The following is a 72,089-nucleotide window of genomic DNA, read 5'->3' on the forward strand; positions in this document are numbered from 1 at the left end:
AAAAAAGAAAAACTCATATTCAATAGATAGGCCAGAGTCAAAATAACCGAAATAAACCAGACAAATTGTGTTCTAAAACTAAATCACAAAATTAAGAAACTGCAAAGTAATTACTGCAAAGAAAGTACAATATCTTTCATTCCTTTCCCCACACTAAAGTTGCTGTTTACCTTAGATCCAATACTTGGTGGAATAAAGGACCAAAGTAAAATGCATCCAACATACCCATCTCACTTGTCCTGAATCTGAGGGTCAAATATCAGATGAACTCTCTAGCATGATCCCTTGGTAATAAAAAATACACATTTTGTCTCCCATTTAAAAATGAGAATCAACACTACAATCTGCCAGTCCCAAGGCACTGTGCTTTCAGTTTCCTGTCAGGTGTGACCATCCCTACGGATTTCCCACTATAGAGGTTTTTAATCAATTATGGATATCTCAGCCGCAGACATCGGCTGAACCCCAAATAATGCTTCTACCACTGCTTCCTCTGAGTAGGGAATATATATTTCAAAGTTCAAAGTAATCCTCCCACGTCTTGACAATATTCCTCGCTAACAACAGCCTTGGCAACATCTCTTTCCTCCCAGATTCATTGAATGGCTTACCAGAATCACTTCAAGGCCATCTGAGTCTCATTCTCCAGGACTTCTTCTACACATAAGCCTTTTGCTTTGAAGACTGTTGCAGTTTTCATCTTTTAAGCTTGTCGCTACCTTTCATTTTCAAATCTGCAGATAAGAAGGCCTCTGTGTTCAACTTGACAACTTCCTTTTCAGTTGATATCTGGCAGCTGGTCCTAATATTTCCACTATGACAGGAACCAAAACAGTCTTGGCCACAGCTCATTGCAGCTGTACCTACTACTAAGATCCCTGACCTCTCCTGAGTTAGAGGAGAAGATCTTTTACAGGTGGGAGTTATGAACAAAGAAATAAAACAATTGTTCCCAGCACATGATCAGTGAAGTCCCCCACAAGGAATACAGAGTCAATCGATGATACTCTTTCAAAAACCAAATCAATGTCTGATAAAGGGTTGAATATTCTGATGGGTTGGTTATTCAATGGACACAAAAAAAACAAAGTGTTCCTCTCTGCAACTAAATGTTGTACTAAAGCAACTTTCTTGTGAGTATCCCCACCCAGGCCTCGCTCTCAAGTGGTAACCCATTAAGTTAAGACACACCACCCCGTTCAAGACGTCTGGTTCCTGAGCCAAAGATGTGAGTATAAGTAAGTCTTACTATGCCTTCTGCTTGCATTTTGAAACCTTTCACACTATAGAAACAATGTTCCATGTGTCAAGAGCCAGTTTCCATTGCCAAAATCTAGTATACCTAGGTATTTTTCACTCTTGCCGGTTTCCTGACTGACACTGCACCCCACCCTTGCCATTCCACTTGTGTGTGGTAAGCCCACTTGCCCAAAAAGCCCTAGTCAGTGAACACCACTACAGGACTTGGCTACAGTAGTGTGTCTCAGTATCCATGTTCTTGGTGAGGTCCTTCTTACATTTAAATAAAACATTCATGGAGGGTCAAATTATGGGTTGTTCTTTGTGTACCCACCTCACCTTAGACCAGCTGCCATGGGTAACTCTGCCAGTACCATATACATTCAAATAACATAACTCTAAGGATCACTGAGGGAAACAAAGTCCCACCACAACACTAAAATAATAGTCCTAGGAGTGACACTCAATAGGTATATTATAAAAACAGCTTTGATTTTTATGAGCTTTCTTTAAAGAAAAAAAAGATTGCTAAATTTTTGGCTTTGGAAATTTGAATGATCATTTGATCTTCTCACTGTTCCATCTCTGTAATTTTTTTTATATTGTGCCTAAATGACAACCAAATTACCATGCTTCAGTATGTCCCAGTTATATGTAAATAAGGACTCTATCTTTGACAATGACTATAAAGTCATTTTATCATTACATCAGATTGAATTGACAGTGACATTTTTCTAATATATAAGACACACCAGAACTAATTTTGACAATTATTATTCTTTCCCCTTAATGTGCTATAACAGAGGAATTCTTATTCACCAAAGTATTGTTCTCTTTCCTCAACAGGCAGTGTGGACTAATAGGTAATGAGCCAGAAGGCAACTAGTTTAGTGTTGTAATCCACTAAAAGCTAACAATATGATCCTGAGTAAATCAAATGTGTGATCCAATTGCAAAAAATATACATATAAACAATGTCCTTGGGATGATAATTAATATAAAAAAGATACTATCAGTCATCCAGATTTCAATTAACTTTCTTTTAACATCACACAATATGCTTCTTCTAAATCCAAATGATGCAGCAAAAACTGCTTTGCACTCAGGTCTTACAATATTATAGTACTTTATTAGGTCTAACGCAACTCTGAGTCTGAGTAATAAAATGTGTTTACTCTAAATAATACTTTAGCCATTTATTTTTTATCTCAGTTTATATTGTCAATAATATCACCATAATGATAGTGGAGATAGCTTACCTTTTTTGATTTCTCTGAGATAAATAAAGTCATCTTCCAAGACTGGGTAAAACACCTTTAGCCCATGTCATATTAATTAGATTTATTGTTACACTTGAAGTATTATCCCCCCCAGATAATATCTGATTTAAATTAATCTAAGCAGTATTCATCATTAGTGTTGATAGATTCAATCATTTAATTTCTGAACCTGATTATCTAGAACAGCGGTTCACAAATTCGGTCCTGGGGATCTCCTGTAGCTCGAGGTTTTTATTCCAACCAGATAACAACTGATAGTAACTAATCTAATTTAATTAGCTTTCTTCTATTTTCTTATTTTATATTCAGAAAAGCACAGCAGTACAAATTTTACATTTAGAAATCTTTCCATTTTTGCTATAGCTTTAAATGCTTAACTGTCTTTTGTTGATTTCATTATATTTTGCCATTTTTCTGTGCAGTTTGCTCTCTTCATTGTATCTTAATAATGACAATTAAAAGCAAGCAGGGCAGGCATCGAGGCAAACAACACTGAACAATGAAAGGCTGCAACTGCTTTAGTGTCAGACCCTCTAATTAGTAAATAATGGATGTAATAAGCAGAACACCTGGACAATGAGAAAGAAAATCAAGATGAAAATATTGTTAAAAAGCAAAAAAAAAATACATTCTAATAAACAAAATTTTACTAAACTTAGTTTTGTAATTTCTACATTGTCCCCAAAACACAGAATCTGAGCAATAACATCCTACTTAATTAGGCCAGGAGTCCAATTAAAAACAGAAGATGGCTGGAACAAAAACTTGCAGCCACAGGGAGTCCCCAGAACCAACTTTGGGAACCACTGATCTTGAAAAATCTCTCATTTTGTTATATGCAGTTATCATAATTTGGAACAAACTCCAAGTATGTATATTAACAGGTTTGCTTTACCAATATACAATTCTTTTTGTGTGTCTTTAACTGCAAGTAAATTTCTTAATCTTATTTCATATTTACTGTATAGGAATACAGTATCTTTACTATTTAGCAGCTTTAGTTAAATCTTTTAACTCTTGACCCCAAAATATATAATATTACCCTTCAATGTCAATTTTTTATCTTCATTCTTTTATGAGTATATTATTATTTTATAAATAAGAACAGGTGGATGTTGCAGTTATAATAATTTAACCAAACATCAGTATGGACAGATATCTTTAGTTGGAAATATCACTCACTTTCAAACATAATATTATTTGCCAAATGTGTGTCACTAAATACTTTTATGAATATTTTTGTGTTCTATCCAGCATTGGTTGCTGCTTTGTTGTACAGATAGCCTGTCACTCCCTCTGACAAATTAATGAAAAAGCAGGCTCAGAAAGTCAATGAATGATTTGTAAGATCTAAGTTTTAGATTTGAATTGTAGTTCAAGCACTGACTTTGTGAAGTTTTCACATCTCCATGTGTCTGCATGATTTTTTTTTGTTTTGTTTTTCTTTTTTGGGTATCTTGATTTATTAGTACATCTATAGGTTACAGTATAGAGTGTGTTTTAGGTTGATTGTAAATCCTAAATTGGGTAGTAATGAGTGAGTGTGCCCTAGAGTGGATTGGTTCCCACCTCATCTTACCTGAAATCCTGAAATTGATAAACAGGTTAGAAAATAGATGCATGGGTAATTAATTATTATTTTTTGTCCTGTTCTGGGAAATGGTTACTTCATATTATAGAACAGTCTCACAAATCCTATTCACACCATCCTACACAGCAAAATCTCAACAAAATTGCCAAGTGTCAAATGAATTCTTACAATGTCAGACTAACTCATTCTTCATGTATATATGAAAACACTAGACCTATACTGTATACACTTACTTTAACACTGTTGATTTTGCTATTTGCCCAAGCACATAAAATATATTTCACATCAGGACATTACAAATAATCATTATATACAGTATAGCTGAGTGTAAAGACAAACCTCTCAGTTTACCAGTCAGTCTACATCCTTGTCCACACCGATGGTCATGAGTTGTCGATAATCACAGAAAGAATGAGATTGCGAGTATAAGCGACAGAAATGAAGTTTCTTTGTAGAGAGGCTGGGCTGACACTCCATGACAGGGTGAGAAGTTCACCAATTCAGGAGAACATCAGAGTAAAGTTGTTGTTCCTCAGATTGAGAAGAGCCAGTTGAAGTGGTTTGCACATGTTTTAAGAATGCCCACTGGGCGACTCTCCCTAGTACTGCTCCAGGCATTTCCCACTGGGCAGAAATCCTTTGGCAAACCAAGAGAATGCTGGAGAAATTATATCTTTTGGCTGGCTTGGGACACCTGAGAATTCTCCAGGAAGAAGACTGGGCTGACCTGCTTGGCTTTCCTCCAACACAACCCTAATCAGTAAGAGTGGATTGGAAGATGAGATTGATTAAACTATTTCCCTCTTTTATAATATATACATGACCACGTTTAGTTAATTTAACAAGTCTTCCAAGCATTCCCCACTTTACTCATTCCTTAAACTAACACAAAATATATAATTTGCACTGAAACAGTCACACATCAAAACAGAATATGTTATACTAACACATCCTTCTTGTACACCACCAGGATTATAATCCTTTGCAAAGATTAGATCTCCCCCTCTACTCTTAACTGTAAAACTCCTTCTCTCAACTAAATAATCAAAGGACTCTGCTGTGCAGGGGCTTGAAAATAGTTACTGACAACTTTTCTTTACTCTTTCTTTAATTTCTTTTTTCAGTAGTATTCAGGCTACTAAGTCCTTCAACATAGGAGACCTGCTGCTATACTCTGAGCACGTTCATTTTCTTAGCATCCTGATAAATACTTCATCTACCTTAGGCAGTATTATGATATTGCCCAAAAATACAACCTTAAATCAACTACTTTTTACATTAGTTATAATCCTGCTCTATCTTCTTTTTCTTTTGGCTTCTACTGTTAGGGGTTGTCACAGCAGATCATCTTTTTCTATATCCTCCTGTCCTCTGCATCTTGCTCCATTACACCCATCACCTGCATGTCCTCTCTCACCACATCCATAATCTGGCTCTATGTTTACTACAATTTTAATTTTCCTCTGCATACACCTGAAATACATTTAAATATCTGACAGTGCATATACTTTAACTGGTGTCACAAGAATAGACGAAAGACATCAAAAAGATTTGAAGCAGCCACCCTTATATTGTGCCCTGGCGGCAAAATGGGTAAATAGATCGTGAGATGTTCACAGGTCTGAGTCCAAAAGAGAAGTGACTTAAGGTTGCAAAGATGGCGGCTTTAATGGCCATGATAGGAAGTGACATCATCAGTGGGCCTGGGAGCAGAAGTGACGTCATCAGTGGGGTCGGAACTGGAAGTGACATCATCATTGGGGGCGGAACTGTGCGGAATTTCACGTGGATGGTTGGCAGAGGATTGAGAGAGACAGTTAGTGCAAATTGCCACCCCTTGGTCTGACGTGGAACTACTATTATTCAGGCCCATTAGGTGCCTCCCAATCACACGTGTGTGACACTGGAAAACACCTTATATCCTAAAGATAAATGACTGAGGGCAAATTTATTTTAAATAGTACTGAAGTTGCCAGATTCCTAAATATTTTCTTTTAGGAAATAAAATACTTCCTGTGCACCACACATTTTTGATTCCATAATAATTTCCTGATTTTTACATTCAAGAAAAAATTAGAAATAAAGCCCTTTGACAAACCATCTAATGATGCATATGATTAGTCAATAGTTTATCCTAACTAGAAAAAGTAAGAGCCTATCCCATTGTTATTTAGTTTTACAGATAATAATAAACCCATTAAACTGCTTCTTTACTTCTTTAATTTCCCTACAGCATTTTTATTTGTTCATTTTATTGCTTGTGTAGTGGGTGCGGCATCGCACTGTACCAGTGCATGCTCCCCAACTTGACTTGACTTGATTTTATTGCATTCATATACCTTAATTTCATCCTTTTCTCAAAGGCTATAAATGTAACTATAAATACCACTGTCACTCATTATCTGACTCCTCTGTATTAGAATCACAGCAAAGGACGTTTTCAAACTACTCTACTTTGTCTTCGCCACTCTATTCCATTACTTTTCTTTATCCTCAAATTTCATTACTGTGATGAAATCTGAAGCAAACCCCCCTAAAAAAACATCCACATGCTGTAATCTTTCTCTGATTTTCTTGCTTATCCCCTCATGGTTCTCTAGTTCATTAATCATATTCACAGATTATAGCTAAGCCGATGATCAGTTATATTGATCATCGCAGATTGACTGGGCACATCGTCGATGTAAAAAACATTGTAGATTGGCTTCAAACATTTGCAGAAATTTCCTCAAAGTGCCAAAGTGCAGTCGTCAGTTTATTATTATTTTTTTTTTTAATTCTTGCATGGTTCACAAAAAAGCTGTCAGGCACTCGTTTTCACAGCAGGAAGCACGTGAGATTACAATGCTTAGCTTGTTTAGCAGGAGTGTGCTGTAGTTGAGTTAAGGTAGCCTGATCAGTGCCTCATCCACAAAATTTGAATGGGAAGGGTGCACGTATATTTGTAGCACCACGCTGCTGTGATGCTTTCAGACTCGGAGTGCTTGAAGTGGGTCAGTGCCAGCAATGCTTGAAGCTTTAAGGGAAGTCACATCACTTCGATATCATATACTAAAATAAACATGCTCCAACCTCCACGAGGTAGCCCATGGCCTCATCGTGTAAAAATAATAACTATTTGGGAGGATGAATGAGATGCTGACTGAACTTTTGTTCTACTTCATGCACTGCTTGCGGGCAGATAGCGTATTGTCTTGGCTGTGAAGTGGCATGTCTAATAACATAAGTGGCAGACTTAACGTTTGTTTGTTGGCACCAGCAAGTGCAATTGTCAGCAGGCAGCAGACTTCAGCCTATGCAAATTGAACCCACTGAAAGAAACCGAGGGCTGACCTCACTTGGCTCCCTGCAAAGAGACAAAAGGATTAAAAATGTGAACTGGAGCAGGCCTCGGGTGTTTTAAGAGTCAATGAGTAACAAACTGGACGGAAAAAGCAAAAGTAAGCAAGTCACAATAGTGGGATGGCATGCTTTGGAGCTGAATTGAAACACCAGAGCAGTAGTTAGGGCTTTCTCCATTCCCATAATAAAGGATAAATGGGTCAGGGATGTAGTTATAGCTTATTTCTTTTCTTATTGTAACATTGCTTAAAGACACTAGTCCTTTTTTAATTTTTATCGTAATCATAAAAAAAAAAAAAAAACCTTTTAAAAAAATGTTTTTACTGTTTCCACAATCACATTGTCATCGTTTCTTCACTGTCCACACAGAGGGTTGCTATTATCCATCCATCATCCAAACCACTATATCCTAACTACAGGGTAACGGGGGTCTGCTGGAGCCAATCCCAGCCAACACAGGGCGCAAGGCAGGAGACAAACCCCGGGCAGGGCGCCAGCCCACCGCAGTTGCTACAGTATTATAGAAATGTAATTGTATTGTGTACATGAGGCAATCAAACTGAAATAAAATGAATATACTGTATTATATACACTCACTGGCCACTTTATTCAGTGCACCTGTTCAACTGCTTGTTAAGGCAAATATTTAATCAACCAATAACAAGACAGCAACTTAATGCATTTAGGCCTGTAGACATTGTCAAGATGGCCTGCTGAAGTTCAAACTGAGTATCAGAATGGGGAACAAAGGTGATTTAAGTGACTTTGAATGTGGCATGATTGTTGATGCCAGATGGGCTTGTCTGAGAATTTCTGAGATTTTAATGCACAACTACCTCTAGGGTTTACGGAGAATGGTCCAAAAAAGGGAAAATATCCAGTGAGTGGCAGTTCTCTGGGCAAACAGTCCTTGTTGATGTCAGAGGTCAGAGGAGAATGGCCAGGCTGATTTGACCTGATAGAAATAACAACTTATTACAACCGAGGTAGGCAGACGAGAGGGTAGCCTCCCTCCAGCTTCGGGTGGGGGGACGGGTCCTAACTGTTGTTTGCACATATGCACCAAACAGCAGTCTTTAGTACCCATCCTTTTTGGAGTCCCTGGAGGGGGTGCTAGAGGGCACACCTTCTGGGGACTCCCTTGTTCTGCTGGGAGACTTCAATGCTCACGTGGGCAATGACAGTGAGACCTGGAAGGGCATGATTGGGAGGAATGGCCCCCCTGATTTGAACCCGAGTGGTGTTTTGTTATTGGACTTCTGTGCTTGTCATGGATTGTCCATAATGAACACCATGTTCAAGCATAGGGGTGTCCATATGTGCACCTGGCACCAGGACACCCTAGGCTTCAGTTCAATGATCGACTTTGTGGTCGTGTTGTCGGAATTGCGGCCACATGCCTTGGACACTCGGGTGAAGAGAGGTGGCGGAGCTGTCAAATGATCACCACCTGGTGGTGAGTTGGCTTCGATGGTGGGGGAGGATGCCGGTCAGGCCTGGTAGGCCCAAACATATTATGAGGGTCTGCTGGGAATGTCTGGTAGAGTCCCCTGTCAGAAGTAGCTACAACTCCCACCTCCGGCAGAACTTTGACCACATCCCAAGGGAGGTGGGGGACATTAAGTCAGAATGGGCCATGTTCTGTGCCTCTATTGTTGAGGCGGCTGACCGGAGCTGTGGCCGTAAGGTGGTCGGTGCCTGTCGTGGCAGCAATCCCCAGACCTGTTGGTGGACACTGGTGGTGAGGGATGCCGTCAAGCTGAAGAAGGAGTCCTACAGGACCATTTTTCGAGGAGATTCTGGTCCACCATTCGGCGTCTCAGGCGGAGTATGCAGTGCAGTGTCAACACTGTATATAGTGGGGATGGCAACCCCACTGTGCTGCTAACCTCAACTCGGGACGTTGTGGGTCGGTGGGGGGAGTACTTTGAAGACCTCTTCAATCCCACTAACATTCCTTCCAATGAGGAAGCAGAGCCTGGGGAATTGGAGATGGGCTCTCCCATCTCTGGGACTGAGGTCACCGAGGTGGTCAAAACAATCCTTGGTGGCTGGGCCCCGGGAGTGGATAAGATACGCCTGGAGTTCCTCAAGGCTCTGGATGTTGTAGGACTGTCTTGACATGCCTCTGCAACATCGCATGGACATCAGGGACAGTGCCTTTGGATTGGCAGACCGGGGTGGTGGTCCCCCTCTTTAAGAAAGGAGACTGGAGGGTGTGTTCCAATTACAGAGAGATCACACTCCTCAGCCTCCCTGGAAAAGTCTATTAGGGGGTCCTGGAGAGGAGGATCCATTGGATAGTCGAACCTTAGATTCAGGAGGAACAGTGTAGTTTTCGTCCTAGTTGCGGAACAGTGGACCAGCTCTACACCTTTAGCAGGGTCCCAGAGGGCGCATGGGAGTTTGCCCAACCAGTCTACATGTGTTTTGTGGACTTGGAAAAGGCATTTGACCGTGTCCCTCGGGGAATCCTGTGGGGGGTGCTCGGGGAGTATGGGGTACCGGACCCCCTGATAAGGGCTGTTCGGTCCCTGTACAACCGGTGTCAGAGCTTGGTCCGCATTGTTGGCAGTAAGTCGAACCCATTTCCAGTGAGAGTTGGACTCCGCCAGGGCTGCCCTTTGTCACCAATTCTGTTCATAACTTTTATGGATAGAATTTCTAGGCGCAGCCAGGGCGTTGAGGGGGTCCGGTTTGGTGAGCTTAGGATTGGGTCACTGCTTTTTGCAGATGATGCTGTCCTGTTTGCTTCATCAGGGCGTGATATTCAGCTCTCTCTGGATCAGTTCGCAGCCAAGTGTGAAGCGGCTGAGATGGAAATCAGCACCTCCAAATCTGAGACCATGGTCCTCAGCCGGAAAAGGGTGGAGTGCCCTCTTAGAGTTGAGAGCGAGATCCTGCCCCAAGTGGAGGAGTTCAAATATCTCAGGGTCTTGTTCACGAGTGAGGGAAGAGTGGAGCGGGAGATCGACAGGCGGATCGGTGCGGCGTCCGCAGTGATGCGGGCTCTGCATGGGTCTGTTGTGGTGAAAAAGGAGCTGAGCCATAAGGCAAAGCTCTCAATTTACCGGTCGATTTACGTTCCCACCCTCACCTATGGTCATGAGCTGTGGGTAGTGACCGAAAGAAAAACGAGATTGTGAATACAAGCGGCTGAAATGAGTTTCCTCTGCAGGGTGTCTGGGCTTTCCCTTAAAGATAGGATGAGAAGCTCAGTCATCCGGGAGGAGCTCAGAGTAGAGCCACTGCTCCTCTGCATTGAGAGGAGTCAGATAAGGTGGCTCGGGCATGTGATCAGGATGCCTTCTGGACGCCTCCCTGGTGAGGTGTTCCAGGCACGTCTAACCGGGAGGAGGCCCTGGGGAAGACCCAGGACCAGAGGTGTGACCAGAACATCATGTGTGGGTGGGCATTTGGCATTTGTCTAGGGGGGCAAAAAATATCCATCCATCCATCCATCCCCATTTTTGTAGGGGGGTCAAATAATAATAACAACATAGTTTTTTATAACATATAAAAGCAAAAATTGTGGCATAAATCATAACCTATTGTTCAATAAAATTAACAGAGGCAATGGAGCTTGTATTATTATTTTTTGTGAACAAATATAGAACTACATCTACAAGGTAAATATCAATAAAGTCAAATGTATACAACATATGAGAGCAAGAACAGAAACGTGGCTTATTGTAGTCATGGGAGGCTATAGGATATCAGTTTCCAGTGTTTAACCTGGATATTATCTACACAGGACCAGTCTGCGGTTACTCTTGGCAAATTCTGAAATAAATTCATTCATGTCTAGATTTTCTGTGATGTTTTTCTCATGTGCCAGAATGACTAAATTTCTCTTCCTTGAATGCAGCATTATTCGGCGGAGTGGAGTGAGAATGCGGTTCAAAGTAGAGAAAGAGCTTTCGCATGCAGCTGAAGACACACCAATGATGAGTGCTGTGATGCAGACATGGCTCTGATGTGCGGGATACTAGAAGCGTGTTTGTGGAAGCCACCACCGTCTTTTTCTAGAGCTTTTTTCCAATTAGTGTAGCCGTGTTTGGTCAATATGTCCTCGCGGTCCGAATTGGAAACACTAAATATGTTCAGGCAAAGCAAAAGCTGGCATCACGGACAACAGGATATTCAAGCCATGGTCGAGACTGATACCAGCTTGCACTAAAACATCTGAGTGTCTTTCCGAATGTGCGCTTGGGATAATTGATTAAAATGGGCTGGGATGGGCTATCCATATTTAAGTCAGGCAGACCGGACTGTATATTTTGTTGAAGGCAGAGGTTTGGTGTACCTGACACGGGCGCAGAGCTGGAGGATTGTGTAGGCTTATCTACATCTTTTGGAGTTTCAGTTCCCGACATGTGTGCGCTGTGCTCCGTGTTGGTAGCAGTGGTGCTGGGCTCAACCACGTAGCCAGCAGCTTGCGAAGGAACAGAGGCTGAAGATGTCTGCTTTTTAATAAGCCACCTATGTATAGCCTTTGGTGTTACCAACCAGAAAGTAAAAGAAGAATGGAACATATACGCTGTTTTAATGAAAGAATGTGGTCAACAGGTTCAAAACGTGCTGCAAAATGTCCGGCGAAGTGAACTGTGAGCAGCACAGTGCCTGTCTACTGGAGGAGACACTGAGGGATACGCCCCAAATTCAAACGGGCCGATTGGAAAGCAACTCAGTTTTGAAAATCAAATGTTATTCTTCTCCGGGGGGGGGGCACGGCTTGTCTCTGGGGGGGCAGTGCCCACCCCAGCCCCCTCGTGGTGACACCTCTGCCCAGGACACGCTGGAGGGACTATGTCTTTCAGCTGGCCTGGGAATGCCTCGGGATTCCCCCGGAAGAGCTAGTAGAAGTGGCCAGGGAGAGGGAAGTCTGGGCATCTCTGCTTAAGATGCTGCCCCCGCGACCTGATCTCGGATAAGTGGAAGAGGATGGATGGATGGACAGTTCTGGTCACACACGATAGTGGAAGGAATGTTGGTAGACAGATTCGTGATAGAGTTACGGCAGAAGAGCAAAAAGTTTACTTTCTTTTTTTTAATTCATTTTAAAGATAAGCAAAAACTGTGAGTCTGGTCTCAGTAAAAATTACACAATTATAGATATTTTTTGCCTAACATTTGTCTTAGAGTGAGACTGCTGAGAGAAACAAACTTAACCTTGAATAGAGTGCTAGATATTTGTAGAGCTGCAGAGATTGCTAAAAAAATTCAGATACCTATAATGCAGATGGTCTGTGCTGTGAATGACGCTCCAATCCAGGCTTTGACTAAAGCTGCAGTAAAGACAGTAAAAAAGAACACTCACAAAGATAGAGCGCCTAGTGTGAGAGGCAAAAATGAAACAATGGGCAGCTCCTGAAAAATGTGGAAATATGGATGACAGGCAACAATGGCCAGTTTATGGAGCTGTATGCCATAAATGTGGCAAGTGCAAACATTTCAAAAAACGTGTGGCACAAAAAGTAGCAAAATAGAAGCTACACAAAATGCTAATAATTTCATGTATTCTATTTCATGCATAGTAGTTAATGAAGTGATACACCGGAAGGACAATCCTTGGTACCCAAAAGTCAACATAAGGGACACAGCTATTTCAAGTGTGATACAGGAGCAGAGGCAAATCTGCTTCTATTGTCCATCTTCAAGAAAATCCTAGGGCCTGTGCACTTACAGCCCATGAATGCAATACTAGAAGCATATGGAGGTGTGCGTCTGAAAACAGCTGGCAAAATCTCATTGATTTGTGAAATTTCAAATGCAAAAACACAGCTGCAGTTTTACATATCAGCTCAATATCTCACTACAATCATGTGCAGACAAGCATGTGAACACCTTTTGCAAGTAAAATGAATTGAAGCACTCGCACTAAATGTCCCAGCCACAAAAGAGCAATTAATAGAGATGTACCCATTGATCAGTGGATTGGATTCCAGGTGTTCATCACATACATGTGGACCCACATACATATGGACCCAACAGCAGGCTCAGGCACCTATTCTAAACTGTTCAAAATGAGTAACTGCAATGAAAAGAGAGATAATTGAATAGAAAAGAACATTGTTTCCCTTCTCAACTTTCCAAATGTTTTTTCTAAAAAATAAAACTAAATTTGATTTTGTTTCATATTTGCTGTTAAAGAGATTTACTGACAGATACTCTCCACTTCTAAGAAAAGTATATGTTAAATTTATATTGCAGCAAGGAATTTTTTTTTTTAATTATTATTCCATTATTTTTAGCTAAAATACCCAGTGATGCCCAGGTATATCTGCAATAATGGGTTAAGGGAAGAAAGCAAATATTTATGTTTTTTTTTTAAATAATGACCCTTTTGTCATTGTTAGCTTAAATGATATTGTTCCCTCTGGCATATACACTATATCTGTGATAACTATTCATTTCTGTGCTCTCATGAGTTGAAAATTCATTCTTTTGTGTGTAATTGGATTCTATAATAGCAATAACTCCTTGCTGGGTTGGAACCAGGAACTATTTCTTGGTTCACAGTGCTTCACAAACAGTTGTTTAATCCCACATTAATAAACTGGATTGCATGTTGACTGATTGATATGGCATGTAAGCTGTGAAAGCTGTCAGTTTTGTTTTGTGTTCGCTCAATTAAATCCCTATTCATGATGACATTTTTGAAACACCATAACCTTTACATGTTAAGTTTGTAACATTAATATTTACAGAAAGTTCATGAACAGCCATTCCGTTTTTTGAAGTAACCAGTGGTTTATGTGGTGTTGTCCCTTCCACTATGATTCTCCAATATTTCCGAAACCCCAATATAAATATAGTAATGTAAATATTAAAATTTTGTGAAAGTACACATAACCACTTTTGAGTAATGCAAGATTTTTGTGTTGATCCCCCACAATGCCAACTTTGATCAAATTTATGCTAACAAATTGTTTTCAAGCCTCATTAAACAAAAAATGATTTAAGACTATAATCACACATTCATATATCTGACATTCTGATATACTGTATAACAATTTTATATATCACTGTGATGTGCAAAGATGCAATAAATTCTTAAAAATATAAATTCTTCTCTAGTTTTTAACAACACTTGTCACTATGCAGTATGGGCAGGGTTGCCAGGTTTTGCAAACATTTCCATGTACCTCTCACTGCTCCCTGTGGAACAGAAAGGAGCTGGATGTTTGGGGAGGAGCTAGATGTTTAAGGTGGGGCTGGATATTGATGCTGGATGGATGCTCAATTACCGTATATACATAAAATTTAAACACATTTTTTTCACACAGTTACCATATAATGTATAACCTGCAAAACTATCATACCATTGCCTAGCCACTATAGGAAACTATGGCTAAAACATGAACCAAAAAGCTGTGGTATTGAGAAAGATTATCATGGAGTTAGGAAATTCTCAAATCACTACTATAACTATGTCGACTTACAAAGCTGCTTTAATTTTGCTGTATTAGGCTTCTGTTGTTTAACATGGGAAATCTCATTTGTGCAATGTCCGTGTAATGTGTGTCTACATAATGTGAGTTTTCTTTACCGAAGCAAGTAACAGTGTTAAAGCCTGGAAAGCAGACACAAATAATTAAATGTACGGCATAGTATAACGTGTACCACTGACCATTATGCTAACGAACAGTATAAAAACCTAATGATCTGTTCACTTTAAAAAATCACTTCATCTTTGCAAGTAATCAAGTGTGTCTCAAATGCTTCATCCTAAATGACTGTAAACTTGTAATATGCCTGACATTGTCTATGTACAGTATATCAAAGTATTTCTAATTATCTTTAAGTATACAAGTATGTATGGTGCAGTTAACCAAGAATGCTTACTTTATAATGTGGTAATTGTCTAACGAATTTCAAATATTATGTATTGTCTACCCTACATGCATTTAATGTGTGTTACCTTTTACTTGAACATGTAAGACTTAGGTATACTGGAAATACGTTAAGTGTTCTTGACAGTAACAAATACACTAAACAATCCTTGCTGTACCACAATTTATATGACCAACTTAATAATGCAGCCAAAATAACAACATCAAAGCATTCTCAATGTTTGTAAAGGAGTTACTATCGAAAAAAATGTATAGGTCTTATAAAAAACAACCCAAGGCTCCCTAGCAGTTTTATTATATTTATAAACTTGGAAAGGCATCAGCTAACTCTTAAGAATTATCTCAGGGCAGAGGACATTGACCCACCTCTCTCTATGATTACAGTGGCTTTGTTTGGTTTTAATTTTTTATATTTTCTGATGTTTTAAGTTTTGTTTATAATGTGTTTTTTTTATTTATTGTTTGTTTGGTGTCCTTGAGTGCTTAGAAAGGCACCTTGCATAAATAAAATGTATTATTATTATTATTATTACCTGTGCTTGCTGCAAGAGTTGCTTCATAAGAAGACACTGGTGATACCATATGTTAGCCATATCACTGGCTTATGAATACTATTAATCTTTGTCTTGAGAAAATACCTCTAGATAAGCAATGTTTTTAGTCAAAACTTCAAGCCTTGCCCTTTGTTACTGAGACGTTTCATTTGCATGTTGCTGAGCCGTGGTGTTTGCTTCATTTTGACATTGTGTCTCTTCATCTATATCATTAGCACAACATAATTGCTGTGCAGCGGCATTTGCTACACACAGATCTTTCGTAGTGAGAAGTGAGATACATGCAAGTCGCCAAAAAAATTTAAAAGTACATGCATGCTCCATCTAGTGGCTGTGGATGAGCGTGAACAAAGTGGACTGCTCCATACACACACACAGTTCTTTCTTTTATATACAGTATCTCTAATAACTTGAATTGTTGAGATGCAGTACATTTTCATTACTGCTATTGTTCAACAACCGTGATTAAAAAGCTACAATTTATGCATCCATCCATCCATTTTCTTAACTCGCTACTCCACATCAAGGTTGCAAGGCATCTGGAGCCTATCCCCATTGAGAAAACCTGGATGGAGTACCAATCCATAGCAGGGTTAACATGCACACACATAATAGGCCCTAATAGAAGAAAACTGGAGAACACAGGGGAAACACAGACATGAGGAGAACATGTAAACTCCATATGAAGTACATGGGACTTCAACCACATTTTCCTTGTTGCAATATAGCAGCACTACTGCAATTTAAATATCACATATCGAAATACAAACAACCCCAGTCCCCAACCAAGACTTGTGATGCCCAGATTGCCAGCAGCTGACATACTGCTCTTTGAATCCAGGATATTGATAATCATAAACAGAGGATAGACTGGGCCATAATGACACAAAACATCAAAGGTACATGCAAAATGCGCATTGAGCATCTATTTTCAATCGACAATAAAGTGCCCAAAATAAAGTGCAGTGCAGTCATCTTAAAAAAATAATAAAGCCACAATAAAAAGAGTGTTCTTGTGGAGGTTAAAATCAATCAATAAAAAATCCAAAAGGAGGTAAAAATCAGAAGCTTAAAAAACAGTCAAATTCCTCACATTAAAAAGAATCACACCCTGCAGTTCATCCCTCTAAAACCAACGTCTCTCCTGCTCATCCTCTACAATCTGCTCAGCGAGGGGAGATATCCTGTGCAAGCTCAGTCAAGCTTTTATCTAGCTTGTGTCCCCACTGCCATCCCTCAGTGCCCGCAAGGACCTTGTGAGCCCACCGGGGAATCATTCCCGACTGCTTGCCTCATTCACTACAGCCCCAGCTCTGCCTGATCTTGAGTGTTCAGCTTCTCTTTTACTTCTTTCTATTTAACCTCTAGACTCTGTCTTTTTACTCCTTCCCTTACTTTTTTCCATCTTTAATCAATTCAAGCTAGTTTATACTCACGTGGGTGTTCGTATTTTAATCACGATCCCTAGAGGGTTAATGAGGAAACTGGCTAAACCACACACATCTGCATGTAAATGCATGACGAGTTAATTTCCACTTTAACTCCACGGTGCTGCTCTGCTATAATACAACACACACCTACAATACACCACCAACCACCTGAGCCCACGTGCACTCTTTTTATCTAAAAACTGGTCAGCTGTCACAGACCCCTAACACGCATCACCACAGGACTGCACTACACTCTCCAACAACACCCATGCTGACAACTCTTTTAGCATCTCTTCCAAACCCCAAAAAAAGTTTTACAAATGTTAAAAGCATAGAGAGTGATACTGTGATAAAAGCTTTCCCACAAGGCCCAACCGAGTCCCTTGATGCTGCATGAGGATAACGAAGAGTTTGGGGGTGACCGTCTGTACACTTGATGATGTTGGACTGGAAAGAATGATTTAGTATCTGTTAGAAATTACTCCTGCATAGTTGTCACTCTAAAGATCCTGGCTCCTCACGAGGCCTTGTGCTGGAAAACAATCCTAGCGATCGGGTTTAAGGATGTTAACATCACTGACATGTCACATTTTAGTACTATTTGGCATATTCTTTCATATTGTAACTAATTTTGTTTTGCCTTTGACTGACAAATACATTTTAAATGTAAGCCAAATAGCCTGATAGAAAAAGTACAGCTGTGATATCACTGAGGTTTCTTCATTTATTTTGCTTTTTACTGGTCAGTCTATTCAATGATTACACTGTGAATGCCATCAGAAACTCATGTGACAGTTTTAGTCTTTTAAACAGAGCAATCTTACACAGGTAGGTGCCATGAACTGTGATGTTTTTGTGCTGATGGTATACAGAAACTGTAATCCTGAATTGTTATTACATGAGTTTTGTTAACATGAACATATTGTATTATTTAAGCGAATATTTATTTACGATGTGTGGGATATGGCCAGCCATTCATCCCAGCCAATACACCCAGGCCGCCAGATGGAGCCCTGCCTGCAGCATGGAGGTGCCCCGAATGCCAGCAGGGAATCATGGACAATGGAGTCTCTAGTCACTACCCTGCTGGATACCATGGGGGCTGCCAGAGGACGCTACAGGGAGGCTCAAGGACTTGTATTTTCCCTATAACCCAGAAGTACCTCTTAGTCACAGCGACAGAGGAAATGACGTACTTCCGGGATGATTTTCACCTGACCCTGATGGAAGTGCTGGATAATCACATGGACTGAGGGATCAGAAGCACTTCCGGGTCAAGGACTATAAAGGGCTGTGGGAGATCCCAGACGGGCGAGCTGAGTTGGGAGGAAGGGAACAACGCGTCTAGGAGAGGAGGATTATTGTATTCATTGGATTATTGTATTGATTTATGAGTATAGTGGAGTGGAGGGTGCTTTGTGCACTGTATTGTACCAATAAATTAATTATTTGGACTTTTATCTGGTGTCTGACGAATGGTCTGAGGATTCAAGGGGACGACAGCACCCCCTATCTGTCACAGATATTTCAGTGTAATGCTTGGCTTGATGCTGTTTATTTTCAGCATTTAATATGAACTGACATATGTTTGGAGTAGACTTTGATTTCTCAGTAAGGGCAAACATAAAAATTACTGTAAATATTTTTTTAGGAAATATATGAACATAATGTCGTTAACAGACACTTTTTTATATATCAGATATGACAGTCATTTTGGTGCTGGTGGTGCTTTCCTCTCATGAAAAATAGACTGTACATTTATGTTTCTTTTCCTGAAATATTCAGTTAAGATGTAATTATGCACAAACTAATGTTTGTTAATTTTGACTATATTTAGAAGTTTAGACCGTCATTCATCCAGGAGAAAGATAAGGCTGCAGACCAATAAAAAGTACAATGTTTTTGGTGTTAATATTGTACAGTTGAGGCCACCTTGATATCAAAGATCACTTATTCTACTCAGATATATATACCATAATGATGGATTCACAATTTGATTTTTTAATTTTTTGGTGGGCTGGTGCCCTGCCTGGGGTTTGTTTCTTGCCTTGTGCTCTGTGTTGGCTGGGATTGGCTCCAGCAGACCCCCGTGACCCCGTACTTAGGATATAGTGGGTTGGATAATGGATGGATAGATGGATTTTTTAATTTTTAAAACCCTGCTGAATCCCTTGCTTGCCACATTAATAAGGTATTTGCACTATTTTATATTCCTATTAAGGATTTACATTCAAACCAAAAAATGTTTCTCAACTATGATTCTGCCATCACCAGAACAAGCAGGCAGAAAATGACTGAATGATAATAATAATAATGTAACAATTTTCAGATGTTATTCAGATACATATTACATAGTATTCTTGAAGATGGAGATGGGGCAGAACTCAGGCTGCCACTGACCTGCCAAAGATTTAAGGAATTTGTAAGTGTTCCACACTTTAAATGGACTGTCAGTATGTTATAAATTTATGATACACATCTACTGGTTGTTGCTATTATTATTGCGGTGACATGCAATTCACTGTTTATTTAAATTTCAAAATTTTATTGGGATTAAGTGCTTTATAATCAGGTGTAACAGTAATGTTTGTAAAAATAGATTTTATTCTGTTATACAACTGCCATTTCAAATTTGTTCTTTCCAGAATTATTCAGCTGGAACACTTCATTTGCGTATGAAGATCTGTTTTACATGGATTATGCAATCACAGAATGCTTCCAGTGTAGAAAATTCTTGAAAGACTGTTCACTAGGATACGGTGAAGATGGCAAAATGGAGTTCTTGGTTGGGTGGGTGGGTTCCTGTTCTGTCATCAGACTACCTTGTCAATTCTATACATCAGCTTGGTACATAACTCTTTAAATTTTGACTGCTGATAGCCTGCCTATAACATCTAGATTGACCACCACTGTGGCCAAGAGCCTATCCACCCTTCCAGGTAGCCCCCATCTGTGGACCTAGAAGACAATACACCGTACAGTGTATGCTCCTGGAGCAAAACTTCATTTCAATACAGACTAACTCCACCACTATTATTACCTGTCTCTCTTTTTGTGGACATGTTTTGTGACGACCCATTGGTTCCTCATACGTGCAAACAACCTCATGAGCTCACTATCCGAGTAAGACTGCTTGCTGCACTTATTGGAAAAGCATATGACTTGGCAGGCTGCTGTTTATATAGGCGCCCCGTCACTAGTGATGTAATACCAGCTCATACTTGGGTGACTCATACCTGGCTGATGTAGCTTGTCAGTGCCATTACAATGTTGTGGTGTAATGCTGTTTGAGTTTAGGAGAAAAAAAGGTTGTGTTATAACGTCACCCGCATTTGCGTTAATAATGAACCCTGGATATTAAAGTGAGTGTCCTGTGTAATTAATGAGCCTAATGAGAATCAATATGTGAGCGGTAACCTGTAGTGCGAGGCAACTCTGCAAAGTCGCACGTCTGCAAGCATTGTATGGCTTAAATGTAACAGTACTGTACTTTTAAGGATAGCAGCCTATTCAAAGAGCATATCATAAGCATGAATGCATTGGGTCGGCGCTTGCAGGAACGCGCGGGGTGTACACTATTACCATACGAGTCATCTGTGATGCCAAGATGAGACTGACAATCTTCAGGACTACTCTGGCATAATGCCGCATAAAAAGTTGTGTTTTTCCTCCTCCCGTTACACGAACATTCTGTCGGTGACTAGCGATCCACTTCGTCTGCAGACATCGGACTTTTTTATGTCAGCATTGATGTAGCTGGTGCTCACGGAATTTGCTGCAGCAGTAGCATGCAGTCATTCAACGTATTTGTACTTGTTTCTGACACCAAAGAAAAGTTCTTTGCGAGCCTCTGATTTAACTGTTATCTCGTGTCATGTAGGAGGCTGCTCCACCAGCCAATGAAGGTGTGCAGCACCGTGATTAAATATGATTACTGGTACATATTGCATAGGTTGTTTTGCATAGTTTATCTATGGTTTTTTCAGGGTGGAACCGGGCGATTTTTGAAGCATGTTCACGAAAGCACATTTACAATATGACTGATTTATAAAGGGCAAATTAGGTAGAAACTTGCAGGCTGGGTTTTATCAATCTTTTCTTCTTTTTTTTTAGCATTAGCGAAGTTGTCACGTTCGAAATCATGCAAAGTTTTAAAAATGAGTTCCCTTGTTGTTAACTACGGTGGCCAAAAAGCGCATAGAGGCTTTACTACGGCTTCGTACATGGTCCTGTGCCTTGATTGGCTACTTTTTAAGCAGGCGCCAAATAAGGAAGTGGAAGCCGGAACTTTGGTACAGATGTCGAACATCGATGAGATGGCAAACAGTCAAGACCAGCGTGATCGTCTTCAAGTATTACTGGAAGGTGCCTTTTTAAAATAATGTATAATATATATAACTTCTTTCATTTGTAAATTTTTGGATAGAGAAACATGTTCGAGGGGTGTGTTTTTAAATTTTATTTTTGTTTTCATGGTTTTAGTACATAGTCATGGTTCTTAGTACATTAGTACATGGTCTTAGTACATATTTACAGTAACAAGATAAATTTTCGGGTTTAGCGTGTTGCAGGCTTAACACAAATAATACAGTAAGTAATGTTAAAAAATACATTGCATGTACATTAGACAGACTGTTACGGGCATAAAAAGGCACGCATATATACTGTTAAAAATATCAATACCATGTTTATATTTATATTTGGACTGAAGTATAGCATGATAATGAATCAAATATATTTAACACAATGACACAAAAAAAGACCAATGATGCATGGCTATACAGGTACTTATATTGCGTAATAAACAAAATTGGAAAAATATGGATCAATATACATTTAACCATTATTAATCTTCATTAAAAAGATGCAGAGTTGGTGTCTCTAATTAAGAAACTGCTAGGCCACTGCTTTGGACAGTGGGCATTCAAAGATTACTGCTGATTTCCTCCATGCTGTATTTCTTATGAGTGTCGTGGAGGTATCTGATATGAGATCTCTCACTATACAGTGCATCCGGAAAGTATTCACAGTGCATTACTTTTTCCACATTTTGTTATGTTACACCGTTATTCCAAAATGGATTAAATTAATTTTTTTCCTCAGAATTCTACACACAACACCCCATAATGACAACGTGAAAAAAGTTTACTTGAGATTTTTGCAAATTTATTAAAAATAAAAAATTGAGAAAGCACATGTACATAAGTATTCACAGCCTTTGCCATGAAGCTCAATATTGAGCTCAGGTGCATCCTGTTTCCCATGATCATCCTTAAGATGTTTCTGCAGCTTCATTGGAGTCCACCTGTGGTAAATTCAGTTGTCTATAGAAGGTCCCACAGTTGACAGTTCATGTCAGAGCACAAACCAAGCATGAAGTCAAAGGAATTGTCTGTAGACCTCCGAGACAGGATTGTCTTGAGGCACAAATCTGGGGAAGGTTACAGAAAAATTTCTGCTGCTTTGAAGGTCCCAATGAGCACAGTGGCCTCCATCATCCGTAAGTGGAAGAAGTTTGAAACCACCAGGACTCTTCCTAGAGCTGGACGGCCATCTAAACTGAGCGATCGGGGGAGAAGGGCCTTAGTCAGGGAGGTGACCAAGAACCCGATGGTCACTCTGTCAGAGCTCCAGAGGTCCTCTGTGGAGAGAGGAGAACCTTCCAGAAGGACAACCATCTCTGCAGCAATCCAGCAATCAGGCCTGTATGATGGAGTGGCCAGACGGAAGCCCCTCCTTAGTAAAAGGCACATGGCAGCCCGCCTGGAGTTTGCCAAAAGGCACCTGAAGGACTCTCGGACCATGAGAAAGAAAATTCTCTGGTCTGATGAGACAAAGATTGAACTCTTTGGTGTGAATGCCAGGCGTCACATTTGGGGAAAACCTGGCACCATCCCTACAGTGAAGCATGGTGGTGGCAGCATCATGCTGTGGGGATGTTTTTCAGTGGCAGGAACTGGGAGACTAGTCAGGATAAAGGGAAAGATGACTGCAGCAACGTACAGAGACATCCTGGTTGAAAACCTGCTCCAGAGCGCTCTTGACCTCAGACCGGGGCGACGGTTCATCTTTCAGCAGGACAACGACCCTAAGCACAGAGCCAAGATATCAAAGGAGTGGCTTCAGGACAACTCTGTGAATGTCCTTGAGTGGCTCAGCCAGAGCCCAGACTTGAATCCGATTGAACATCTCTGGAGAGATCTTAAAATGGCTGTGCACCGACGCTTCCCATCCAACCTGATGGAGCTTGAGAGGTGCTGCAAAGAGGAATGGGCGAAACTGGCCAAGGATAGGTGTGCCAAGCTTGTGGCATCATATTCAAAAAGAATTGAGGCTGTAATTGCTGCCAAAGGTGCATCGACAAAGTATTGAGCAAAGGCTGTGAATACTTATGTACATGGGATTTCTCAGTTTTTTTATTTTTAATAAATTTGCAAAAACCTCAAGTAAACTTTTTTCATGTTGTCATTATGGGGTGTTGTGTGTAGAATTTGAGGAAAAAAATGAATTTAATCCATTTTGGAATTCGGCTGTAACATAACAAAAGGTGGAAAAAATGATGCGCTGTGAATACTTTCTGGATGCACTGTATGTATTATATAGTGCCTGTGCATTACTATGAACTTTGCACTGCATTAAAAATGCATTACGAATATTATTCAGCCCCTGACAAGGTAATTTATATGCTTTGGCAACTGTTGGATTAATTTGGCTATTAGGAAAAGCTGGATACATAATGAATGTCAAATGTTAACTCTTCTGTCTTATCTGTGTAATTGAGAAAAAAAGATATAATATTACCAGATTAAGACCCCCTCCAGCTCCAGGGTGTCTCACGCATATATTTACACTGTATGAAGATCAATTATAAATTAAACGACTTGGGGGTTGTCTCCCTCAGAGATTCAACCCAGCAGTTACTTGTACAGGGAGATTCATTTCAAAGAGGCCCCGAATATTCTGTAATAACTCTCTCTAGGACAAAGCAATCTGAATGAAATAACAGGCAATGTGCTCCTCAGTATAACAAACTTCGAACAACCCTGGATGACCCTGAAACGGATAGATGAGGTAGGCGCCAGACAGCCGTCATGATGTTTAACCTCCGTTTGCAACTTCTGGGTGCATACTGCCCATTCCCCTTCTCTCAGTCACTCGACTTCTCATCAGGATGGTGGTGTACAGTATTGAGTAACGCGTGCAAACCGATTGGGTCACCATTTAATTTAAGAGATGTCAGAATCAACTGGATAATTGTGGGTTAACGAAAGGTTACTTCCAGCAAGATGGAGCAACGTGTCACACATTGGCAAGGAGCATGGGAGAAACTGAGTCCTTCTTCGGCAACAAGGTCTTTTCAAAGGGGCTTTGGATGTGACACCACCAGATTTCTTCCTTTGGGGCATGCTCAAAGGAAAAGTCTATTGGAAAAGAAGCCTTGCACTGTGGAAGATTTGAAGGAAAACATGCAACATGAAATTGCTGCTATTCCCACCAAGACGCTTGCCGATACGTTCAGGAACATGGAGTATCACGTCGAAATGTGTCTGGCAGAAAACGGAAACCACTTCCAGCATCGCATATAATGCAATCAATTACACATACGTCAAGGTATATAGTGTATTTTTTTGGTTCAGATTGCTTCATCATAACAGGAATGTGAATCTCTCTATAAATCAAGAGGTAGTGATATTATGTATGAGTAACTGAATAAGTGTATTGTGTGGAAGAGTACGAAGTACCCCTGAAACAGAAAAATGGCAGTGCTATTGACAGAGGGTGAGAAGTTTCAAATATCATGACTGTAGCTGCAACACAACTACTTTTAGATAGGTGTGAAATTTCCAGGGCATAATCTATAGGGGCCTCATGTATGCATAGAATTCACACTAAAACATGTATTATGGAACAAAAAAATCCAAATGCAGAAAACTGTGAGTACACCAAGTTCCATGCACTTTTTCTTTATAAATCTCAATGAACGAGAAATTTAAAGCATGTGCAAGTGCCTATAGCCCTCCCTGACTCCTCCCTGAATTTTGCATATTTATATTTGCAAATCAATATAACTAGCCCCTTCTGTTCAGTGTTTGTGCAAAAGACAGCGGCAAAACACATGGAAAAAAGAAGAATTTCAGCAAATGCAAAGTGAAGACAAGGAAAATGATACTATTTGTTGGCTTATGCAGTGGTATAAGCAACAAAAGAAAATTGATGGAGTGGTACAGTGTGGCAGAGACACTTGAAAGTTCAAGATTAGAAAGTCATGTACAAAATAAAAAAGAAGCGGTTAGATATCAAAATCAATGTGAAAAGCCGAGTCACAGCTCACTGTCTGTTTATTCTGTTTCAGACAATATTACAAAAACAGACCCCCGTGCCGAGGATGTATATCCATGCCCTGATGTTGCTGCTGTGCCCAGTACATCTTCAGGTGCTGACAGGCACTGTTCTGGAGTCATAAAATGCAATAGTGGATGCTGTAAGAGATTTGGTCAGTGAACTAAGGAATATAAGGGCTGTGCTTTGTGATATTGACCACAAATTAGATTAATTTGTTAAAAAATAAATCCGGCATCTGATTACCTATTTTCACATTTTGCTAATTAAATTAAAAAGAAGTTGAAAATCTTTCCGATTTGACTGATCATTTGGTGGGTCAGGATAAGGTTCATCATACCAAATCTCTCCAGGTATGGAAAAGCCATGATTGTATGCCACGTTATGCAGCACACTACATGATTACTACGGGCGGAGTGGTGGCTCTGAGGCTAGGGATCTGCACTGGCAATCGGAAGGTTGCCAGTTCGAATCCCGTAAATGCCAATAGGGGCTCTGCTCTGTTGGGCCCTTCAGCAAGGTCCTTAACCTGCAATTGCTGAGCGCTTTGAGTAGTGAGAAAAGCGCTATATAAATGCAAAGAATTATTATTATTATTATGATTGAACAATGCGACACACTTTCTGTGGACTATAGAGCAGCATATTAAGGAAAATCTTATATATCTGGATAATACCATCCCATACAGCTGGCTTGTTGTGAAGTGATGTTTATGAAATACCTAATCATCAGCAAGTTCACGTTGAAAAGCTCCTGTGGCTAAAAACCCGAGAGTGGACAAAACTTGCAAAGGAGCAGGTAAAGCACAATTCCTCAAAGTCTGCCTTTGTAAAGCCGGTACCAGTTCAACACTTAGCTCCAAGAGGATACCCCTTGGGAATTGAAATCAACTTAGAAGCTAATCGTCATCATATATAAATATGCACTCTCTTGTAATTCTTTCCATTTGCGACATCTTCTAACAAATGCTAAAGCAGCTATGGTAGTTAGAATAGTTTGGCCATTCAGTGCATCATTATACTGTTACAGAATGTTTATAATCAAGTGGATTAAATTTGTAAACAATATTTATCAAATACACTGATTCATTTCGGTGTATTTAATAAATCCTGTGTAATTGATGTAAATCTGAGAAAAGGGACACCACACAGAAGCAGTAGCACTCCTTTGACGCTGGGTGCTCCCAGTTTGCAAAACTGAGCAGAAAAGTGTATATGCACAGAGTGAGGCAGCTATGAAAATGTGTGTGGCTTTATGCCAAGTTTGGTTTTTTACATCTCGGAAGTGTGCGTGGAAACTGGCGTACACAACTTTTTTGTGCATATGCACCATTTATACATGAGGCCCCAGGTTATTCTGTGACAGCTGATGAACTTTAAAGTGATTCTGACCCATTCACCTCAACAGGCACTCAATACAGCAACACACAAAGTATAAATAAATGTGATCTTACAAGCACTAAAATCTATCCTGATTGTATTACAGAATCAGTCAATAGCACTTACATAATTACCTGAAGAAAGGTACTGTAATACCTCTTGGCTTGAGTCATGCATGTGCACGTGAGGGAGAGTGGGTGATGTTGCCGGTGTAACATTTACATTACTTTTTTCTCACATTTGCTAGGGCGTGCATCCAGGGTATCCTGATGGTAGATCATCATCCACTAATACTTCACATACGATTGTACATTTACTTTTCATTATCATTACTTTCTATATGCTTTCCATAGATTTTATGGACTTTTCAGACCCTCAACATGAATAACATTTACAATATTGACAGCGACACTAATTTCAATCAAGTATAGCTTAGCAATTATTTTTATTAATTTTACATGAGGATGTACCTTTTCCCTTTCCTCTCTCCATTTAAGTCAAGGCAATGTGCAGGTGCAAATTGGTAATTGAGAGAGGGCAAGACATTAATTACCAGCGTACTGCCATTAATGGGCAATCAGACAGCCAGCTGAGCAAACCAAGGAGAAACATGAAACAACAACAAGAATGGCTGTGTATTAGTTATACTTGGTATTGATCTTGTTCCATTCACTGCAACAGCACTTATACCTGAGGATCATCTCCTCTTAGTACCGTACTATGTAGTCTGGTCTTCATCTACAACTAGTGCAGTAGTATTTAAGGTACACTGCAATTAGTTTGCTCGGATCTACTAAGTGAAAACATTTTTGAATGATGAAGACGGAAAATTCTGAATTGTGGCTGTTGCCCAACCTACATGAATTACGGACAGAGTGCCAGGCTGGCACTTTGAATGTCATAACTAAGTGCTCTGCTAAACAGTTCAGTAGTTGTAAGCGCATTGGTGTATTTGTAGTAATAAAATGTAAGATAAGAATCAACAATTTTAAAATAACTGCCTGATTTTAATGGCATTCAATTTATGCATATTCTCGCAGGACTAAAGAGGCATAGGCTATGGTTTGAGGCTTTCTAAGTGGTATTTTATTGGTAGCGATACAGAGCATGTATTAGAGCAGTGTTTCTCACTCACCAGCTTGCCCACTGGTGGGTTGCGTGTGGCTGTTTTTAGGGTTGCAAGCACATAAGGGGGAGCCCCCCTCACTACTTTAAAATTGTATTTCCATTTGTAATTGCACACATTTCACCAAGGGGAGACACTGTTTGAATTCTGCATCTGGGTCACAGTGAACATAAATAGGTAAAACTGGGTCCTGAAGCCATAAAGGACAAGAACCATAGTGCTAGAAGCTTTTTTTAGTTGACATGATCTTGAGTAAATGCATTGCACCGCCTTATAAAAAGGATAGTAATTACAGGTTTTATGCTACATTACCAACATTATGTTCAAGTTGTCTTTAGAAATTTCGTAGAAACAATTTTGTATCTGTAATTGGACCATAAGTGAAACTGTAAAGTGCTGGGTTGTATTTTGCCAGTGTTGCCTTAACTATAGGACAGGAGTAGCAAACTAATTTACCAGTATTAAAGGTAAGTTGGAAGTGACTGAGCTTGTTTGATTACAGTCATTGTAATTGTCAAGCCAGTTATTGTAACACTTGTTTTGGGGACAGTTGTCAGATTGTACTGATTGAAAATCTGTAGCAATAGTCCCCAGTCAGGTCCAATTTTGTTTATATAGCTTCCTAGACATTCAAATATACTGTAGATGCACTACCATAATACGGTATGTATAAATGTGTCATATCTTTACAGTCTCAGATAAACAACCAGAATTATCAGAGGTGGTTAAAGAGGTTGCTCGACATTACCAGGAGCAAGAGATAGTGACAGGAAAGAATCTGAAGCTTCTGAAACAGCTTGAGGTACTAAATCATAAGAATGCATATACAGTAAACTTAACATTTTACATGTCTTATACATAATTTCCTGTTATATGTAACGTTGGCCAACTAACTAATGTATAGTACATTTACCTATCAAGAACAGACAATGTGAGCTCTGAATGGGAAACATATTTATGAAGCCAGCTTACTTATAAAATGAATTAATTAAGTTTATAGAATTAATGCAGATACTGTTTTACTGAGTAGTTAATTGGATGCTAATTGGACTAATTAGATCTTGAGAAGAACTGATATTTTTAAAAAATTTTCTGTAATGGAGAAATTGGAATTCAAAAATTGATAGATAATTACATATTGTCTGAACATTTTAATAGCAGTAATTAAAGCGATAAAACATTTTTTGGGTATAGCATTTCAGCTTATTACATTTGCTAGAAATAAAGATGCATACTAACAAAAGGCATTTTATTTTGCAGAAATATTCATAAGTGGTAGTGAAATATTCTGATGAAATGGACTGTATTTGGTATTTATGGTTTTCAACCAAATACAAAATCAGAGGTGAATTCTATGGTCATCAGCATCAAATAAAAAAACACAATTCACTGAAGATGACTCAATTGCAATCCAGAGAGTTCCAAACAGGTTAAGCCAAAAACCAGTTTAGACAAGAGTCAGCAATGATGAGAAGTAGTTGATGTTTCAGTGGATGCTATGAATAGAGTTCCACCTCTCCCATGTCGACGATACCTCACCTAGCATTACCTACCAAATGCAAACATGACGTTGCACAACTAGATGGTGAGATGTATTCTTTTAAGAACTGGGATAGCTTATTGCACAATGCACAATCCATTGCACTTTTAATTTTGTGATCTTATTTAGTGTCATTCTGCTAAGCCTCAGAGCCTCTTTGCAACCACTGTCTGCTTTTGATGCATCTGATGTCTGAAATGTGCAACTAGGATACACTACAGTATATGGGACTGATCATCTAGCCTAATGAATGTCAATGATACATTTCCTGCCAAATGTACCCATTTGTATGTAGTAATAAACGGGTTCTCAAACTATATAGTTTATATGATAAACCCAGTGTTAAGCTATATTAGTCAGGAATATTGTTGAATACTCAATTTCAGTAAGTGTGTAAATTTATAGAGAAAGTTCAACTCTTTTGCTGGTTTATTCTGTACATTAGGTATTACAGACCTTCCATCATTTTTTTGGCCCATATAGTTTCTAGAAAAGTGCTACAGGAAATTATTGAAATGATCCCTACAGCATTTTTGGTACATGCCTAGAACCAATCCTGGAAGGAAAAAAAACACTCAGGGCAAAATTTTGCACACACCTATTCTGACTCATTTTGAGCCAATTTGGGGTTTGCCTGTCAACCTAATGACATGCCTTCTAACTATGGGAGTTCTAAGCTATGTGGAGAATATGCAAACATCCTACAGAAAGCAACTCAGCCTGACATGTAAGGGGTTCTACCTCTTGCAAGGCCGGTAGGTGTAGATGCCAGGAAAGGAGAGCAGGAGCCCGGTTCCACAACAAGAGGAGAAGTTTTCTATTCTACCTGGCTTCTTTCATCATGGGTAATGTAAGATCACTTGCAAATAAAATGGATGAACTCTCAACCCTGATCAGGACCGAAAAGGAATAAAACTCAGCAGTCTCATGTGCTTTGCAGTGACATAGCTTAGAGCTGAAACACCTGACTCTGTCTGCACTTGCAATGAGTAAATTGCAGTGAAATCGATGGAAAGAAAGAAAGTGGACTTGCCAATTTTGTGATTGAAAAATGGTGCAATACCTAACACATTACTATAAAAACACAGGTATGCAACCTGAATGTTGACATGCTTGCAGTGGGCTTATGGCTGTATTATATATCAAGAGTTTATACATGCCATTGTGCTGGCAGTTTATATCCCATCCTCAGCAAACGCAGCACTTACACCGGACACAGTATATTCTGTGGTAAGGAAACTTACTACTGACCATCTCAACGCTTTCGTCATTGTTTCAGGGGACTTTAACCATGTTTCAGTTTTCTTCACCCTCACCAATTTTCTACCAGTTTGTGGACTGTACAACAAAGGTAAACAGGACCCTGAACTTGTTATAAGCCAATGTAAAAGAGGCCTATAACTCCGTTGCTTTAACACCTTTAATTTGGTACAGATCATACCCACATATAAACTCATTGTCCAGTGGCTGCCAGAGTTAGAGATGTCACAATACCAGAATGTTTGTATTCTATAACAATATCAGTGAAATTTTATGATACTCAGTGCTTTGACACCATGGCAAACACAGAAATCCCATCAATTGGCTTTTTATTAAAGTACCTACTTTACTTAGTAAAATTAATTCAAATTTCAAATATCAGAAACTCATGGTGCTTTAATTTTGAAAATCTGTCCCTCCTTTTTTAACATTTGTCTCAACTTTAAAGCTTCCTGTGTGAAGTCAAAGTTCTCTGTTTTATATTAATTCTTTATTTCATTTAAGCAGTCTTCATTTTGCTGTTTTCAAAGTTTCTTACTTTGTTATTACTTATACCTGTGCACAAAGCCAGAATTAAAAAATTAATTGGGCTTATGTTACTTATTCTCAATAAATTTATAACCGTATAACAGCATTACATTCTTCAATTCAAACATGTGACACGTGTGATTTATGAACATTAGCTTACCTTCAAAACCCAAATAAATGACACAAATGCAATGTTTGCAGCTTCATATTTAGTGATGAAGGACAGTATGCTATTTGCTTGTCCTGCTGACTGCATGTTTCACTGATTACACGACTCTGTTAACACAGTTTACGTCGCATTAATAGGGAGATGTGCATTATCATGTGAAGCATTTAAACACTAAATAAGTGTTATTTTGGCATTAACAAAGGATCAACTCATGCCATTGCTGGTGTAAACAAGGCCGGTTAGAAAATGGACAGATGCTTGAACTGATGGATATCTGTAGAAGTGGTCATTACAATTCGAGAATGAATGAGAAGTCTCCGTTCATGTATCAGGACTGTGTAGGACACTATTAAAAGAGACTAAGCTTGTTATATTTTTATCTCCACATACAAATGCATAACAATACAAGTTAATAATGGTGATGACTTGTAGTACAGGAGACTTATGGAGGACTTCATCTTGTGGTGTTTGGAGAACCACCTGCAACTCAATATTAGCAAGACAAAAGAGTTGGTAGTGAACTATGGGGGTTTCACCATTAAGGAGGAGGATATGAAATTGGTGCAGACCTACAGGTTACCTGGAGGTTCTCACAAACAGTAAAGTGGACTAGTCTGACAACACAGTGGTGCTGCACAAGAAGGGCCAGAGTATACTGTACATCCTGAGGAAACTTTGGTCTTCTGATGTATGCAGCAAGCTGCTAGAAGTGTTCTACCAGTCTGTTGTAGGCAGTGTATTGTTGTACCCTGTGGTCTCCTGGGTAAGGAACTTGACCTCAAAAGAAATACAATGCTTAAACAAACTTATCAGGAAAACCTGCTCCATGAAAGGGATAACCATGGTACACTGGAAGCTGTTGTGGAAAAGAGGATGGTGGCAAAATTGGATGCTATATTAAAAAATTCATTCCATCTCCTTCAGGAGATGCTCTCTTTTAGCACTTTTAGCTGCAGGCTTATTCCACTCCATTGTGCTACGAAGTGCATCTGAGGATCGTTTCTGCAGCAGTATGCATGTAAATTTCTTCTTGGGATTAATAATGTTTGCCTGATCTAATCTATATAAAATATTTTTCTTCATAAAATAAGTTAAAAAAAACAATTACAAAGTACAGGAAAAACAGCCACACATTTTTGTATTATTATTGTTTAAAAAGGATCATAACCAAAGCTTTTTAAAGTGTATTTAAGGTATGCTTTTACTGCCCTCTTGTGGTAACAATAGGAAAGTACTGTAAGCCAAGATCATACAGTGGAACCTCGGTTCACAAACGTCTCGGTACACGTACAAATCGGTTTACGACCAAAAAGTTTGCAAACTTTTGCCTTGGTTCACGACCACACACTTGGTATATGAACAAGCCAGTTTCCCTTTCGGTTTGTGTGCGCCGATGATTTCCGCACGTATTGCATTGTTCTCGGTCAGACGTGCGTGCTTGCATGTGCGTGCGTGCTTTCGCTGTGAACTCTTTGTGCTCTATTTCATTTCTCTTCCAGTTCGTACACGCCGATTACTGTATTTAAGCACGTGTTCAACCTCTCCCTGTTCATTGTTCTCAGTCAGATGTGCGTGCTTTACCTGTGAACTCTTTGTGCTCTACAGTATTTCGTTTGCTTTTGTAGTTAACCATGGCTTCTAAGCAAATGAAGAGTGGTGAGAAGCAAGTTTTGCAGAAAATTGAAATCGAAGTAAAGAAAGAAATTATTGAAAAGTATGAGCGTGGCGTTCTTGTTACTGATCTTTCCGCAGAGTACAAGAGGTCAAAATCTACGATTTTGACTATTCTAAAGCAGAAAGAATCTATTAAAGCAGCTGATGTTGCAAAAGGAGTTACAGCGTTAACCAGGCAGAGGCCTCAAGTGCTGGAAGAGTTGGAAAAACTGTTGCTAGTGTGGCTGAACGAGAAGCAACTTACAGGGGATATCGTAAGCGAGGCAATGTTATGCGAGAAAGCCAGGAAGATTCATGGCGATTTGCTGCAAAACTATCCTTGTACGAGTGGCGAAAGTGAGGAATTTAAAGCCAGTAGAGGGTGGTTTGAAAAGTTTCGCAAGAGAAGTGGCATTCATAGTGTGGTAAGGCATGGAGAGGCTGCTAGTTCCGACGCTGAAGCTGCGAAAGAATTCGTGAAAAATTTCACAAAATTAGTGAAGGACGAAGGCTACATCCCGCAACAAGTCTTCAACTGCGACGAGACCGGATTGTTCTCCACCCAGTTCCCCCTTTACTTCATGCCAGAACTCGACTCATGCAAGGTTAGTTTTCTTGGTGGTTTATTAAATTACAGATTTTCAAATGTTCCTTCTTTTCCCTGTGCTTAAAACTCATTTAAAAAAGTGTTTACAGTGATCGGGTTGTAAGGCTATTAGCATGAACTCCTGCAATGTTACTTTCTTGGTTGCTTGTGGTTGGTTTTTAGATAAAGTTCGGATTTGTTCAAATGTTCTGTTTTTTTCCCCCTGTGCTTAAAACTCATTTAAAAAAAGTGTTTACAGCGATGGGGTCATAAGGCTATTAGCGTGAACTCCTGCAATGTTAGTTTTCTCTGTTGTTCAAGGTTTTCTCAGTGTTATTCAATGTTTTTACATTTAGTTTACTATTACGATGTGCTTTCTATGGTGTAATTAACTATATTTGTGCTTAAAAATCTTTAAAAAAATATATTTACATACAGTTTGTACGGTCTGGAATGGATTAATTGTATTTACATACAATCCTATGGGGGAAATTGCTTCGGTTCATGACCAAATCGGTTTATGATCAGAGTTTTGGAATGAATTATGGACATGAACCGAGGTTCCACTGTACTGTAATTCTTTCTGTTCAGTTTGGATACTTTTGATTTGACAGAGCAGTTGTCATAGACCGACCAAGACATTACATTTAAAAACAGACTGAATTCAACTATAAGTAATCTTTATTAATTAATATAAATATATATAATACAATATCAGTTATTTCAAATAAAAGTTAAAGTAATTGAATGAACAAAACACTTAAATATCAGGAAGAAAAGCAGTATTTATAAAGCCCACATGTTAACTCTGTATCTGTATATTTATATGAACATAGAGAGTTAATACCCATTTTAATGAAAGAATATTTATTATTCCTTATATTTTTACTCCTAGTGTGTTTTGTACAATGCTTATATAATAAACATTTTCATTGATGTAACACTGTGTTGTTTTTACACATTTTATATGTGTACACTCCTTATGTAGTCTGATTTTACATAAGTTGGTCCATATCATTTACTGTATTTATGGCTGTTTTGAATGAATTAGTGATTCATTTACAACTAGAAAATGTTTTCAAACAAGTTTCAGAGCAACTTGGTTAGAAAGTTTTTTTGTGTAGGATAATTTGCACTGCCATGGAAGCTTGCAACTACAGTTAATTCTGTATTGTTTTAGAAATCATCTAAAATATATAGTGCTCTCCAAAACAACAGAAAAAAATTTCAAATGGTACAGCAATGATACAAAGCATCAATTACTTTTTCTACTGAAACTCACAATTCAAAAAAATATTTGATTCATACATTTTAATAATAAAAGTACTATATCAACTATATACATTATATATATTAATGTATTAAATAAAATTACAACCTATAGAGGCTATTGACAATTCAGTGTATCAGCCACAGTCTTGAACTTGGTGCACATTTGTTTTACTAACTTGTTATCTGAAAGAAAAACAAATCTTAGATCTGTGAGATTTTGTTAGTTTTATACTTTTGTAATTCATATTACTGTCTTGTATTTTGTTCAGCTTAAAGAAGTTTATATTGTGCTGTCAGCTATCACATGGTACAAAGTTTAACAGAACTGTTCCTTATAAATGTGTTATAACCCTTATGACCATTTCAGTTACTTCCCTCTGATATAATGCATAATTAATGTTTTCATAATTAATCAACTAAACATTTTTCTTTATGACCCAATCTCTGTGATTACAGCATTTGGTAGTCATATAGCAGTATAACCAAGGATAATGTTCTCTAAAATTCAGGAAATAAAATTCTAGTGAAAAGTAAGTTTACCTTTTCAGAAAAAACATTTAATACAACATCAGAAACCTGCGTTTAAAAGTTTGTTCTATATGAAATTAAACAAATCTGCCAATTTTAATGAACTATGGTACAGTTTGAGCAGAATTCCACTTCAATAAATATCAAGCAATACATATTGTATGATGACCAAAATGGGAAGATCACATCTGTGGAAACAAGTCAGTTTATTCATAATTATGATATCTTGAAAATCACTCTAGGAAAAAAAAATCTTTTGGTATTTCTTTTTACTGCTTGGTCTTTTTATCTGTTCTGAACCTATATTCAAGAGTACATTTAGATTCCCATTTCAGTTATTTAAGGAATTTGCGGAGTGATCTTGTTATATTAAAATTAAATTAATATTTGAGGCTGTCCGTATACTGTATGTGCATTATTTACCACAAATCAAAAGTGTTTGTTTTAGATATATGTGAATGTTAGTGCATTGTGAGCGTCTCTTCTCTAATACTGTTGAATTACATTAAGTGGCTTCAATAAATGGATGGATGGAAGTTAGGCTTCAGAATAATATTTCACCTACATACTGTAATATCTTCCTGTTCACCAACTTCTTGCACCTAAATGTAAAACAAAACATTTTCCTGACTGTAACTTGCAGATAAAAATTACATGACTATTTTTAAGTGCATATAATGTGCAGTTTATCATGTTTTTTCATCAGTTTGCCTACATTGCTCAAGACAGGCATTTTTTGGGGTTGAAAGATGTAATTTCTTCTATTTTAACAACAGTTTTTCTATTTTAATTTCTGGTAAGAAATACTTGCATACTAATAATGTTTGTTATTTTGGTCAAATTGACTCTCCTCAAAATTGATCATATTTTAATATTTATATTATTCGGATCTGTGTGTTCAAACTACAGTCTAGGTTCTCAAGGCTAGAAAATTACAAAATTACACGTATACAGAGAAAAGCAAGATAATTATTTACAGGTCTCCTACATAAGAGTAACAATAGCATGACAAGTCAAAGAAAAATCTAACAGCAAATAATGTATATGACATCAAACTTTAAATAAAACATCAGACAGTTAGGACTCTTGGTAGACAGTGTCTTTTTTTCAATATGTGGCTTAACTAAGGCAGTAATGCCCAAATCTTCCTGCTTTGTTTCAGCTGATACAGTAGGAGCTTAGTAGGCACTGGTATCAATGATGTAAAAGAAAATAAGAACAATAATATGAACAGTTATGTAAAGTCAGCAGTAGAGATGTCACAATACTAAAATTTGCATATTCCATACCATTGCCAGTAAATGTTTGTAATACTCAATACCTCTTAGACACCACAGCAAAAAGAGAAGTCCAGTTCCACGCTTTTATTAAAATGATCTCTGTTTCTCAAGTGAACCATATACTGCCTTTTTCTGTAACAGAATATAAAATATATGAACAGCTAACAGTAACAACGGCTTTAAAATAATGGTATATCCATCAAGTAATTACCCGACTATCATTTAAGTAAACAAGTACTGGCATTCATAAATAGAAAAAATATAATGCAGGGCTTAAATTTCAATGTTTCATAGACACAAGGATCCCCCTAGTATATAAAGCAGGGTGGATGTTATAATCTTGGGAGGATTTTAGCATAGGGTCTGTAAAGGATGATATCATCATGAACTACCTGATTTATCCTACTATGTGCACCTAGTAAATTTATTTTCTAACATTTTCTCTCTAGTAACTTAAAAATACTTTGTTAAAATCACTACTAATAAAAATTAAGACATTATTATATATGTACTTTTGAATTGGTGAATTTCAAGATAATTCAAAATATTTTCATTTAAACAAACACTGGCTAAAAAAAGTTACTAAAGAGTAGTATTTAATGGATAAGTCAAATAATTTCAAATTTTGCTTTAATTTGCCAAATCTGTCCCTTCTTTTTTACATTTGTCCCCTACTTTAAGGCTTCCTCTATGAAATCAAACATGTTAGTTTTACATTAATTCGTTACTTCAAAACTCTTGTAAAACAGCCTTTGTTGTACTGTTTACACATCATTGCACCATCAAAGCATGCGCTAATCTATTTCTGAAGTAACTCCGTAATGAGATAAAAGTGCCAATAATTAAAGCCTATGTGTGTGTTTGTGTATGTTTTGACTTTTTTTTAATTGTTTGGAGTAGGAAGAGTACAAATGGTGCATTTCTCCAATTAAAGTTCATTTGCAAAAGAATGATGAGTAGACATCTCTTACACTAGTTAAGTATAAGCATATACTGTGTACAGTGGTGTGTAAAGGTTATTACACCACATGGAAAGGTACATGTTCTTCAACATATTTCGATGTATGGATATTGTCAGGATCTCCTATTTTATGCCCTAAGTAACCCATTAGTGTCATTAAATTTTTAATTACACTTATGGTTTTGATTTTGATTTTTTTATGTGGGTTGTTATTTTTGCCACCATTTTAATGGCACTATTGTTGATGGCTGTTGCTAGGACCTTTCCAGAGTGGGTGAGGTATCAGAGGATGCAACAGAATAAAAGGCCATCTAGGGGTATACTTCCTCACCCAACTATATGGATTCCAAACCCTTTCAAACATGTTTGAAATTTTTCTTTATGTTTTTCTAGGTTTTGAACTCTCTCCAGTCCTTCTGACTTTGATTTCTGATAATTGTTTTCTTTATTTTGACCCTCACTTTGTTTTTTTGACTACGTCCTTGTGTTTCAGTCGTCTTTTCAAATCTTGTGTCAAGCTGGCATAACAGATATTTAATCTTTAGCAAAACAATAATGATAAATAATAGTGATGTTATATAACAGATTGCATTAATTTATTCAACAAAAAGTCAGAAATCATATGTTATGGAACAAATAAGTACACACATACTGTAGCTTCAAAAACTGGTGATTCCTTCTTTGACAGAAATACCCTGTACAATAGGTACTCATTGTAATTGTCTTTCTGCCCACTTTCATGGTGTTAGAATCTTGGCTTTAATTGGGTCATTTGTTAGCCCCATATTTCTTCTTTTTGAGGCATTGTTTTGTGGACTTTTTTCATTATCTTGTTGCAAGGTCCGATTATAGTTCATCATCTGCTTTTTGACAGATAAAGCCACTTTCTCCTCATGTAGTTTCTGATAGAGTGTGAAATTTAAAGTGGAGTCTGTGATTTCAATCAGGTTGGTTAATAATGCAGAAAAGGTGTCCCAAATCACAAAGTAGTCTAATTTGGCTTTTGGTTTCCATCAAAAGATGATTTATGACATTGTGACCAAACAACTCTACTCATCTCATTTGTATCAGAATCTATGTGATTAATATAAATTAGAAAAAAGTAACAGTGCATAGGTAGTCCCATAAGGGACTCCATTGATGGCCTCATCTTATGTGATGCATTCATCTCTCTACTCTGTCTCCTGCTACAACAACAACATTTATTTCTAACACATTTTCATGCGCAGAATGTAACTAGATATACACAATTTGAAAAAAATAGATACATGAAAAGAAAAACAAATTACTGTAAATGATGTATAACTTTATTCCTTGAAGTACTAAAAAAATCTTTATGAGCTTACATAACATAGATATAAAGTTAGTACAAAAGTAGAGACCTTATACTGTATATAATACCATATTCTAAGTCTTTAAAGATGAGTATAATAATAAGGTCAGATTACTTTGAGGACGAAAGAAAAAAAAAACTCCAGTTAAGCTGGAGGCCAAAAGCCCACTCTGCCCCCACTTGGGATTCTACCTAACATAGATGTTCTTAAGTCATTCCTCATTGTTTCGAGGCTTTGTCCCAGAGGATTCAATCCATTTTGGTCTTGTGGGGCAATTGCCTTCATTTGAGCAACACAGGTGTCTGCACACACAAAATGCCACCACAGAAAAAGAAAGCATAGAAAAATAGAGATTAGCAAAGATTATAAATCCTGATGAATATTATAATTCTAGGCATGTATAGTCTATAAGGGGTGCAACTAAAACTTAGCTACAAGAAAGCCAAATTTAAAAAGTGAGATTTAAGGATTTTTTTTAAATGTTCCATGGTTTGGAATCTCTGTATTGCTGAAGTATTCTAGAATTTTCGTGCGTGACAGCAAAAGGCCACCTCACCATTTCTTTTATGCTTCGCTCTTGGAATAATAAGCAGACCATATTCAGAGGATCTAATGCTGTGTTCCATTTACCTAAGAAGTCTGATATCAGAGCTGGGAATGACATCACACCTGAGTTGATCACTTACTAGTAAAACATTCGGAAAACCAATGTTGACACTTCCAGTAAAATCTTTGTTGTGTTTGCTTTTTTGGAATAAATACCAGTTGATAAAGCATTATATGGTATTTTGCACATCCAAACACACGTAGTAACACTGTGTGTATGACTAATTTAATGAGATGCAAATATTATAATGCTACTGGTTTCAGTAAAGTCTGTGGTGTATGTCACCATTTTGGATTGATGTCATAGTATGAAGTTGGACAGTTGAAAAGCAGTCCAATTGAAAATTTCGACTAGGAATGCAGAAATTCCAATTTCACAGTTCAAATGGAACATAGCATTTGGTTGTGACTTGGTATGTAGTGTGATACATGCAACAGTGCAAGCTCCACTCTCCAACATCTGTTCAGGAGACTCTCAAACCTGCCACCATCGATAACATAATCAAGACTGAGCCAGGCAAATGAGGACACTCACGTAGCAAGGTATAGGTGTAACAGTGCTCAAGTGCTTTTTTTTTAAAAAACAATCCAAAAACAAATCAAAGTATCCAAATAATTAGTCAGTGAATAATCCATAAAAACAATGTAATGGTGAAGGTTAAAAACTCAATAGCTTTATTCCATTAAAAACAATGAGGTTAAAATCCATGGGCAATCCACTAAAACTATGAACCCTAATGCTGCCCTTTTAAACCTGACAACTTCTCAGCTTATCCAGTATGGGATCAGGCAACTGAGAAGACGCCCAACTGACAGATGCAGGCAACCATTATATTCAGGCTCGGTCCCCATTGGCAGGCCCTTGGCAACCATAGGGCACCATGCCGAGCCGCACACATCACCCGCCAACTGTCCCTCAGATCTGCTAGAGACTCAGCATATTGGGCAGTTCCTACTCCCTGGTGTTCACTCAGTATGAGCGCCCTTTCTTCAGCCTCAGGCTCTTGAAGCTCACTGTTGCCCACCCTCTCTCTCTCTCTCTCTCTCTTTATCTCTCTCTTTCTCTCTCACTGGCCAGTCTATTTTCTTTTCCCCCACTCCTTCCACGCAGGCTCCTTTACAGCTATCCTCTCTATACTTGAGGTGCCCGACCTATCCATCTGTGCTGCACGTAGGGGTGTGCGATATTGGCAAAAAAATTATATCTTGATATTTTCTGCGACTTTGATGATAATGATAATTAGATGATATTTTGCATCCTTTAAAAATGTGTTTGTAAAATGTCTTGCTGATCTACAGTAGCTTGGTCTTGATAATAGGATAGTAATTGTGGCTTACTGATGAGATTAATGGAAACAACATTTAAGGAAAACAGGTCTTATTTATTTACTTAAAAACTGAAGTAAAACAGCACAAAACATTAAAATCACCAGTCAAAGTATTGCTGAGATCAAACAGTGCAAGTATGAGTAAACCATTTCAAAGTGGCCTACAGGATTTACATAAAAGAACTGCAGTAAGACCAACAAAGCTATTATAATGAGAGCATTTTAAACAGACACCTATGAATCTAAAGGGAATAAAATACTAATCATAATTGAAATACAGGGCATGAACATTAGAGTGTGGATAAAAATAAATTGCTCTGCTGTGAGATGAATTGTACAGCATACAAGCAAGAACAAAAATCTAACATACTGTACTATAGTATTTGTAAACAAGATGTATCATATATTGCACAAAGATACAGAAAAACCCAAACCTATAGGATTTTTAAACAAATTACTAACTTCAGGTTTTGTCAAATATTGCACAAAGATATCAGAAAAAATAAAACAACTGTAAAATTCTACTGAGGAAACTTCAAGTTGTGTGGCAGAAACACCAGTCAGTCTACAGTGTCTGCCTTCAGAGAAGCACAGTTACATGTTACATAATTTTCTCCAGTGCTGAAAGTCCTCAAAAAGGGCTGCTTGAGGCAGGGATGCATAGGTTCTTTTTTGCAAGTTTCCCCAATTTGGGGAAATGTACTTCTTGTGATATCCACCACTCAAGTAAATTAACATCACTGTCCACCTCAGATATAATCAAGCAGCTCATGATCTCTTTTTCAATGGCAATGCGCAGAGACTCGCCTTCTCCAAATTCCTTCTTTTATTTTTAATGACTGCTAAAACACTTTTTTTTCTTTTTTGCTCCTTTCCTTATCATCACCTGTTCCAGCTTCTGCAGGGATCTGTGTGAGTGTTTCAAATAATGAAAGAGAAAAATGTGCTTTGGAAATTGGAATCGAGGACCCCCCCCCCCCCCCCCCCCCAAGACAGCTTGCGAAATAAAATGCAACTGATAGGCATATGCTTTTTACAGAAATACAATAATCTGTTCGAATAGATTAATAATTCATTTGGACAGATTTTTTTTTGCCTGACACCTACAGGGCTCCGTACTAGATCAATTTCACTTCACACATGGTGAAACAAGTTAGTTGTCGAGCTGTCTTTTGCAGCAAACTATTTCCGACCTAGTTTGCAGTTTGCTGTCTTTTAAGCAACATCAGTCTTTTTTAAGCAAAACCACCTCCACACAAGAGCGAGGATGATTACAATTAAATCTAACAACATAGATTGTGAGGCTGTTTATTCCCTGGCACTGTTTGCTCACTCCATTTTTAAACAGCTACCAATACTTCACTTGTGGTGCACTGAATGCACACATGTGCAGTAGTCTATCCTGTTAGGATACATGAGACAGTGAATGCATGAACTCTCAAGGCAGGTTTTTGATTCGAGTGACATACTTGATAATTTCATCTTGCACATCGTTAAAACAACCATTAAGATATTATCCTAGACGGTACATATCACACTCTCCTAACCGCATGTGAATGTGACACGATCAGCCCCAGTACCCCAGTTAGCCACGAAGCGAGGAGTGCCTGCACACACCCGCACATGATTATTTATTTAAAACTACCTAAGGCCACAGGCTATCTCTCACAGTAGGCTTTCCAAAATATAAGAAGGAGCAAGATTATTTAAAGCATTATATACTATTACATACAATAATGCTGCTGAATTCTGAACTAATTGCTGATTAAAAAAACTTTTTCCATTTCAAAGTAAAACATCCATCCATCCATCCATTTTCCAACCCGCTGAATCCGAACACAGGGTCACGGGGGTCTGCTGGAGCCAATCCCAGCCAACACAGGGCACAAGGCAGGGAACCAATCCTGGGCAGGGTGCCAACCCACCGCAGGACACACACAAACACACCCACACACCAAGCACACACTAGGGCCAATTTAGAATCGCCAATCCACCTAACCTGCATGTCTTTGGACTGTGGGAGGAAACCGGAGCACCCGGAGGAAACCCACGCAGACACGGGGAGAACATGCAAACTCCACGCAGGGAGGACCCGGGAAGTGAACCCGGGTCCCCAGGTCTCCCAACTGCGAGGCAGCAGCACTACCCACTGCGCCACCGTGCCGCCCCAAAGTAAAACATTTCTGCCTAAATTTGTATGAGAGTTCCTGACTCACTATATGAATCTTATTATATAATTATTTATTTTGTGCTTCCAGTTACAAAATAAGCACAAAACATTCACACTTTTCCCGAGTTTACTACCTTCTAGTGGAGAAAAATTATAAAAGTTACAAGGTCATCATTTTCAGTTTCTATTACAGTTTTGCGTGAGACTGCAGAACAAATCTGGGTAAACCTGTTTCCCTCTCTGTAGTTCTCCTTTTTTTTTTTTTTCATATGGGAAAATCATTGCATGAGCAATGTAACCACCAAGAATTTTTATAGTTGCTTAGTAATAGCTGGAAAAATTCCAAAGGAACATCATGACGTAGGACTATTTAAATGGTTTTTAAGTGAAATGTTAAGTTATGTGACTTAAGTTGAGAACTAAAATTGAGACCTGAAGTGGTATCAATGTGGTTTTTATTTCAGCTCATTGTCAAATTAACTTTTCTTTTTACAAAAAAATATATAATGGAGGACTTTATTGAAATCCAAAGTTAATAAGTGAAAGTGACATAAATTAACTTTAAATTTATTTATGAACAGTTTCATTTATTTTTTTGCTTAGCACTATATGTACTTGTTTTTGAATGGAGGCAGTTTTTGCGATTATGTGAATATGCCAATTGTTAATAGTTTCAGCAGTTTTGAATGAGAAGTATCTTTCCAGCCTAGTTAGCTTATGAGTCTTAGAAATGTAAACTGCTGATCACACAATGCTTTCTTGTTTCCTTATGCACTGTTTACAAGATTGTGCAACACAGTGACAAAACAAAAAAGTGTCACCTAGATTTCAGATTTCAATGGCCAATACTTAAAAAAAGATAGTAGTGGAAAGTAATTTCACCCAGTCATCTAAGTGACTGCTACAGAACTGACTGTTTGCAATGACTGAATTTCCAGTTGATTTTACCAATTATAAGATGAAAATTTTAAATTAATTTTAGCCTTAGACAGACTGTTTAGTTAGAAACTGGACAGCTAAATTACTCAATTTTTCTAACATAATGAATGAAATGTGTAAGAAATGACTTGAATAAGAACCACAATAAAAACTTGTAAACAAGAGTGAGTAACTTTAAGTTAAAAAAGCATTTGTTTTTTGTTTATTGAAACCCCATGAATAGGTTTTGTATGCAAGAGACCCAGTGTCCATTCCCACAGTTTTGACAAATGTTACCTCAGTGACAGGGGGTTTCAACTAGCTGCCAAACCAGACCCTTTATTTTAGGGCTAAAATACAATGTGTTTTATTATGTCTTCAAAGATTATCAGCAGTTCCTTATTTTTGTACTGTACAGTCATTATCCTAAGCCTGTCTGTAGTTTAACTGTATAACTACACAATTGTAAAGATACTTGAAGTCTCCTAGAGGTGGCTATGGAGTTTGAGACATGGTGGTTATGGGGGTTTAAATGCATGCTTAGACCCTGAACGCGATTCTAAACTGTTCCCTGCTCATTATCGTTAAATTCAGAATTCCCTTTTGAGAGGAAGGCAGCCAGGTAGAGAAGCCACCCCCCACAGATAGACTGAAGGATCACTTTAAACTAGGTAGACCCATTCAATAAGGATATACACCAGTTGTTTTGATTATGTCTGATTTTACTCCAAACCTAGGAAAACCTCATTTTACATGCCCCAATAAAACATTTATTTTTGTACAGTATCATTCAATGATGTGATATGATTTTGTTTCTGATTTTGTATAGATATATATTTGACACAATTATACTAACAACATCATATAAAAAGGTGACACAGTGATGTACTGGTATTGCTACTGCCTCACAGTAAAGAGGATTTCCTTGTGTGAAGTTTGCACGTTAACCCTGTGTCTGCATGGATTTCATCTTGGAACTCCAGTTTCCTCCCATAGTCCAAAGACATGCAGGTTAGGTGGATTGGCAACACTAAATTGAACCTGTGTGTGTGTGTGTGTGTGTGTGTGTGTGTGTGTGTGTGTGTGTGTGTGTGTGTGTGTGTGTGCGCGTGTGTGTGTGTGTGTGTGTGTTGTATGTGCATTTGTGTGTGTAAAAGGATTGTTCCTGCCTTGCATCCTTTGCCTGGTGGTTTAGGCTCTAACCATCCACAACCCTGCTCAGGATTAGACAGGCTTAGAAAATGGTATTGTATGGTATCATATAAAAGAATGGTTAAAGAGGAAAACCTTGTTTTTTTAAGATAGCAGAAAGCAGACAGTTTTGAATTAGCAGAATTAAAAATAAATCCAACAACACAGGTGCCTTAAAGCAAGATATGTCTGTAAATGTGTATAAGCAATTATCTCATTAGCCTTGCATAAACATTATTTGACTGAATGTTATAGATGTAAAGTCCTATATTAGGCTTATCTAAGACCCTTTTGTTTACATTTGTATTATTAAAACAAACTCATTCTGAATGAGTCTTGTGAATCAAAGTTAACATAAATAAGTTAAAAAGGTCACAACAGCTAACATTCTAAAAAGAAGGCAGAATGTCTTCAAAATGAGTACATATACAGTATGCATTAGAAGCATAACGATTATTCCTTCATATTTAGTGAAGAATTATGTTTTTTAAGTTTTTATTTAATTTCTATCCCTGGTAGTGTTAACCTTTCCTGTTTTTACTAATAAATCCTCATAGTATTTTGAACAATAAAATGCAGATCTGATTATCTATGAAAAAATAGATTTACTCTCAACTGGACTGTGAACCAATTGCTATGAGAAGGAGACATTCTTTGCTATGCTGTTGTCCATGCATAGTTTTTCTGTTGTATTTAATAGCAGCTCTACACAATGTACTAAAATTACTACTTTGGTGAGCACATTTTTTTATAATGGTTAAGAAAACATATTATAAACATATTTGGGTAACAGTATAGTTTGGATTAGTCTTGATTTTTTGAGTCTTACATACTGTAGGAATGTTAATCAAAGCATTTACAAAGCATTTACACAGTTCATCTAAAAATCAAAAGAAATTTTTATTACATTCATGAATAATGAGTATTTCTTTAATTCTTTGTTTTTCTAAAAACAGAAAAAAAACTTTTTTCTTATTACTATTTATCATTTTCCTTAGCTTCAGGTTTCTGAGCTTGAAAAAGAAAAACAGTCACTTTTGCTTGAGTGTCAAGCAACCGAAAAACAAATTTGCACAGTAGAGAATGACATTTTACAGACACAAAAATTTTTGAGAAGTCTGGAAAAAGAAACACATGCCATTTTTATGGAAAATGTTAAGTGTCAACTTACAATAGAACAAGAGGAAGAAAAATTTCAGATACTTTTGGAAGAATTTAATACATACAGAAATAAAATGGAATCCTACAAAGAAGATATATCAAAAGAAGAAGGAAGCTTTTCAACAAGAAAAGAGCTAATGGAGAAAAAAGAAATGGTTAAAAATCTAAAAGCAAAAAAGGAGGCACTAAGAATTGATCTTCAAAATCCTGACGGAAGTCTAGTCAGATCACTACAGGTAAGTGGCAAGTAGTATTTCTCATTTAGTTGAGTTGTCATAGATAATTGGGAAACTCATGTCAAATTTTGTGTTTAGTATTACGTTTTAGAGGTTTCTAATGTGAGTTTTTCAGTAAAAGGTACACCATCTTGAAGGAAATATGAGCAAAAAATCTTGCCATTCCAATGTTCTTGAACTACTAAAGTAAGTAAATTCATGAGAATAATATAGTAAACAGTGTGTAAATGAAACAATTTGGGAATTGAGGTGATAAAGTCTAGAAAATGATACTAAATTTTATACTGTTGACTATGTTTCCTTGCTCATCAGGTTGTATTTTTGAGACATTATTACTCTATTATTCTTGTGATGTACTTTGGATAGCATGCAGCTCCTAAAAGATAAACTGGGAAAACACCAAGACAAACAGTGATATTAAGATTTACAAAATATCTCAGTATAATCCAGTAAGAATGGGCTTTCTTCAGGTATTCCATTTTTCCATCAATGTATAAATCCTGGTTAAAGTGAGTATAGATGTGTGTGAATGTTCCCTGAACTGGGCTGGTTCCCTGATCACGGCTGGTGGCTAAAATGTCTGGTGCTTCCAGGAAATGCTCTAGCGAATACAGCCATGAACTGGACTAAACAAACTTCAGAATACATACTGTATGTCTGTAGTAAAATCATGGAAATAGAATACTTGTTGTCTCTTTACATTCATAATTTTAACATCCACACATCACCCAACATACAAAAAAAACATCTATCAGCATGCAAAAAGTATGATTTTTAAATTCTCTGTTTAGGACAAATTAAGTATTTCAGGAAATGTACAGACAGTTGTATGAATTTTAGTGCTGTTTCTGCAAATCTTATGTACTTACATTTTAGTAGGGTTTCAAGGCCTAACCCATTTATTTAATTGTCTACTTTTATTTAATTTAATATTAGTTTATTATTCTATGTTTACTGTCATTTAATATTATAACCTAGTTAGTTTTCCATCACAAATATGATTAATTCATGCCTGCTCTTTGATCTAAAGATATCCATCACCAGTTACTCACAAGAATAGTGCTTGATCTCTTTTTTATTTACAAATTTTTTATACACTATCAACAGTTCCCCTCTTAAAAATGTGGTTATGCTTTGATGTGTAGACATTTCTGTTATAACTGTGAAGGATTTTTCATGGGGTGTTTTCATCCTGCTGTCCAAAACTGTTTTTGCATAACGTTTTAAATGAGTTTCAGCCATCAGATCTTTAATTCTTCTGTTTTAATTTCATTTATTTATTTTTTCTGCATTATTTCAATAATAAAATCTTTAGTCTCATGTGAAGTACTGTATTTTTTCTGCAGGCTTTCTGCATTTCCCAGCATTTTTCTTGCCCTGTATAAAGCAGCCTTTTTCCATTTATTATTTCATAATTTTATGAATACTGTGTCTTTATCTTCCTTCCCTTATAATCCTTACATATCATCATATTTTTAAAGTATTACTCCCATTTCATTAGTTTTATGCAGTTTACATTTATTCATTTAGCAGATGCTTTTATCCAAAGTGACTTACAGATAAGGAGTCAATATCATTTAGGATCCATTTTGAAACAGATGTTCCAAAAGTTGCATACAGAAAGTGACCAAAACAAGTGAAAAGTGTTCTAGACCTTGTAAATAAGCAAACATAAGATAAAAAAATGCAAGACTTGTTTCCCCTGTATTTAGAATTTTGAAAGGCTAACTATACACAGTTATGCAACTACTACTAGTCAGATGTAGTCCTTCCTTGACTTGGCTTAGTACTGTATATACTCTTTGGCGGTGCTGATTAACATTAGTTAGCGTGGGTCATCATGTTCATGGAAAATATGTATAGATGTTCCTTTCATGGAACTTGAGAAAAGTAACTGTATGTCACGATTTAATATCTTTTTAGTAGAAGGTATGGCAACCTTTTTAACATAGGTTATTTTAAAATAAGGAATATTTTTAGTCTGGCATCCTCATCAAGGATTGGTTGTAGTTCTACTGCAACAAATGCTTTAGCTATCACAGTTGATTTTGGTAATAAATAGATTAATCAGCTGTGTAGTCCTAGGATTATTTCCTAGTTCCATATTCAAATGTGCTTTTCTTTTTTCTTACTTCAAAGACATGCTGGTTAATTGGCGTCTTTAAATTGACACTCTGTAAAAGAGTGTCAGTGTGTGTGTCCTGCAATGGGCAGGTTGTCTGTATAGGAATAATTCTTTTGTTGTATCTAAAGCAGTAGGCTCTGTACTCACCCAAAGCTTTTTTGAAAAAGTTGCATGTAGTAGGAAAATTCCTGTTAATTATTCAAAATGAAACTCAATATCTGCTTCTCACTGTTCTTCTTAATATTTATTGTATTACTGTATTTAATCCTAAAATCATTGCTGTTTATTGCCACATGTTAAAAGTTAGCTGGCAAATACAATAATTTAAAATGTATATTTGTTATATGCACATTAATAGTCTGATTGTTTTCAAAATATCAATTATTTCCAGGAAGAGCTTTTTAATTTAAAGACAAAAATTGATGATGCAAATGGTGCTATCAGTGATTTAAATTCACAGCTGATAAAAGAAGAGGAAATTCAACTCCAGTTAAAGAAAGAAATTGAGGTAAAGTACTGTAATAATTTGTTTCTTTCCCAGTTTGCTGTGGGTGGGCTTATTTTCAGTAACTAGAAAATATATATCCTAGAATGACTGTGTAATGTCCTGTCTTGTGTAACAAAAAATTGTGGTAACAATGTAAGTACAGTAACAGTTAGTTTAACATCATTATCTGGTTTAAGTCAAGATCGTTTGCCAACCAAATTCCCTTTCTGCACTTTATGTAGTTTTGAGTGTTTTTTAACTGTTGAAAGCAGTTTAAACCATTTGCTTCTTGACTTCTCTTGCATTCACAGATGTTTCTCCTCCTTCCTAGAAACTAGCCTTTTAACCATCCTTAATTATGTTTTTTTTACACCTCTTTAGTAACCTCCTCACTTGCAATCTGTGGTGCCTTTATTCTACTACAAACTTTAGGCATATGTTCCTACTCTTCACACACAACTCATTCGTCTGATATCTCAATAGCTGTAGATAATATTTTTTGTAACTTTTTTTCCTTTGAAGCTTTTGAACATAACTGCCAAACTAAGTGCTACACAATTTTCTTTAGGTAGCATCTTTACATTTTTGTACCCTTGATCTATGAATTCTTCTCACTAAAAATTAATTTGTGCTTGTCTCAATGTCAGTAGCATTTTTTAATGAATTCCTTCTTACATGAAGCTGTTTCATTATTATTATTTCATATTTGATGGTTGATGCTTTTATTCATGGTGACTTACAGACTAGTAAGCATTACAGTTGTTTACACTCTTGTTTTAGGAACAGTGGCAGATAGTGCCCATTGGATTTAAAATCACCACATTGACTGCCTATTTGCATTTCATCATTGAACTCCACGATTCATTCACCCTCAACATTTCTTGCAAAGCTCTGCCTCAAAACATCTGTCTTTGCCATTATACAGGCATAAGATGACACCTATCGCTTTTCACATTTGTCAGTCTATAACAGGACCACTCTTGCTTTTCATTTTAACCAGTTTATTCTTATTTTGTTGCCCCAAACACACTATTGTCATTACTACTTTTCTGCTTGGAAAAAAAATACTGCTGCTTTCCAACATTCCATTCACACAAAATAATTGTGCAACTTTTTGGTTCTATTTTATCTGATGAACTTACTTTCATTTTACAACAGGTACCTCCATAGTGCCACTTGATTTTTTTGTCATTCCAATTTCAAGTTGTAGTCCTTACAATCTTTACGATACATTTGTATTTTTTAACCATTTCATCTTCTAATGCCAGAATACTGTGGTGCTAGTAAGTTGCCAAATTCCTTGTCTATTATACATGTTGTGGATGTCAACAGAGTACTTTGGGGCTGCAGTCTCACTCATCATTTGTGCCTCTCAGTTTGAAAGTAAGTTTCAAGCTTGTACAAATCATTGTTACTGTGGGTAGTATCCATATGTGTCACACAGGAAACATAATGTTGGTTCTTGGTTGGGATATAACTTTGTGTTATGTGACTTGGTAGCTAAGGAATTGTACAGAAAACTAAAAAGGATGGTGTTTCAGTCCCCAGTGCTGATATAGCATGTGACCTTGAGATATTGCTTGACTTGCTGCTGTTACACGTATAAGCAAATGTACTATTCCACTGTGATTTATAGGTTGCTTTCTATATAACTGGCTACTAAATAAATACACATAATCTGAGATATGGCTGGCAAGTAGTGATTCAGGGTCTACATCGATGTGATTCAGTAGGAGAAAACGTCATTTAACACATAAATGGCAGCAGTTGACTTGATCTTGATTTTAATGGCAAAATTACTATCTGCTTTCACCTTTTTAAAGTGGGTGCACTATTCCAGAAAAAGAGCAAATATCTTACAAGAAAAATTATACATTATAATATTTATGAAATAGCGTAAAGAAGTAAACAAAAACTTGTTTGAGAATTACCACTCTCCTTATTCTGTTATTCTTTTCAGAGTAATCAATAGCACAAAGTGCTTCATAATGCAATTAACATTACAAATTTAATCAAATATACACATAATCTTTTAAAGTCAGCCCCAATTCTGACTGTTTTCTGATACTGATTTAACTGATAATAACTTAAATGCACTTCATACTGTATATATATATCCCATATACAGTATCAAACTGAGAAGTGGACATTTTTTCAGAATTTACATTTTGTGTAAGAATTATATTGTGTAGATATACTATAGCACAATATTTTGCAAAATTTAACAGTGTCTTTGCCAAAATAATATTCTTTTAATGTTAATTTTATTGTCATATTACAATAAAACACATCCAAAAAGAACTTTGATGATGAATATTATTAAGACCAATAGCAAAAAAATTATAAGCGGATGTCAAAAAATAATATAGTTTTACAATTTTGAACTATTAAAAAAGGACAATTCTTTTCTGGTGTTTACCAATTTGGGTTTACCAATACAAAGAATTTTGTATTGAAAATAAATGTTACATTAATTCTAAGATAAGGAGTGTTGTAAACACATTTTATATTATTTCCAAGTTAAGAAGAGACATTCTTTTTCAGAATATATACAAGTAGTTAATATATTATATTGTATATTCAATACAACAAAATTAGTTGCATTGAATCTTCCAAAATAGAATAAAAGCATCAGCATGATTTATAATATTTCTCTTATAAGCATAACTTTAAGAATAATAGAAAGTAATGCCAAAAAAAAATCCACAAAGCTCCAAATCTGTACTTTTCAATTGCAATAGTAATTTTCAACATTACTAATTACAAAAATGTCTCAATAAAACTATGATCCAGAGCAAAAAGCAAGTACTTCACCCCTCCTGTTTATTCTACGAGGACAAAAATGGCAAGCCATCAGGCCCAATTGAAGAAAAGGACCACAATATAAAATGAAAGCCAAAGTCATAAAACAGAGCGAGGGTCTTTACTTAAGAATGCAACTCTAAAACACTAAATATGAGTGAGTGTGGGGATATACTTAAGATTACCCTGTGGCACACTGACACCAGTGTTGTTGGGGTAAGCAACAGCTCCCTGTAACACTGATATTGAAAAGCTTTTTAAGAAGTGGATGACTGTTGAATCAAAATATTTCAAAATAAAATCCATAGTATTAAATTATTTTTGTGGGTAGTTTCTGCAACTGTACAAGTATTTCCTATTAGCTGCCATATATGACCTTTTGATCTAATCTCATACACCTATTTATGAACTTACTGGAACCTTTCTATGAAGAAAAAATGTTTTATTATGCGATAATAAAGTATCTATCTATCTATCTATCTATCTATCTATCTATCTATCTATCTATCTATCTATCTATCTATCTATCTATCTTTTTAAAATGTTCATGTACAGTATATTTCATATTTTAATTGAACATGTGAAGCAAAGTGTATTTGATTTTCTACTGTGATCAATATCAAATATTTATTTGCCGGAATATTTTAATGTAAATGAGTTTTGGTGCCACCGTCCTGTTTTTCTTTTCCTAGTTAAGTGCAGTTGTGATAAATATACTACGTGAATGTGAAGAGAAAATGCTCAAAGTAATAGAAACAATTCTGTTTTTTTGCAGATGCTAAACAGGAGATCAGAAGCAATTATCAGGCGCCTGCATTGTCAGCTTAATAAGGCACAAGCTAATAAAAGGTTACAGCGTTGGAATATCGAACAGTTGCAAAAAAAATTAGTTTATCTCAGAAAATGTCTTGGAAGTACAAAATAAATAAAAATTATTTTAATTTTTATTGTAAAGCTGTATAGTCATTTGTTCCTTATTTTGTTTTAATTAAACCGGTACAGAAGCTGAAGTGCAACTAAAGTGGTGATTTACTTGCTTTGAAGATATATATATATATATATATATATATATATATATATATATATATATATATATATATATATATATATATTTCTTTATATTTATGATATTATTTAAATATGAACTGAATTAAAAATTGGCAATAAACCAATTTAGTGTAGAGATAACAACTGAGCAAAACAAATGTGCAAAAATGTAAAAATGTAAAAAAAAAAACAAAAAAAAAACTCCATTATTGTGAAAAATCTGTTATAGAACCCATAAGAAAATCTTTTTGCTGTTCATAAAATTATATATGTTGAATGTCTGGTGCTAACCTTCTGTTTGCATTGTTCTACAATAAACCATATACTGTACCTGTATGCTTGTAAACAACATGTTGCTAGTTTTATTATTTTTTACTGTTGTCATTTTTATGTTCATAATAGAACTAGAAATACATAAAACTGTATTATAGGCAAAATGTTAATCCTGAACATATTCTTGGTGTACTTAGTTTATATTCTGAAATTTAGGAAACAGTTTTGAGGAAGATAATGTGTATAGTATCTACTGATAGTGCCTGTCTCTGGAAATCATACAGTCTTTATATAAAGTTAAGCATAATAGAGTTTAAACAATAAAATAGCAGACATTAGGTAAGGTTAAAGTCTTCTGGAAACAGTAAATCTAGGTAAGGCACGTCTCCTGGTAATTACACTGTAACAGAAATAACAGAAACATGGACAGTTTAACAAGAAGAATTCAGATACAACCTAGGCAGGCTGGATGTGAACATAGTGTAGAGCAGGTGAATAGCGCGAGATTGTATTTTATTTAATTAATAATTCATTTATCGAATCATTTTAAACATTTAAATGTGTGTTTAAAATATTTTGTCTTCACACCCTGGACCTAGAACCATTGCTAAGACAGTGTAATAGCAGGTACTCACATTCTATGTTTATGGATTATTCTACAGGTTTAAACTGTATAGGCTTTTTGTTATGAGAACTTATAGTCCCAAAGGAACAACCCTGAAACAGAAAGTGGGCATTCCATTGAAATGTGATCTGATGTCAAGTTAAATTATGATGCAATACAAAAAGTAGATCTCATTCTCCATTTAGAATAAAGTTCAGCTTGAAAACGGGTTTTTATTACAAGCTATGAAATTAAATACTAACAGTGCTGCATATAGTGTATAGGAAAACAATAATTTGTCATTATTGTTTTAATGTGAACTTATACTGGTACATGTCTAAAATAATCTTTGTTAGTAGTTTTTCTGAACACTCAAAATCTGATTTTTTTGTTATTTTTTCTGATTTTTTTTATTTAATTGTACAGCATTAGTTGATTAAACTCATGTTTTCTCCCCACTTAATGCCAGAGATGTGCACACAACGTAAATTTAAAGAAAAGTCAGCAAGCGATGAAAGGCATTGTACTGTTACGACACTTTACTCTTGAGATATGCCATAAATAAATAAAGTTTCCATTCATTAGATATCTTGACAACTTTGCCCATATGAAAGTCCCTAAGAATGTTTCAGGCATTAGAAAACATGAGCTTAACACTATACTCCGAACGTATATATGTTTTTGTTTTAAATAAATTAAATATTTCAGTAGGCAGGTAAACAGAATACCAGTTATTAGTTAAAAACCGACATTTAATCAGTATCACTATAAAAAATAGCAATGCATTGTTTCTTTTCAAGCAGAGATAAGTAGAAGGGAACCGAGTGTAATATTCTAGTCAAGCAAAATAAAGCGTGAATATATGGAAAAGTGTTTAGCTTAAGTGTTTAGCCAGTATCTATTAGTAACCATTCATTCTGTTAAAGTAAGAAAACTTTTGTACTATCCAATTTTCTTTAAGTCATATGAATACAAATTAATTTAATAAATTAATGTGTTAACTATTTAATGACAGACATTTTCAGTACTTAAAAATACTGTAAGTTAAAACAATTGAAAATAAAAACCATGTGTTTGAATAAAACCTTTATATTAATTACAGTTTAGCTCCTGTTGTTTGCTAACTTTGTGCTTTTTAATCAATGAAGTATTGTATATGTATATATGTTTTAAAGTGACATCCTATAAAGATGTCTGCCAAAGAAAAAATAATAAATTAATTGAAAAAGCTTTTTAGTCACATAAGAGGTACGAATACAGAAACTTCCAAAAGCCAATATAGTGAACAAAGCAAAGGAAGAACACCGACAACAATAATTTCCAAAGTGTGCATTTGTATGAGAATAACAACTGAAAGCGGAAGTTTTTTTACAGTCTTCTCACTTGAAAAGTCTGACCTTTCAGATACCTTACTATACATGTTAAATGTATTTGCTCAAGTTCCCATTATCAGTTCCCCACACGGTTTCTGAAATGTGAATAACACAAATATGGTAAACATATTAATAACTTTCATGTGTTCAACTATTGCTCATTAAAGTAGGGAATTTAAAGAATACACTTCAAATATACAACTCTTAAAATAAAACATTCTGAAACTTGGCAGGAGTTTCTTTACTAGTTTTATTCCAGGTCAGTCTGCTGTAGCCTGGCCTCCTTTTTCTCACTGTAAGCTTTATATAAGAGCCTGTTTTATTTAATTAGGCTTGATTGCTGTTCTTTGAGTTATGCAGTGAAAGCACTATTTGATAGGGACTCGTAGCCAGATGTTCACAAATCCATCACAAATAAAGATGCTTTCAAGTTTTTATGCATTCCAGCTGGATACTTCACTGAATATTCTGAATGTATTTATTCTACTGTATACAATACATCATTTAGTTTAACATGTGAGGGATCCTATACAGACTATCAATTACTTCATATAATGTATTCATATGGTTAATGATGCAAAGTACAAAAACAATCTGTTAGAATTATGAAGGGGCGTTCAAAGTTAACATAATACATTTCTGTTGTATTTCAAATAAAAACATTCAAGGGTTTTGTTGCCAGCAGAATCATAGTGAAAAGAGAACCGTCTTTGCAATGGAAGTATGTTTCTGACTTAAATTCAGCTGGTCAAGCATCAAGAGAACTGAGTACAGAAAACTTTATCAAAAGCCAAATATGAATACAGGCCCAAGTTTCTTATTAAAACCATAAATAGGCAACCGGACCGGATAGCATGGATGCACTCACTGAAGAAGACCCACAGAATTAAAGCTATAAAGTTAACAAACGCAGAAGTAATCTCTGAACCTTTGAATAAACACAATCTATCTAATATTCAGAATGGCTACATTTGAAAAAGGACTGTGGCAATGTTTCTCAGGTTAAAAGAAATGCTGTGGCACTTAAAAGAATAAAAAAAGGCATTTTAGCTGGAAGTTAATCAACCTGAGAGTCACTCAGAATGACAAATTAGAAGTATATAAGAAGATTTAAACACAATACTTATCTAGGAAAAAATTGATGATGAAAGTGAAATTGAGTCTATCCTTCGCAACAGACCCCTTGCAAAGATATTTCATGGCCCAAATGAGTTGAAAAAAATTGTATTACTATTATAAGCAATCTATTACTATTGAAAACTTAGCCCAGCATTCCTCCAGGGCTTTTTTCTAAAACTGACCAGTATACACAAAGACAATGGCAACAAGTTCAATACATGGCCGATTTACTTTGCAAAAGATGGACCAAAAATTATTCACCTGTAGCATCAAAAATGGCTTACAATAAGAAAGAATTTTGAACCTGGAGGTGTTGTTCTGATAGTACACGTAGCTGCACCTCACAGTTCTTGGATGACCTTACAAGTCATTAAAATAATTCCAGGTGCAGAGTAAGTATGCAGACTAAAATAGACATACTGGACAGCTCAGTGAATAAACTTTGTCTGCTACACAAAGCCACCAACAGGTAAAATTGGAGATCCTAAATATTTAGTTGTGGTAATTGTATATGTAGTTAAATTACATTTGTAAACAATCTTTAATGTTTATTACTTATTCAAGTAATATATTACTTATTCAAGTAATATATACATATTTTTTCTGCTCTTTACATAAACAGGGGTTAGATATATAACAGGCAATTGTGGAAAGATAATGTTAAAGTCACATAAGTATTTGCCAAACTACAGTAGAATGTTAGTTTTACTGTACATACTCTAGCTGTGTGGATAAAGGTAGGTTCTGTTTTTACCCCCAATAAGGTAATACATTAATGGATCATTCCTGTTCCTCTGATATAATTCTGATTTAACAATTTTTTTTGTGCATACTTTATGCTCAGTGCTTGAACCTTTCCAGTAGCTGTAGAAATTTGGAAGCACTAAAGAAACATAGTTACAAATGGAGTGTCCAACATTTTAATGTGGAGATTGAACACACTCTATTTGAAGACTATTTAGTGATTCTAAACTAGCCCCATTAACAATGGAGTTTGTGAGTAAGTCTAAGGGTGAAGGGGTGGGAACCAAACTTCTCAATGATGTGAGGATTCTTACCTATTCTGGAGCCAAGACAAGCTCCAGCCCCACAAAATCTGTAATGGTGAACTGAAACTCTAAGTTATTTATGTTTTAACTATCATAAAGTCAGTGATATTGTCTCAAGCATAACAGTTTGGTTGTTTACTAAATGGCTGACAATTACGATCAGGTTAAAATCTCTATAAAGCATAGTTGAAATAAAAGAATGAATTAACATCAGAACTTTTTATTGGATAAATTGCATTCATTTAATACTTTAATGTGTTTCTTGTGTATTTATTAAATGTAATCTAATATGCATCCCTCCATACTATTAACATGCTTACCTAGGTCAGAGTTGCTGGAAATCAGAAGACTAACCCAACAAGGCAGGCATAACTCCTGGCCATGGTGCCATTATATCATATCAGTCAGTCAGTCATTGTCCAACCCGTTATATCCTAACACAGGGTCACGGGGGTCTGCCGGAGCCAATCCCAGCCAACACAGGGTGCAAGGAAGAAACCCCAGGCAGGGTGCCAGCCCACAGCAGGGCACCCACCCACATACCAAGAACACACTAGGGACAGTTTAGGATCGCCAATGCACCTAACCTGAATGACTTTGGATTGTGGGAGGAAACCAATGCAGACACTGGTAGAAGATGCAAACTCCACACAAGGAGGACCCGGTAAGCGAACCCAGGCCTCCTTACTGATATGCGCCCATATCATATCATATCATAAACAAGTTTGTAAGATGGATAATATAATACTGTATATGTGTTACCTAAGAGGCTGTACTGACCCCAGGCCACAGCTGACAAATGAACTGACAGGATTATCCCCGTTGCAATACGTGTGCATTATATAATATAAAACTACAAAGCAGAGCTGTGCACAGTATGAAAACGCGAATAAATCCTTTGAAGACAGGATGTTGAAGTGATCCACCACGTATGCCTTTATTCGTAGAGTTCTCAACTGTTTCGCTCGGATTTCTAGCCACAATTAGAACACATGCTGCTAGACAGAATGGTAGATTTATAAATGTTACAAAATGATCGCCTAAAAGCCTATATCCAGAGTTTAACAACAACTAGCAACAAAAGAAAAGATTAATCAAATGCATAGATAAACGGTATTCTGACACGAAAATAGTTATTTATAACATCAGGTTATAAATATTGGTGCATATGGTTTATAAACTTTCGTCTTTTTGTGATTTCCATAACAATGCATGTACACGGGTTTAAAAACTAATATTTTTGTGATTACAATAACGATGCACACATTGTTTTTCGCCATTATAGAATTTACCAGAACGTCAGGAGATAACAGGACAGCCTTCCACGTGAGCCTATAACTGCCGTATATAATGGGCCACTCTTGCTGTCAGTCACAGACAGCGGTGAACAACCAGGAAGCAAGTAGTTTCTTGAAAAGAATTCTGCTCCCTCCGTATTCGAACTGCAGACTGTCCTGTTCAGGTTATTTTTTTTTTAATCTCTATCTGTTTAATAAGCAATGCATAAAGAGCAATAGTATGAAACAGAATGTCAACTTGATCTTTTAACCTTATTTTTAATATGCGAATTGTTCATTTACTATTGTTATCTTTTTGTTAATTAGTTGTTGAAGGACGGCATAACACTTAACGTTGTCATTAAAAGAACAAGGTTTACGGTAAGTGTGTAGTATCTATCTATCTAATACACGCGAAGAATATATTAAAATAAGCTCTGCATTCGTGAAACTCGCGTAAACTCTTGTCAGATTGGGTAGCGGGTGTTGAAACTGGAAATATTTGCGCAAGGCTGCAATCGGGGACACCGTTCGCGCACACCTACACCGACACAAGTTAATTTAGTGCATCCAAATCGTCAACCAGTCTTTGACCATAAAACTTGTGTACAAGTTGAAAAATCCACGTACAAACCACACGTAGTGTCCATGGTACTGATGAAGCCGCGATACGTCCCCATTAGTTGCAGGGGCAGGTGTCTTATGTTTGATAGATCTGGAAGTTAAGTCCCATCTTTACAAAGTATATAACGTTTAAAAAACAAGTTCGCTTTATTTAGGTTTTACAGCACACTACGACCATACTCATTAGTTGTACATATACAAAAAACTTTGTAGTTTAAAGTGTTTATCAAATACGGCAAACATTTTGAGCATGACATACTGGAACGTAATATTTGCTTAGGGATTAAACATGCAAGAATAAAGGAACATCTGCCTAACAAATTCTACGCTTGAGGCGGCATTAACAGCGTTGCGCTTCGTTTGCAAAAAGAGGACATTCAGGCTTGGTGTTGACATCACTGATCCAGAGGGATTTATTCCCTATGTACATGCATCCAATTTGTGTTTTAACCATTGTTTTAACAAACTTTTTCACAAGTTAAAGTTTGGTATGCAGAGGAGGAAGTAAAGTTTCTCTGGGTCAACAAGTGAACTGTTGACCGCATTTTCTTTACCGAAACTAGTGAGGCATGTTTTGACCACACTAGTACTTGATGTAACCAAGCTGCAGGCCAAGCTAAAGTACAATCACCTTTAGATCTCCACAGATATTCTACTTAGATTTCTCATACTGAATGTTTTCTAAAAGTTCTTAACTTAATATGAAAAGATAATGCTCTCGTACGACTCTTTCATGTTAGTAGCATGTGCTAATAGCTACAGTAGAAATGTATTTCCTTTATGGAGAAGGACTGCTTTTGAGTAGTCCTGGAACAAAAGCCATTCATCTGCATTGTGTTCATGGGCAAGAGTCTCCATGATTTTCTTATTTTTGTTTCTAGTGATTCATATTTAAAAAATAAAAAAAAAAATATCCCACAATGGTGTTACAAGAAAACTAAGCCTGGTAGAAAAAAAAAGTCTGACTTCAGACTTGGATTAAGTATTATAAAGCATGCATAGAACACTCCTCACAGTCCAAAAATATTGTTGACCAGTGTTACATGTGAGAAGGAAAGAGTAAGTATTTGGGTAAACCCCATGGAATGGCAATCCTTCCTGGAATGGTTCCTGTTTTGTTTTCAGTGCTAATTGATAGACGTTTAGTGGATACACTCTTTAATTACAAGATGTATTTGTAAGCCGCTTCAGAAATGTATACTGGTTGTCATAAAGAGGAAATCTATTGCATAATTTAACTTTAGAAATGAAAATAATTACTGTTATAGTGATGTGACATAAAAATAAACCGTCCAGCAGGAATTGCAGGTTTTATTGCCTGCTGTCAGATTTTTATATTTAAAAAAAAAAAAAATAATAATAATTGAACCCAATATTAAAGGTGTGAGAAAAGGAAAAGAATCATCATTTACTATTGGACCTTTGTTCAGTAAACAGAAACTGGAGGGTATGATGCTTTAGTATTGAATTTTAATTGTCTTACAGTTAACTTTATGCAATCTTTTTTAAGATGGGTTGTCCATTCTTTCAGTAAATACACATGTATCTTCTCATTTTAATCTAGTGTACCTTAGTAGCATGTAGTGCAAAGTAGAAATGAAATGTGGAGGGTTGGAAATTAATATAAAATCACAGTCACACTTCTACAGTATACTCACTTACAGTGTACCAAGTCAAACTGATATACAGATTTGACTGTGCCAAATTTGTAATCTGATTTAGTTTAAAAAGAAACTTTTATATCAAAGTGGTGTGTTTTTTTTTTTTTTTGTTTTTGTTTTGTTTTTTTTGATTTTAACATTTAATTATTTTTTCTAAAAGGTAATCAATGGAGGAGACTATTCTTGTTGACCTTTTTCATGAAAAGCTAAAACTCCCATCTGACAGTCTGGAGAAGTGGCTAAAAGAATATTTAGCCATTGAGTTGAATTGTCTCCCAGAAAGAAACCCACGTGTATATATCATCTGCGAAAACAAAGACTGTGACAGCCAGCAAGAAGGAGCAAATCACAGTCTACTGAAGAGATGTCCTTTGTTGAAAGACAGAGCCATGGTATTGGGTTATCCCAGTTTGGCAGATGCCTTGTATAATTTTAAATTTCAAATTGACGAACATGACTTAGTTACTGTGAAAATTCTTACACCTTGGTGGAGAAAAGCATTGCTTCAGGAATATCTCTCTTTACTTTTTACTGCTGTCTATCAGTTTTCCTTTTTACACCTTTCTTGTTCACCACAAGATGAAAATGTTGCCAATGCTATGGATGAGATTCCCCCTACTGCCCAGCAGTCAGTGCAGGTTAATGCTGAAGTAAGCACATTTTTAAGGAGGCTTCCAGGCCGTGGTGGAGATATTACAATTCTCCAGTCATCTGTAATTCCAGGTATCCTTGCATACTTTTAATGTCTTTTAGTATGTTTTATGCAGTGACATTTGGTATCATTAGTTATGAATATGTTAACAGGGAGAGTAATGGATATTAAGCGATAACATTTTGGAAGGATGGCTGGACTTTTCTTATTCCCTCTTGAATATACAGTACATCAGAAAACTATTAGTTGTTAATCTGAATCTGTGCAGTTACTAGCTGAGAGGTTGAATTTCATGCTGGATCGAAGCACCTGATTTACTAATTTGAAATTGTTACGGTAGTGTTCTTTGGTTTAAGTAGTGTAATATTTAGATAATGTGTAGATTTGAGGATTACGTGGTAAAGAGTTTGTGCCTGTTCATGTATAAGCGATCTCTACACTTCATAACTGAGAGAAAATCTTACATGTAAACAGGAGTGCAGGGAAGAGATGGGGAAATAATTCTGACAACCTAATAGCTGTGCTTTTCATATGCGGAAGCTCTCCTTTTTATTTTTAATTTATTAGCGTTGCAGGATTGTGGCTTTAATTCTTAATTTATATCTTTCAAATCTTATTACAAGTCAATTTTTGTTCACTGTAATAAGGCCCTTTTCAGAACACTAACTCAGTGATGTTTATGCATTATCAAAGAAACAATAGTAGCATGTGAAACAGAGATTAACTTTTTACAGTATTAACTTGCTGAATTTTATGCTCTTCTTTGCTATTTAAGCAGCCAGTACTTTATGCGGGGGAGAAAGAGCAAGAGGACTAACTGCTTACTGAGCTTGTTTTACTTCTGAAAGTGACGTTTGTTTCAAGTGTTTGTACAGACAGGAACTTTATTCAATCTGCTGTGTTTCTGTGCAATTCTGTGACCCAAGCCTGACACCCTGCAGCCTCACTGTCTCTGGGATTGAGCCGTTGCACTAAGACTAGCCTGCCAGCATCAGCGCTTACCTCTGTGTGCTTGAGTGCAGCCAGTTCAAGCGCAGTTGGCTCAGTGATTTACTGAATTTCATCCATTGCATCAGTTGCACCTTGTACATATTGTTCCAGTATTTTAGTTTATATTAGTTTTTACAGATCATTCGCAGTGTGTAAAATGATTAGTGTTGCAGTAATTGTGATGTTCTTTGCATGAAAAAAAAGTGTTCCATTAAAATTTCGCTTTTTCTTTGTGAATTGTGACGTTTACTTAAAGTGCAGCAAAAAAGTATTTGGAGTCCAGGGATGAATTAATCCCCAAGTATGTGGCAGTTTAAGAGTTAAAGCCCCAAGATGCCACCGAAACGCCCTGCACCTTCTAAGGCTTCTTGCATGAATTACAGTACATATAGCATTAACATCGGTATTTTACATTCTAGCACTGCAGGTGACATATCAGTACAGTACTGTACAGTATGCAGGTTTACCTTTACATTTTTTTTTTTTTTTTTTTTTTTTTTTTTAAGGTAATGTATTAAGCTGAGTTTGAAATGAAAGTGTTTTGGGGGTATATGTAGGGTTTAAACTATAAAAATAGGCATTTTTTTTTAACCACATCCAAAATTTGTGGTTTTTCACAATTCGCGGGTAATCTAGGAATGTAACCCCTTTGAATTTTGGGGGTGTACTGCATATTGGTTGGCTGTATTTGATTAAAATGTACACATCTGACTGATTTCGATGTCGTCATTTTTAATTAATATCGGCCGATAACAATACAGTTCCCGATATATTGTGTATCTCTATTCACCACTGTATTTACAGTACTAGTAAAACATAGGGGTTATTCTACGGAGACTAGGCAGGTCAAAGTTAAACAGCAATGGAGCAATCAGTTTTCATCCTTTTGTAAGGGTTTACTTTTTTCTTTGAGACTTTTTTTGTAGAATTTTCATCTTCTCCATAGTCAAATGGCTATAGTTCTGCGATTAATTAATGGACAGATATTGTTTGTCTCCACTTACGTTAATCTGTTTCTACTTTTGTTTCATTTGTATTTTTAACAAATCTATCTATGTCCTAGTTCTATATTTAGTGATTGGTATAATCTTTTCTAGCACTTTGCTTTGGGAGTTGTCATGGTGCTGTCAGCTTGCACTTGGTGTAAAGCACTTTGCAAGGACAGATTATGCTGTATTATCTTGTATTTCTGAGGTGGCATTGATGGATTAGCCATGTAGATCTGAGAAGATGACTACTTGTATTCTGTTTTGGGTGTTGCATTTACCCTATTTTTTTGACACTCGTTTCACACCCAACCTACAGTAGCTAGTATGGATTTCTTTTTGAATTGCTTTTTTTTTTTTTTTTTTTTTTTTTTGTTTTTTTTTTTGTTTTTTCTTGTCTTCTTGGAGAGTCTAGGCTGTTAATTAAGTAGGGCCCGGTAAAGCACATTGAGACATTCTTTGTGTGATTTAGGCTATACAAAAATTAAATTGTTGTTCTTATTGAACCTTTTTACGGAAAATAAACATGAATTCTGTAGAAAATTTTAAAAAATGAAGAATGTCCTCTGATGTACACTGTATGTAATTTAGAAATATTAGGTATGAGCAGTACACTATAATGTTAACATCTTGATAACAACTGCCCATCACACCTATATGAGCTTGTTGGCCATCCCAATCCTATACCAAAGGCATTAATTATGTATGTATGTGTGTATGTGTGTATGTGTGTATGTGTGTATGTGTGTATGTATGTATGTATGTATGTGTGTGTGTATGTGTGTATGTATGTGTGTGTGTGTATGTATGTATGTATGTATGTATGTATGTATGTATGTATGTATGTATGTATGTATGTATGTATGTATGTATGTGTGTGTGTGTGTGTGTGTGTGTGTGTGTGTGTGTGTGTGTGTGTGTGTGTGTGTGTGTAGTTCCACTTTACGGCTATACTATCCTACACTCTTATGGGAAGACTTTCCAAAAGTCTTAAGTGTGTCTTTCAGAATGTTAATTAGGGTTGAGGCCAGAGCTCTGTGTTGACCACTCAAGTTCTTACCCAACAAACTCATTGAACCATGTATTTATGGACATGGCTTTGTGCAAAGAGGCAGAGTAATGCCTGGATAGAAAAGGGCCTTCCCCAAACTGTTACCACAAAGTTGGAAGTCTACAGTTGACTAAAGTGTCTTTCTATCCCATAGCATTAACAGCACCCTTCACTGGAACCAAGAGGTCTAGCCCAAACCCTTAAAAGTAAGTCCCAGACCATTATTCCTCTTACGCCAAAGTGCAGTCTGGAAGGTAGCGTTCTCCTGGCATTCACCAAACCCACATTTATCTGTCCAGACTGTCAGATAGTGAAGTGTGATTAAACACTCTAGAGAACACATTTCCAATGCTCCAATGGCAGAGTTCTTCACACCACTCCAGCCTACACTTGGCATTACTCATAGAAATCTTAGGCTATTGTGGAGCTGGTTTGGCAATGGAAACCTGTTTCATGAAACTGTTGATGAACAGTTTTTATGCTGGTGTTGCATCCAGTGGCCGTTTGGAACTATGCTATAATAAATGCATTAGTGAAATTTATGGCCTACTATATTCAGCACTCGGTGGCTCCACTCTGAGTTTGTGATCTACCACTTTGTGGCTAAGCTGTTGTTGCTTCTGCTTCATAATAGCCCTTACAATTGATGGAGGGCAGGTCTAGCAGAGCAGGAATTTCACATAATGACTTTTGGCATCCTATGACAGTGCTATTTTATACTCACTGAGTTCTTCAGTTTACATTCTACTGCCAGTGTTTGTCAATGCAGATTGCATGCCTTAGTGCTTGATTGGTTTTATGTACCTGTTAACAGTGGGTGCAGCTGAAACACCTGATCTCCATAATCTGGAAGGTTGCCCACATACCTTTTGGCCATATAGTTTATATTATATATAAGTTTATTTCAGAGAGCGATTTAAAGTCTGAGAGAGAATTATAACTGGACGCAATTTTTTGAAGGTAGTCCACACTAACCGCTAGAAGGGAACAAGGATATGATGTTGATGCCATAATTAATATTTTGCCAACATTACTTGTGTTACAACTTATTTAGCAGCACTTCCCTTCAAGAGAGAATGCCAACCCTAATAAAAATAGATAATTGCCTTTGAATAATGTTGATTATTTAAATATGTAAATGTTTTCTCCCCTAAAACTAAAATATTAAAACATGCAAGCCTAAAATTATACTAATCATTGAACATGGATTCATAATAGTTAACTATTTTCATATGAGATAAGATTGGCCTAAGAGAATCCAAATGACTTTGAACTTTGTTTTGAAATTATCTTGAATGATTGGTATAAAAGTTTTGATTTATTGTGTGCTTTTTATTGTGTTTCCTCTTAGATGACTGTTTCTTACATGGTTTTACTACAAGGGCAGGAGGAATATCCTACATACCTACTCTGAGTTCTTTGAACATGTTCTGCAGTTCCAAACGGAAAGATCCTCGGGCAGTTATTGAAGAAAACATATGTCGAGTAGCTGAAAAATCTGGCTTCAATCCAAAAAGTTATTACCTAGTTAAGGTCTGTCGCTCAATATTCCAGAATTCTTTTATTCATGTCTTTGCAAATATTCAGATCTGTCATAAAAGTACTTTAGTTTTAGTCTGGTTTTTTTTTTTTTTTTTTTAATAATAAATCTGCTCATCCATTTATGAACCTGCTTATTTCAGTTCAAGTTTGCCATTCTTCCATAGAACACACTGTGACTCATACAGTGCCAATTTAGAGTTGGCAGTTAACCTAACAGTTATCTTTGGGGAAGAAAAACAGTATACACAAACATGGGGCAAATGTGCAAACTCCATACAAATAGTTATCAGACTGGAATTCAAACTTGGGACTCTAAGGCTTTGATCCAGTAGCAGTATCGACTGCCTGAACTACGTGTGTATGTGTGGGGTGTATACTTTATGACTGTTGAAAGTGTTTTTTACAATACTTATAAAATTCTGTTTCATCCCTGTCGTATTTTTTGTTTATATAAAATTATGCTATATTCCATTTTATGTTGCAATTTTTAATTTCAAAAATGAATAATTCTATTTAGACAAGATGCCAAATTTCTTCTGCCCTTCTGTCGTTTCTGGTCTGTTTTAGGTAAACCATGCAAATGATGTGTGGGTCATGGATAAGACTGAACCGGAAAGTTATGATGGAATTGTAACAAATCGAAGAGGTGTAACTATTGCGGCTCCTGGAGCTGACTGCATACCTTTGCTGTTTGCAGATCCTGTGAAGAAAGTAATAGGGGCAGCTCATTCAGGTATGTATAGCCCTTTAGTCTTTCTTAGTGCTTGCTTACTAAAGATTGTTAATTTCTTCTTTTCAGTTTTGATCAATCACATCAGTATTAACACTTGAATCAGCTCTAGATGTCATTGTAATTCTTTGTGCGGTTAAAAGTTTGTAAGATATTTGAGTTTTATTGAAGGTATGGAAAAGATCATCAGTCCACCCATTTTCTGAATTAACTTCTTCTAGTACATGTCCATGGAGCCTCCCACCTCCATGCAGAAGAAATCCTGGCTCAATGGGATTCTAGACTACCACAATACTTAATAATCTAAATATTTATAACATAGAATAAATAAAATACTGGTAGATATTCCACACTGAAATTTTTCTGAATTTTCACTTGGAGGGTCTATTTTCTTAAACTTGTTTGCCCAGGTTAGCTCACAATTGACTGGTTTAGTGCTCCCAAGTATCCATAACCTGAATCCTTCTGGGATTGGGTTTGAAACTTGTATAAACAGAAGGAAAACCTCACATACACTTGGGGATTCTGTGGGAGAATGCGGTGTTTAAATGATGAATTTCTTAATCCCAGAAGATAATACACTGACATGATTAGCATGCTATTTGCCGAAAAGCCCAATCTTCAAAATAATACAGTTGGAATTGCAAGCTGTCAATTTAATTATTTAATTCTGGTCTATAGTGTTTGTATGCTTCTGATTCAAATAAGCATGGTTATGTGGTTTGACATGCAATATGTTCTTTTGTATCTTTTCCTTTTAATATACTGTACATAAAATTGTCACGTCTTTATTTAAAATCAGTCCAGTAAGGTATACTTTAATCCAACAAAGTCCAAAAGTTACAGGTGATTAATACTACTGAATCTCTACACCTGGTGTCTAGTTTTTAAATTAATCCAACATTATTTACTATATTTACCACCTATAAAAGAAGGTAGATTATGCAGATTTTGTTTCTTCCATCTTGCAATAAATTATGTTTTAAATGCCTTTTACATTTTGAATAACATGTTGCAGTAATTTGCATGCTGTTTATAAAATGTTATATGAATCAAGGTAATAAATCTTGTAGAAAAGAGAGGCACAAACATCAACTATGTATTTGTCTTATATATACATATAATTGATGTATGTAGCATAGTTATGATACTTGTGTGCCCAATACTGCTGATTTGCGCATTAGATTCCTGTGGGCATGTAATGAACAAAGTGTGTTCAAAAATGAATGCATGAATTAATCTTTCTATATGTATATATACTTTGATAAAGAAGTTTGTAACATCAGTGACCAATCTGGAAAAGCATACTGTATATATTGATGCAAGTACAAAGAAATGCCTTTATTTATGCATTGTTAGAAACCCTACTATAGCCTATTACTTGAGTACCAATAGCATTTATATATCAACAGGAACATGTAAAAATAAAAATACACAGAAATATTCCTAACGACTCCTTCCATGTCATCTTTCCATGACTTCTCTGCAGTATACTTCACTGTGCCATTTTTTTTGGACTTCATCATTTGTTTCTCTTTCTCTTAGAGACCTAAGATGCCATCTCAACATATCCATTTCTGTTCTGATTAGCAGCTCTTTCTTTCTAATGGCCCAAATTTTACACCCATATGACAGTATTGATTGCTCTACGATCTTATATAATTTACACTGAAGTTTTCTTGGCAATCTTTAATAATTTACAACTACTCCCACTTACTTCCATTTCATCAATTCAGTTCCAACTGTCCCTTTTGTTGCTTTTTAACTGCAGCCTTTTCCCTCGAACACCAAGCCCAAGTATCTGAAGGGGCTCAGTTAGGTTAGATCTACTGTACTTTTCTTCTGTCTGTGACTCGTATTCTTTAATTCCCTATAGTAAGGAACACCATACTTCTGTCTTTTCACAATATACTTTTAGTCTTTCATTTTTCAATACTCTTGTCTGTAGTTAATTTTCTGAATCTCCGCTATAGTTAAATGATTGGCAAAAAGATGACACCATTACTCATCATTTCTGATATTTTTACTTAGTACAGTAATCCCTCCTCCATCGCGGGGGTTGCGTTCCAGAGCCACCCGCGAAAGAAGAAAATCTGCGAAGTAGAAACCATATGTTTATATGGTTATTTTTATATTGTCATGCTTGGGTCACAGATTTGCACAGAAACACAGGAGGTTGTAGAGAGACAGGAACGTTATTCAAACACTGCAAACAAACATTTGTCTCTTTTTCAAAAGTTTAAACTGTGCTCCATGACAAGACAGAGATGACAGTTCTGTCTCACAATTAAAAGAATGCAAACATATCTTCCTCTTCAAAGGAAACAGAGAGGAAAGCAAACAAATAGGGCTGTTTGGCTTTTAAGTATGCGAAGCACCGTGTCACAAAGCTGTTGAAGGCGGCAGCTCACACCCCCTCCGTCAGGAGCAGGGAGAGAGAGAGAAAGAGAGAGAAAAACAAAGTCAAAAATCAATACGTGCCCTTCGAGCTTTTAAGTATGCGAAGCACCTTGCAGCATGTCGCTTCACTAAGCAGCTGCACACAGAAGGTAGCAACGTGAAGATAATCTTTCAGCATTTTTAGACGAGCGTCCGTATCGTCTAGGTTTGCGAAAAGCTCCCCTGCTCACACCCCCTACGTCAGGATCACAGAAAGTCAGCGCGAGAGAGAGAGAGAAAGTAAGTTGGGTAGCTTCTCAGCCATCTGCCAATAGCGTCCCTTGTATGAAATCAACTGGGCAAACCAACTGAGGAAGCATGTACCAGAAATTAAAAGACCCATTGTCTTCAGAAATCCGCGAACCAGCAAAAAATCCGCGATATATATTTAAATATGCTTACATATAAAATCCGCGATAGAGTGAAGCCGCGAAGGGCGATATAGCGAGGGATCACTGTATATTGGTCACCAGGATAAAAACGTATGGGCTGAGCGCTGACCCATAATTTAAACCAATTTTTTTTTAACATTTTTTCCAATACCCTTTTTTCCTTAGACAACAATAGATCACCTCCATGAGCACATGTTTTCTGAGTTTATACAGTAAATACTTGTGCATTTTCCTGCTCCCTTCAGTTTTTGTCTCTGATGCAATTTTCTCCTTGAGACTGACATCTGTGGTCTCTTTTCCTTTTCTGAATCTGAGCACCATAGTCATACTGACAACTGAATTTTACTCACTTGCTTCATTTACTGTTTGGTTTTGTTCTTATTGCCTGCTCTGTTGTATTTATTTATTGCTATAACTTGTCATATTAGTGTCACTCCTCTTTAGTAGACATAAAGCTATGAATGTCATTTTACTGTCTACATATGTCAGTAAAACTGAATTTTAAATTGATGTTAATATACTAAAGGGGACTACTCAAAATTTCTACATGTCCATTCTACAACCTGCTAATCTGGCTCAGGGTCATGAAGCCTGTATCTTTTCTGGCAGCAGAGGCTGCAAAGCTGAACCAGTGCTGAGTCAGTTGTTAGTCTACTGCGGGGCATTCTCACATTGGCACCTGCACTCAGTCGTGCAGGGTAAATTTAGAGATGACATTTAAAAAAACATTCACATCTTTGGGTTGTGTTAGGTCAGTGTTCCACAAACTTTTTAATCCAGGATCCAGCTTACTGTCCTTCACAATATGAGGGGGCTGGAGTGGGGGTGAAATGTCAGTTCCAGCTGGTAAACAGTATCAACAATCTCAATGTCTGTTGCAAAATGGTTCCGAAACAATTGAATCTCTTTTGCATGTACATGAAGCTCTTGAAATCGTTTATGGAACTCATTTTGTAAAATTTCCAAGGCTTCTACACATTTGTCAACTGGGAATGCAACTGGTGGTTTTTCAGCTGATTGTGTCTGAGTATTGGGAAGATGGCAGAGGTTTTCCTTTTACTTGTTTAAGAAGAAGGCTCAGGTTTACTTCAGTTGCTTTTACATGTGAATGCATGTCACTGATGAGTTTCCCCTTCCCTTGCTTTTTAACAGATATAACAGAGCTACTAAATGGTCTCAACATGCAGCTGCAATTTGCCATTTCTATTCGTGATCACTAAGCTCTGGACGTGCTTTGTTTTTTGACTGCAGAAATGTGTTGATTTCCGTGAGCAAGCCGTTAAAACTTTTCAAAACTTGCCCCCTGCTTAGCCAACACATCTTTGTGTGATACAGAATTCTTTGTATGCAGTATTCATATCTGACAAAATATCCTGAAATTTTCTGTGGTTGAGAGCATTTGCTTGAATGAAGTTAACACAAGACACCAGAGTTTTCATTAGAGTCCCACATAACTGATTTGGAGCACAGTGCTTGCTGGAGGATCAAGCAGTGTATTGCAATATGACACATGTGACAACATTTGTCCATCTCTCTGATTCATGCAACCTCTTCTCATGCAGAATTGACCATGCTTGGGGTACAGTCAGTTGTCACGCAGGTTAAATTAGACCATTTGAGCCAGAAACTATCAACAGCTTGGACTTTTCCATAGATGTCCTTTCCTGTTGTCATGCCATAGATGATCTGCAGTGCAGCAAGCTCTTTGGTGATTTTGAACTGCTCATTAGTTCCCAGATTGAAAATCTAAAGCTGTGTTGTATCATGAACATTATAGCTTTCATCAGTTGTCAGCGAAAAATCTTTAGATTTCCTTTGAAAATGCCTAAATAAATTATCACCCATTTCATCTACCCTGTGTGTAATAGTTGGTGCGGAAAAACTCCCCACACTGAAGAAGTCTGCCTTCTCTGGACACATCTCCTTAGCAACAGAAACCAGGCATTATTTCAAACACTGTTGGTGAAAGGTCTACCACTGGTAGCTATTAGACTGGCTACTTGAAAAG

The 72,089-nt window shown here is 36.8% G+C and overlaps 2 protein-coding genes across 3 annotated transcripts in view; both read left to right on the top strand.

The window, feature by feature from the left end:
* Positions 1-27,827: 27,827 nt before the first annotated feature.
* On the top strand, positions 27,828-53,262 carry LOC114651123 (coiled-coil domain-containing protein 122-like). Its single transcript, XM_051926607.1, has 5 exons — positions 27,828-27,978; positions 28,830-28,939; positions 46,460-46,858; positions 49,375-49,491; positions 53,048-53,262. The coding sequence occupies exons 1-5, from the start codon at positions 27,828-27,830 to the stop codon at positions 53,195-53,197; spliced, it is 927 nt and encodes a 308-aa protein (XP_051782567.1). The 3' UTR covers positions 53,198-53,262.
* A 5,853-nt stretch (positions 53,263-59,115) lies between these two features.
* The window catches only part of lacc1 (laccase (multicopper oxidoreductase) domain containing 1), a 25,475-nt gene continuing 12,501 nt past the window's right edge, over positions 59,116-72,089 (top strand). Inside the window, exons 1-5 of one of the 2 annotated variants that reach the window (XM_028799666.2) lie at positions 59,116-59,199; positions 59,342-59,395; positions 61,460-62,022; positions 66,330-66,511; positions 67,088-67,253. In XM_028799666.2, coding sequence (XP_028655499.2) covers positions 61,467-62,022; positions 66,330-66,511; positions 67,088-67,253 — 904 coding nt within the window. In that variant the 5' untranslated portion in view covers positions 59,116-59,199; positions 59,342-59,395; positions 61,460-61,466. The remainder of the gene's footprint in view (positions 59,200-59,341; positions 59,396-61,459; positions 62,023-66,329; positions 66,512-67,087; positions 67,254-72,089) is intronic. The other variant, XM_028799667.2, reaches the window with a different exon arrangement.

This window comes from Erpetoichthys calabaricus, chromosome 4 (genome assembly GCF_900747795.2).
Source record: "Erpetoichthys calabaricus chromosome 4, fErpCal1.3, whole genome shotgun sequence".
In the NCBI taxonomy this organism is placed as follows: Eukaryota; Metazoa; Chordata; class Cladistia; order Polypteriformes; family Polypteridae; genus Erpetoichthys; species Erpetoichthys calabaricus.

Excerpts from the sequence above, each read along its gene's own strand:
- LOC114651123 (XM_051926607.1), top strand. The coding sequence starts at position 27,828 with ATGAAGACGGAAAATTCTGAATTGTGGCTGTTGCCCAACCTACATGAA. Across the intron at positions 27,979-28,829 it reads TGTATTTGTAGTAATAAAAT|TCTCAGATAAACAACCAGAA; the intron begins GTAAGATAAGAA and ends ATATCTTTACAG. Across the intron at positions 28,940-46,459 it reads AGCTTCTGAAACAGCTTGAG|CTTCAGGTTTCTGAGCTTGA; the intron begins GTACTAAATCAT and ends CATTTTCCTTAG.